Source organism: Oncorhynchus mykiss, chromosome 3, assembly GCF_057628025.1.
Source record: "Oncorhynchus mykiss isolate SJ-2025 chromosome 3, ASM5762802v1, whole genome shotgun sequence".
Taxonomy (NCBI): Eukaryota; Metazoa; Chordata; class Actinopteri; order Salmoniformes; family Salmonidae; genus Oncorhynchus; species Oncorhynchus mykiss.
The window spans coordinates 77,587,789-77,659,877 of NC_143024.1; the positions used below are offsets into that span (position 1 = coordinate 77,587,789).

At 42.3% G+C, this 72,089-nt stretch overlaps 2 protein-coding genes and 1 pseudogene across 4 annotated transcripts; 1 reads left to right on the forward strand and 2 right to left on the reverse strand.

The window, feature by feature from the left end:
- Positions 1 to 11,352: 11,352 nt before the first annotated feature.
- LOC110504474 (WD repeat-containing protein 3-like) lies at positions 11,353 to 20,272 on the reverse strand (annotated as a pseudogene). The gene is made up of 12 exons (XR_016494941.1): positions 20,261 to 20,272; positions 18,993 to 19,088; positions 18,679 to 18,786; positions 18,363 to 18,589; positions 18,066 to 18,159; positions 17,711 to 17,812; positions 17,167 to 17,222; positions 15,971 to 16,168; positions 15,719 to 15,819; positions 12,920 to 15,398; positions 11,909 to 12,002; positions 11,353 to 11,801 (listed from the first exon to the last, which is right to left on the reverse strand). The product of XR_016494941.1 is annotated as a WD repeat-containing protein 3-like (transcript).
- On the forward strand, positions 20,035 to 56,939 carry LOC110520417 (ganglioside-induced differentiation-associated protein 2). Its single transcript, XM_021597727.3, has 14 exons — positions 20,035 to 20,502; positions 23,549 to 23,767; positions 25,291 to 25,430; positions 25,833 to 25,986; positions 26,503 to 26,591; positions 31,365 to 31,441; positions 31,873 to 32,032; positions 37,642 to 37,792; positions 38,534 to 38,610; positions 39,711 to 39,787; positions 39,914 to 40,053; positions 46,493 to 46,547; positions 48,997 to 49,140; positions 55,809 to 56,939. The coding sequence occupies exons 2-14, from the start codon at positions 23,586 to 23,588 to the stop codon at positions 55,848 to 55,850; spliced, it is 1,488 nt and encodes a 495-aa protein (XP_021453402.2). The 5' UTR covers positions 20,035 to 20,502; positions 23,549 to 23,585; the 3' UTR covers positions 55,851 to 56,939.
- Positions 56,940 to 64,570: 7,631 nt separating this feature from the next.
- Positions 64,571 to 70,396, reverse strand: LOC110520418 (terminal nucleotidyltransferase 5C). Of its 2 annotated transcripts, none has more exons than XM_021597728.3 (2): positions 70,341 to 70,396; positions 64,571 to 69,114 (listed from the first exon to the last, which is right to left on the reverse strand). In XM_021597728.3, exon 2 carries the CDS (start codon positions 69,090 to 69,092, stop codon positions 67,917 to 67,919), a length of 1,176 nt encoding a protein of 391 aa, XP_021453403.2. In that variant the 5' UTR covers positions 69,093 to 69,114; positions 70,341 to 70,396; the 3' UTR covers positions 64,571 to 67,916. The 2 variants fall into 2 exon arrangements, with proteins under 2 accessions (XP_021453403.2, XP_036830857.1); XM_036974962.2 differs by having other exon boundaries at positions 70,071 to 70,396.
- Positions 70,397 to 72,089: the final 1,693 nt, after the last annotated feature.

A 72,089-nucleotide genomic window follows, 5' to 3' on the forward strand; every position in this document is an offset into this window, starting at 1 on the left:
TCATGCACACACACACACACATTTTGCACCACATAGCAACTGCAAAACACTACACAGTAAGTACACTGAGAGATTAGACTCACATTGAGGATTTGAACAACTGAGAATAATACCAACAGTAGTCATGGCATTACTGAGCTTATCTACTTTTGTGATAAGATCAATATTTCTGGGGAAATTTAGAAGGCTGTCTTGTTCCGAGCCACGTTGACGTGATGACAACTCATGGAATAAGTCTCTGAAACAAAATATCCAACACTTATCGGAGGCTTGTGAATGTGGGTGACAAAACAGAGTTCAAAAAGACACACAGGCAACTTATCAGTCAAAGCTGAAATGACTGACTGACTATTCAACTCCTCGCGTCAACTGAAATGCAGAATCACACCTTGTGACGAGAGCAAGACTCAGAGGGGTCCTCTGCCACTTAAAACCCATATGCCAGCCAACGGCCAGCCGGGGTCATCCGGTCTCCTCTCTCCCCCTGTCCTCCCTCACCCCATCTCTTCTCTCCCCCACCTTATCCCACCCTCACACCCCCTTCTCCTCACACCCACACCCTTTCTCCCCCTCCACAGATCTCCCCACCCTCATTCTGTCTCCCCCATCTCCTCCCATCATTACCCTTTCTCCCCCCTCCATCGATCCTCCTACTCTCACCCTGTCTTCACTCACCCCCTTCCTCCCGCCCTGCCATCCATGGATCCAGCTGGCCAGCCATTCAGATTTACCGCCACACTGAAACATGGCGAAAGGGATCCGGGGCTTTCGGAGTACTCAATGTGAGAGATGGCTGCATGGGCAGAAGAGTGTCAGGGCGCAGTAATGAAAAGAGTTCAGAAGACATAGATAACAAAGACAATGATCGTGGTCATAAATTCTGGTCCAGACGCATCAAGTTGTCCACGCAGTCCTTACGTAGGGTGTCAGGCAAGGTAATAAATCATAACCCAGCTCTGACATGAGTTACTGTCGCTCATTACAGCTGGCCAACATGTCTCCTATTCCCTCTCTCTTTCTCTCTTACTATTTTTCTCTATGTCTCTCTCCCTCCGTCTCTCTCATTGGGGTGACTGGTGGATGGATGCATCCATTTGCTAGAGTCTCCGGGGGTTATAACATACTCTTACCCAATGTCGTATGTGATACAAGTGTGCAGTGAGAGGTAGCAAAAACAGCGGTGGTGTTACACACACTTTCTTTTTACAATTTGGACAAACGGCGCTCTCATATGATATGGGCGGTTAATCGCCTCTGGTGTAATTCATATTCTATTCAGGCAGTGTGTCAGGCAGCTTCAGAATGAGGCCCCCCACAGCTTAGTGGCACTCTGCCCAGGCCAGACCTCTCCACCCTTACTTCACCAGCTCTCTGAAAACCTCACCAGAGAGAGAGCAGTCCATAACACTCTCGACACCCTAGACCAACAATATTTAAGACTTGTCTTATCTACGATCACCTCGTTTCCAACATTTGATTTAACCTTTGCTAAAAAGAAGGGAAATATAACCTTCAAGGGTGGTTATGTGTTCATAATTCTTCTTACCTTCTCGGCTAAACCCAGATGAAATCCGGACAGCTTAAATCAACATAGACTTTCAACTGACTATAGCAGTAGTAGTGCGTGATGAATGAAAGATTTCTATCATTTGACAGATTTTTTTTGTCACAGTAGTTTGGGAATTAAATAAAAAGTGCTGCCAAATCGGTGTAATGGAAGTGTGGGAGTCACTGTGTGCTTTAGATAGATTTATGGCTCTGTCGCAAGTTAGCCAGATAAAATGTTACTTGAGAGCAGCTGAAAATGTAGCTAAAATAAACAGAGGAAGAAAGAGAAGGAGAAAAACAGAAAACAGAAAAAGAAATCTTAGAGACCAGGAAAACACATATCTAATGATCTTACACATGGTGCTTATCTTCCGAACAGCTGAAAATACCCCTCTTTTCTAAACCATTGATAAAACAACCAAAGGGAGAGAACTCTCAAAGAGATTTCCTTCCCTTCCCTCCATTCCTACCCTCCACCTCTTTACAGCCAGCACAAGCCTCTGGAGTGCAGGCCTGACTCTGTTTAGCCAGCCTGCGTTAAAAAAGGTTATCTGTAATGTTTGAAGGTGCTAAGCAGAGATCTGTCAGTGTGAGCACGCTGGGGGGCTACTCAGGGATGTAGGGAGGGATGGAGAGTGAGGTTAGAGAGGAGGAGGAGATGAAAGAGAGAGGGAGTGAGCCATTTAATGGTTCTATTGGATGAATCCCGAGTGAGAGATCAGCCGTGGCCAAAGACGACCACAGGGCCCTAGCAGTGTAGCTGTAGCTTTAGCTGTAGCTTTAGCTGTAGTGGTGATCCCAGCCCATAGGAATGGCAGCTCAGAGCCATGAAAGAATAGACGACTTCAATTGGGTTATTGGTCTGTAGAGAGACCAGCGCGGCAGAGAGAGGAGATGTCTTTGAACTTAATTAAACACTAATATGAAGCAGTCAGCAAGTCTCCCTTTGTTCTGGAAGGGCTTTGGGAAGAGGTGGGTGGAAATCTTCTCCTCTGTGAATCCTGGTGTCCTGCGTGGGGTGGGGGGTTAGTAGAGGTGTTATTAGTGAGTGAGACGAGGATTAAACCGTATGTTTTGGTGGTATGTGTGAGTGTGTGCATGTGCGCCCAAGCTGGTGTTGGCTACCCTGTCCAGCTAGAGGGCTGGCCACTGACAGAGGGATTACCCTGAGCTCAGAGCCCAAGCCTGCCTGCTGACAGATGACTGGGGCCTCAGAGTCAAGACACACCCTGGGGACACACACTCTGCACCCTCATCTGACCTCTAGGTATGAGTGTGTCTGTGTGTGCATCGTGTATGTGTGTTTGTTTGGATCAGCGATCGTAGTGAGCGGGCAATAATCCAACAGGCTGGCAGCCAGTCTAACTGTACAGGGGGATAAATATTAGCTACTCAGCTCTGAATATGGCAAGAGTGAATATACTAGCTTTATTGTTCCCTCTATGTGCAATCTGCCTACATTAACCATTGCTGACAGTAGAGCTACTAGAGCAGGGCTCTCCAGCCCTATACCTGGAGAGCTAGCCTCCTGTAGGTTTTCACTCCAACCCCTGTTGTAACTAACCTGATTCAGCTTATCAACCAGCTAATTATTAGAATAAGGTGCGCTAGATTAGGGTTGGAGCGAAAACCTACAGGACGGTAGCTCTCCAACAACAGGGTTGGAGAGAGAGTGTGAATCTATAACATAAGACAGATGAAGAACAACTATGGCCGGGTTTCTCGATTTGATCGGTCTTATGGATGCATTGTTACTAGAGTGCTTTAATACAAAGTGGCTCATATGAGTCTCACTAGCTCATGAAAATATCTGTTAACTTTACCTAATATTAAACTAATACATTGATATTCACCAATAATTACTATATTGTATTTATCAGTGTCGAGATGGTAATAAAAGACTATAGAGCGTGTTAATTCATGGTTGATTGACAGTTTGACCCTCTTTCTGGGTGGTCTGGGGGATTCTTTGACAGGCGGTCCTGACCCTTCTTTCAGACAAATAAAACATATTTAAAGGGAATAGCCGTGCCCACATCAAGCTTAAATTTCTCATCTCCAAATTCTGACCTGTCATGTTAGACACAGATTTCACGTTCCCCTTTAAAAGAGACACTCTTCCACTTTAAAGATTCTACCTTTTCTCCCTCTTGGGGTATTTTGACACATTTTGATATGGTTCATGCTGCACTCATTACAGACCCAGGGACTGACTTGGGGTTCTGGATGTTGTTGTTTTTTCCACCCACAAGACTTAACAGGCATTTTTGGAATAGCTTCTGATTCCGCCTGATATGTTTCCTAGACTTTGGAGCTAGTTTTGATACCTTGAGTCAATGGTAGGTCAAACAGAGACATGCCCACTGCAAAAGAGCATCCATGTGGTCTCACTCTTCCCTACAGGATGTTTGGGTTGGACTTCCTCTTTGTGTGTTATTTGACTGTGTGGCTAGGGGTAGACTCAGAGAAGTGGTTGTGTGCTGGTTTTAATTGGCTGGTCTACTGTGTCGACTCAGAGTAGACCAACTGAAATGGCTTTGGATCCTTGGACATATCAAAGACTGGAACACCAATTATCTCTCCAGTCCTCCTATGCTGCTAAAATAAACTGATATGGGTAGTTATCTTCTCCTTAGTCCATGGTCCACACATCTACAGATAAATAAGATGCCTTATAACTTAAAACATCAATTGTCCAAATGAAGGCAAGGGAAGAACTACGTACATGTACTATATATAGAAACAATCCACTATTCAGTCTGACTCATTCATGCAGCTCAAAATGAAACTTTAGACCCACCAGGTAAGGTCAGCAAAGTGTACTGTGTTTGTGAGTCTGTACAGTACAATATTTATGCTGTGGGTACAGGTATTTGGGATTCTTTAATGTTTTTTAAAATTTCATAATTTAACTAGGCAAGTCAGTTAAGAACAAATTCTAATTTACAATGACGGCCTACACCGGCCAAACCCAGACAACGCTGGGCCAATTGTGCGCCGCCCTACGGGACTCGCAGTCACAGCCGTGATACAGTCTGGATTCAAACCAGGGTGTCTGTAGTGACGTCTGTAGCGCTGATATGCAGTGCCTTAGACCACTACGCTACTCAGGAGCCCACATAAAGTAACTCTACATAAACCTATATGTCATCGATGCTATGGATTTGGGTTATGCTCCTGTATGTATTGGTTTCTGTGTTCCTGGCGTGCAGCGTTTATAGATCCAGTAAGGCTTTTATAAGACATGAAATTGGCTGTCTGTCTGGGGGATTGTGGGCCCTCCGTCCAGTCTTGTATGTGATCACTCCCATGGAGACTGTAGATACTTCATCACAATGGCAGACTTTACTCTCCACTCCCCAGAAAAACATCCCCCAAATTTGTTGCAGCGTTTTTAGAGCTTAGATTGGTTAGTTGTGTAAAAAGTCGGTCATTTCTAGCACAGGAAGTTGTTTGCTTTATTTTCTACATAGTTCTAAGTAGAAAATACATAGTTTGTTGTGACCATTTACTTTTAAATTAGTATAATTTCTGTGAAATATGTGCCCTCCAAATGTTTGCTCTAATGATGCTCTTTGCAATACATGCTTTGTGTATTTATGCCACTTCATGGTCTGTAGCATAACACGGTCTACTATATACTTGTATCCAGTTGACTAAGATATTGTGCTCAGTAGCTACTTTGTGAAAGTGTTTGTATTAGTTTCCACAGGCTGTCGTCATTGCTTGTGTGTAATCCAGATTTATGTCACAGTATATTTAGATAATAACATAGATTAAACCTCCAAATCTCCCTCCACGTCATTTCGTCCGTCAGTCCTGCTGCTTTCAAACATACTCCATAAATCCTCAGGCAGAGTGCCGTTGTTCAAGTGTTTTTGGAACAAATCTGACCAGAGCGAGTCTAATAGATTTGTATTTATTTGCAGTGTTTAATTGGACAAATGAACAGCATTCCAGCAGGGACCAATAGTGTCATTATTGTTCTAGAGAATAAACACTGAGAGGTCCTGCATGGACTATATAACCTTAGGATAAACATGGCTCTCAAAGGAAAGTATTGAATGTCTGTTTATGGGTAGTAATATGAAGTGCAGGGCTCAAAAATGACTAATTACATCAGCTGCGTGGATTTCTGGGGAAAGCTCTTAAAAGAGGAAAGTAAGCAGTTTGTGTGTTGGTGTGTGTGTGTCTGTGTGTGTGTTGCTTCATAAGGGCCCATGAAGGGTTGACCCCAGTGTGGGGTAGGGGGGAGAAATGGTTTCCTCTCTCCTGATCTCTCCAAACTCGCGTTATTAAAACATGCTCCTCTCTTCCGCCCAGATGAGTGGAGGCGTGCTGCTGACACACTCAACATGTGTGACTGACTGACGCTGTTTAGGGAGCACCTCCACTTTCAGCTCCTGGGGCTGCAATACAACAGCCACCATGACTCTTGATGGAACACACTGCTGGAATGGATAACGAGGAAATTAGAATATTTTTATAAAATGTTTCTATCTACTTTTTCTAATGTTGAAAGTTGAGATGAGAATGGAGGGATAGCCTATAAATAATGACATGAAAATAAAAATCATGGTTTATCCTCACGACTGCTGTAGCTTTATGAATGTGGTGGGAGGTATAGCAGAAATATGCAGGGAATACTAACCATATTCACATAAATAATGCCACAGTGAATTTAAAATTCAAATATGAAGAAAATAAAAATGCAAGAAGGAAAGAAAAGAAGAAGAAGGTTGGACAGAGTTGAAAGGCAGATGCAGATAAAGGAAGCGTTCACATGGTAACTACTCCAGAGAGAGATGGTCAGCACTGGGCATGACTGAGTGTTCTGTCACCTCATCACTCAGACCCTGACTGGAAGACCACCAATCTCTAGCCGTCTCTTGCCCCATTCTCATAGCAGCCAGGTTACGACTCAGGGTCTTCTCAGACCGATCCGCCATATCTTACTCAGGTAGTTACAGGCTTATTTACTCCGAGTGGTACAGTGGTCTAAGACACTGCATCTCAGTGCAAGAGGCGTCATTGCAGTACCTGGTTTGAATCCAGGCTGCATCCCATCTGGCTGTTATTGGGAGTCCCATAGGAAGGTGCATAATTGGCCCAGCGTTGTCTAGGTTTGGCCGGGGTAGGCCATCATTGTAAATAAGAATTTGTTCTTAACTGATTTGCCTAGTCAAATAAAGGTTACATTTAAATGTTAAAAAAATAGAGTGACTTCTTTGCAATTGTTTGTGGTTGCTAGGCAAAAGCCTCCCAAAAGAGCCAAAGAAGTACCACAATGACACTGTAATACAAGAAGTAATATTAATCTATGTGAAAGATATAGGTCATGAACTGTTTGAACTTGGAAATGATAGACAATGGATTATTTGCAGTGTCACCTCCATGCTGTGGTATGCCACTAATGTGATGGCGATTCTGTATTGATGGGCAGTTGGGATCAGTGGTCTGTCAGTGTCGGACGGTTTCCATTTGCTTCCACAGCCACAAAGTCAGATTCCACAGCCACAAAGTCAAAAATGGCACCAAAAAAATTGCTTTATCGTCTTAATTTAATGTTAGGGTTAGGCATAAGGTTAGCAGTGTGGTTAAGGTTAGGGTTAAAAAAAAGAATGTAAGAAGATAAATTGTAAAAATGGTTGGGTTTATGACTTTGAGGGTATAGAAGCTAGTGACGACCGTGTTGGACCCAGTCCTAACCTTAACCATTATGAGCTAAACAACAGAACAGGTGCTAGGGCTGTAATCTACTGACACAGGCTTGGATAGGGGGCTTTGGATTCACATGGACTCCGCAGGTGGCTACTGCCAAGAGTTTTGGGAAAGGTAAGACTGCAACCCAGTGGTCATGTTCAGTAGTGTACTGTCTAAGCGCCTTCTTTTTCTCTCTCTCTCTTCAATCCTTCAGTGGGTCACAGCTGACTGTTTTGGAAAACACTCATATTCTCTGTACAGATTCTTAAGACTTGTGTAGATATAGGAGAGGTCCTCTGCATGAATGCAGCAAATACAATGGATACACATCTGCTTTCTACCTGACCTGTGTGGTTGACCTACTTATTGATAGTCATTCCATACTCTCGTGCTGCTGATTCAGTTTCTGCTGTTCTGCCTGTGCCTACGGAACCCTGACCTTTTCACCAGACATGTACTTCCTTGTCGTGGTTCTGCTCCAGATTCAACTGTTCTGCCTGTGCCTACGGAACCCTGACCTTTTCACCAGACATGTACTTCCTTGTCGTGGTTCTGCTCCAGATTCAACTGTTCTGCCTGTGCCTACGGAACCCTGACCTTTTCACTAGACATGTACTTCCTTGTCGTGGTTCTGCTCCAGTTTCAACTGTTCTGCCTGTGCCTACGGAACCCTGACCTTTTCACCAGACATGTACTTCCTTGTCGTGGTTCTGCTCCAGTTTCTGCTGTTCTGCCTGCGGCTATGGAACCCTGACCTGTTCACCGAACGTGCTGCCTTGTCCCAGACCTGGCGTTTTCAACCCCCTCTCTCCCTCTCCACCACACCTGCTGTCTTGACCTCTGAATGCTCGGCTTTGAAAAGCCAACTGACATTTATGCCTGAGGTGCAGACAAGTTGCACCCTCTACAACCACTGTGATTATTATTTGACCCTGCTGGTCATTTATGAACATTTGAACATCTTGAAGAACAATCTGGCCTTAATGGTCATGTACTCTTATAATCTTCACCCGGCCACCCCTCAGAGCCTGGTTCCTTTCTAGGTTCCTTTCTAGGTTTCTTCCTAGGTTTTGGCCTTTCTAGTGAGTTTTTCCTAGCCACCATGCTTCTGCATCTGCATTGCTTGTTGTTTGGGGTTTTCGTCTGGGTTTCTGTATAAGCACTTTGTGACATCTGCTAATGTAAAAATTGATTTATTAATACATTTGATTGATTTGATTATAACACTGTCTGTATAGTCTTGAAACAGGGCACATGATATTCATGTCAATCCATTGAAATCTATCCAGTTACACCCACATATAACTGCTACGGATAAGCGCTTATTCTACAATTCTCTCTGTTTATTCATCTGAAGAGCCAAGAGTCAGTATGAGAAAGTAGTGGGTCATTTTTCTGGATCAGTCACAGCTATGGAACCAACCATTGAGCCCTATTTTTCCTCCCAGGTACACTGGCCTGTTGTATGTGAAAAGCCATAAAGCTGAAATTAATAATAAACTTGGGGTCCTTGTGTAGCTGTAGCCACAATACATATGAGTGAGATGGAGGGAGGAAACCTCAAACATTTTACTCACACTCTGTGTGCCATGGCTGTTATGAGTGTTCTGTAACAGTGCAGAATATAACAGGTTGACAAAAACATCAGGAAAAAAATCTCTCACTTTTAGATATTGTTTGAGGCAGAGAACGAGATTACACATGTACAACTGGAAAAGTGTGCTATATTGAATAAGACAAGGTTAAAGGGCAACTGCACTTCCTGATTTGGACTTGTTTTAGATTTGGTTCTTTAAGAAATGCTAGCGGCCATGGCTGAATTCAAAGGCAAGTTGATTTCAGTGTCATGGTTTGATGTGGGTGTCTTGTGTGTGTTCGCATGTGGGAAGAGTTAGCCAAATTGTTTCACCAATTAGCTTCACTGGCTGGTCTGCAAATGTGGCAAAATGTATTTAACTTTGGATAGCCTAGCTCAGGGGCTAGTTAGGGGCCGTCAATAAATTATACCATTTTAATGAGATAATATTTACATATGGCAAACCTTTTAAATTTCTCATTAAATTCCCCAAAATGTATTTCTACAATTTATAGTTGGTTTGCCATTTTTAAGTCATTGAAATTTTGAGTTATAGGAATTTGAACATATTGTCACATTTACATTGTGTAATTTACCAATGGTCCCTAACTAACCCCATAGGGTTTTCCAAAGTTAACAAAAATGTACCACAGGCATTACGATTGGGTCCCATGAAGTTGTGTTCCAAACTGAGGATTACTTGTGTGTTGCAAGCTGTGGGCAGGATTGAAACAAACTCAACATTCATTTATGTTGTGATACAGTCACGAACCCAAGCCTCACAAAACGATGCCACGTAAACAGTTTTCTAAATGAGAAGTTCGTTTTTAGGGGCAGCTGCTTTTTAAATTGAGTTCATAGTTTTACTGAAAGGTAACTTAAATGTTGGGGGTAATATTCAGGTCAAACTTTGTTTGCTACATAGGGTATCTGAAAATGTTTCATACTGTTTTGAAAAGAAATGATGCATTCTAATACCATTTTGAGTTGAGATTAGTCTGTAATCCATTGCTGGTGTGTTGTAACATTGTGTGTGTGTTTCAGTTTTTTTCTGAAGAATTTTTAATTTAGTTAGATGTGACATTTATAGCTTAAAGAGCCAAATTCAGCCTCATAAAGAGTTTCTGGACCTTTTCACAGCCTTATAAATACAGAGTTAATTTGATTTTTGTATGCTACAAGATTAAAAAGCGAACAGGGGGAAAAGGCGTTTTAAGGTGTCCATTTCATTAATTCACAGCGCCCTGCGGTCAGGATATAAACACACTTGTGGAACATTACGTGTTTGATGTGGGTGAAACATTGCCAATGTTAAGTGATTAAAGTTCAGGGTTGTGGAAAAAATGAAAGCAGCCCATATTTCAGCAAAATATGGTACTGAAAATTGAGATGGGAGAGATGTGGGTCCTATACTCTACTCTTGGGTGAATTATGTTGTCAACATACACAAGGTATAGTCACCATAAATTCAGCCTGGGTTACAAGAGCAGTAAAGTCAAGCTGAATCTGCCTCCCACTGATGGCAGTATGGAATAACTGTGGTGAGAAGAGAGGGCAACCTGGTCTCAGAGCATTTCATGTTATTCTGTACGTAAATCTGAGTCGCTCCATTTAGTATATGTTATGTTTCGTATGGTACGTATTCATTTGTGAATGTCCATCACCCATTCATATGACATGTTACGAATTTGCAAAACATAAGATATGTTACGAATTCTAGCTTGGTGTCTGACGTTAGATAGCTAGTTGAAGGGTTAGCTAAAAGGGTTAAGGTTTGGGGAAGGCTTATAGCTAACATGCTAAGTAGTTTCATAGTAGCTAAAAAGTAGTAAGTAGTTGAAAAGCTGGTAATTAGCAAAAATTCTGAAGTTGTCTGTGATGAGATTCAAACTCACAACCTTTGGGTTACTAGATGTTTGCATTAGACGCCCATCCATCCACTCCAACCAACTACTCTATTTTTGTTTTTGCATTAAGTAATCATCGGTCTTATCTAACTGTACCAAACGTATCATTGTAATTTGAGTGTGCTGGATTTATACTATGTTACATCTAGTCTATGAGACCAGGCTGGAGAGGTAGGAGGGGCTCCCCTGTAGCTGACTGAATCTGGTTCTGTATTGTGAGCTCTTTGGGAGTGGCAGTCTTGGTGGTCTGAGAGACTGGTGGTCTGTGACAAATCGGACACCGCTCTCTATCCCCCTGAAGTCCACTTCGGTTTGGCCCTGAACCAGCCCTGAATCACTCCCCTAAGCTGTGATACAGGAAAACCCAGAGAAACAGGCCTAAATCATACCTGTCAAACCCCCATGTGACGGGAAACTAAGACCGGCCAGGGAGGGAAAAGTCCAACATGAATTGTATCTATTTAAGATGGAGTTTTATATGTTTTATACGAGACTGTGGTTGCATAGGGATCTGCTGTGTATACATACACTACTTCCTTTTGACTTGAGTTAGGGCACAGTGGATTTATTAATTCACAGGCGTTCTGTAAAACCTGAGGAAGCGAGGCTTGACATGAGTGACTCAGACACAGTTTATTTAGGAAATGAAGCATGTCATTGAACAACAGTGTTATGTCCTATCAGGATCCTATAACAGTTGAAATATAAAACTAAACAGTGTAAATCTCTGCTAAAGGCCTTGCCTGCAGTAGCCTACTAGTCATGATGTGGGGTAGATATCAGAAGAAGCTGGTGCGAGGAGGACGGGCTCATTGTCATGGCTGGAATGGAATAAATGGAACAGTATCAAACAAACATATGGAAATGACATGTTTGACTCCGTTCCATTAATTCCATTCCAGCAGTTACAATGAACCCGTCCTCCTATAGGTCATCCTACCAGCCTCTAGAGAGAGAGTGATTCAGGCGATGATGAGTAGAGCTCTCTTCTCTCTCTCGCTTCTCATCGAGGCGGCGTCGGCAAAGAACATGATGTCCTCTTTGCTCTCGACCTCCACCTGGAGAAACTGGAGACCAGCACTGTTGAACCCCAGAACATCCAGGAGCAGAAGGCGAGAAACAGTTTGATAAGACTTGTGGAGTAAATGTTTGTATATTCTTTGATTGGACTTACCCTGAACTCTCAGACTTTAAAGAGGGTGTTGCTTCTTAGCTCATCTATGACAGTTGGCAGCATCTGGTTACTGGAGATTTGGCCAAAGTGGACCCTGGAGAGATAAGGACCAACCAGCACAGTGAGGACAGACACAGACAGACATGAGGCTCATCTACTCGGAAGTACCACAGAGACACCAGACACACACACCTGTGTGAGGTTATTTGCATATTGTTGTGTCTGATGTAAACCTCTTATCTCCACAACAGAAACTTTTCAGCAAATTGAACAAATTACCATATTCTCCCCATTAACAAACATACAATTATGAAACTTCAGAAGCTATTGTGAATACATTTTCTTGGTCTTAGTCATGAAATGTTCAGAGTACATAGCTTTTTATATATATATATATATATATATATATATATATATATATAAATATAAAAGAAAAATAGGAAAATTAGCAAAAATAGAGTTACAAGGTTTTCATCAGAAATGATGTGAGAGAAATGCACAAACAACTGACTGACAAACACTTATGATTAGTGTAATGTTGTTTGTTAGCATGTCCATCGTCGCGAGACGTCATCCTTCCAAATATAGTGTTGTTGACTCGACTAGTGGAAGTCTGGAAAACTATAGTATTGGATTGTGCGTTTCAATGGAAGCGCCGGCTGTTAACGTTCGCATTTTATTGGCCGTAAGTAGAAATGTAATTTTCCTTCAGGAGAGGCATTTCCTTGTTTTTCCCATTTAGTTTTTCCTTGTTTTGTCCATGCCTCTTTTCCTACTGTGTGTCGGACAATGTTTTAGTAGCTTATGCAGCATTATCTTATGATATCTAACTTGTTTGAAGTCAGAATTCTTTTTCGGAAACACCACCTCTGTTTGGAGCTCCACCCATGCAAAATAGCAACACATAACTAGTTTGAATCTAGACTCCATCCCTTTATATAATCATCCTAAAGGGAGAACTTCCCCAGGTTATCGCACTACTTGAGAAGCCTGTGTTGGAGGCTAGCATACCTGAGCAGAAAGAAGCGGCACACTAGCTCGACCTCCAGGCCATCCTGGACATAGCTGTTGAAGAGAGACAGCAGGTCTGGGACGTAGGGGAACGGCAGGACCAGCAGAGACACCTCCGGCTCACTGGAATGGGCCTTCTGCATCATGTGCCATGACATAGTGAGACGGCTGCAAGGGAGGCAGAAGAGGATGTAGTTACAATGGTTACATGATCGATTAGTGAGGAATGGAGCTAGTACCCTGGGCTATGCACGTATCATAATTTCAGGTGGGATTAAAAATTAAAAAGGCCACAAGGATAAGATTGACTTTAGTTGGAGGCAACTGTTTGCCGGCTGACTGGCAGGCTGATGCTCCTACATTTTCCTTATCTCTGATCTGTACAGCTCCAGAGCCTCCATGACAAGCTCAGCCTGAAGAGAGACACATATACTGTATACACACACACACATACACACACCATTACAGATTACACACATACAACCTCTCCATCTCTGCAGTCTAGTTACTTGACGTGGAGACTCACAGCTGTCATGACTGTCCTGTGAGGATCACAATGGGACAGATCAGCTTGGAAATGGCTGACAATAACAGACCTTCTCTCACCTGCAGAGTGGAGGAGGGATCTGGTGTGGGGGTTTTGACCTCCACACCCTGTCGTAAATTTAAGGAGAAGACTTTCTTTATTCCCCTCCAGTATGAACAAAGGAATCTCTGTTTCACAGACTTTTCCCGACAAACTCTAACTCGGTCAAACGTGAATACTGGAACAATATTTGTAACATAATGTGGCGTGGGGAATGGTCAGTGGGGAGCTATGGAAAACTAATGTGATATTGCTTTTCGTTTAGTGATGTCATTAAAAACTGTATGGACAAAATACTGTAACTTGGAAAGTATATCCCCTTTATCTGTCAAGTTTCCATCCAATACGTTGTGCATGTAGTATGAAAAATGTTTAAAGTATTGTTGTTAAGATAGGAATGTGATTTTAGGAGGTATAAGAGAATCTATCTCCTATAAACTATGCATACATAGGTAGCCATGCCCCGAGTGAGGTCGGAGAGCGTGTCAGACAGACGGAGCTGTCCCCTTCGAGCCTTGTTAACGAAATTAACATTAGACCAGGGAACGTGAGGCGGGTAGCTACACGTTTGAAATGGTTGGTACTTTGAACCTCAACACGAGGTGAAGAAATAAACTCACCTTCCTTTAGACCAGAGAAACAGCAAGCTGCAGCTCATGTTCATTGTGGGTCAAATCTTGACTATCAACATGAGGAGGAAGAGGAAAACAAACCCTCTCAGACAATCACTGGTACAGCTGATTAGCTGTCCCGAATAAAATATATTGAACTCTTCAAACCATCCTACTACCATTGACAAAACATTGTAGTACGCTACTCTCATCACATGACTGGAACCATCGGCACAGCTGACTTATCTTCAAATAAGCAGCTTCAGGATCGAATGGAACCGAGTGAACTCTGTAGTTCTGTTCAGGACTACAAGCCGGACAAAGACATCCACACGTAAATACATTCATGATTTCCTATTCCAAACGGGTGGCGGTTCGTGTGCAAACTATATGATTCATGTGAGAAAAGTCCTGAAATGTATCGACGATAAGTGTCTTTTTCTCTCTTTCTCCATGTTGTTGGATAAAAAGCCATATTGTGAATGTCCGCTAGGGACCTTTGTCTCATGTAGTAAGTGTGTATGTTTCTTCTGTGTTATTTTTTAGTTGGCTAGTAAATAAATAATTAAACCAATTTGTGTAGCACTGAATCATTAGCAAGGCTGGGTTTTTTGCAGATGCTTGAGTTTACGACTGTTCAGAATGATGATATGAGGTAATGATTAATAAGAGCTCCAGCTCCAGCTGTTTATTGATGTAATAGATATATATACCTTATAGAGTTTAATTCCGGAGATGGTAACTCTAAAAACAACCTCTGGTGCCCCAAATCCTAATTAGTTAATTGTTACATGATTAATTTAAATTGGGTTACAATTAAACATAGTTAGATGATTAAATAAATAACAATAATCAGATTAATGAAAGTAAAGTCATGACACAGCTTTGACTGTCTCTATGTTCTTCTTCGCCACTTCTGCTGCTTTTGGTCTCTCCAGGAACCTGTGAGACACACGAGACGTCAGTGAGAGAGAAACGACACAGAGAAAACACACCTTTATACTTCCACTGTTTGAAATAAATAATAATAAATTAAGTCACTCCGATGGGAAAGGGCGCATTTAGGTCACATAATTGCTTGCCAATCATCAATATTCAACACATTTTTAATAATGGAACTCGAGGCCTCCTCTCCATATGGGAAATGTAACAGCATGGGAGTGAATGTCACCTCTAGAGTTTGGATGTGCTCAAACTTGACTGCATCCCATTGTTGTATCTTCTTTTCCTTCCCCGCTGTGAAGAACAGATGGTTTTGGGAACAAACTGAAGGTACATGATGCTGAGAAAAGAAAGAAGGAGAAGGAAAAGGAAAGCAGATGAGAAATGACAAAACGGCGACATGAAAGAGCAGGTGGGGTGATGTCATCGGTCAGAGGTGGCTAACTAGGACAGTGTTTCTGAAACTGGAGATTAAATTAAATATTTTACTGGAAATGGGGAGAGTGAAGTCAACGTATATTAAATGATATCATATGAGACCGTTGGTAAAGCGTCCACATTAAGCCATTTACACTGACCATATGTCTGACGGCTTAGGACAATATGTTCTGGCAGTATATTATATATTCATATTAACATTAGGTTATACATTTTCTGTACCTGTCATCATGGGCAAACATAGATCGGTGACAGTCCCCAAAATCCAGACCCCAGATCTTGACGTTTCTGTCTGCAGAACCGGTTGCTATCATGGCACTGTCCTGACAGGTGGAGAAGAAGTAACATTCAAAGTCAAGACAGATTAGACACACACAGCAACTTTAACCATGCACATTCTATATTCATCTACCGTCACACATTACATTAGTTTTTAGTTTAGATTGGTTTGCCAGATTGAGTACTGGTACTCACATGAGAGATGTCCAGGCAGAACACAGGGAGCTTGTGTCCATACAGAGAGAAGAAGAACTTGAGTGTGTCAGTGTAGAAGACATTGACGGTACAGTGCAGCAGGTAGACAGCCAACAATCTCTGGTCAGGAGAATATTTCACACATGCAACACATCCTCATCCAGCTGCAGTGTACGCATGCGTTTCATCGTCAGCCTCCTGCAACACACACACACAAACTCCAGTCAAGGGCTCACTCCATAGAAGCTCACCTGAATAACACCATGCAGCCTGGGATCACTAGTACCTGCCTGGACAACAGTGTCTCCTGACCCCTCCTGTCTCAGCCTCCAGTATTTATGCTGCAGTAGTTTATGTGTCGGGGGGCTAGGGTCAGTTTGTTATATCTGGAGTACTTCTCCTGTCCTATTCGGTGTCCTGTGTGAATCTAAGTGTGCGTTCTCTAATTCTCTCCTCTCTTTCTCTCTCTCGGAGGACCTGAGCCCTAGGACCATGCCCCAGGACTACCTGACATGATGACTCCTTGCTGTCCCCAGTCCACCTGGCTGTGCTGCTGCTCCAGTTTCAACTGTTCTGCCTTATTATTATTCGACCATGCTGATCATTTATGAACATTTGAACATCTTGGCCATGTTCTGTTATAATCTCCACCCGGCACAGCCAGAAGAGGACTGGCCATCCCACATATGCTCGCTCTAATTCTCTCTTTCTTTCTCTCTCTTGGAGGACCTGAGCCCTAGGACCATGCCCCAGGAATACCTGACATGATGACTCCTTGCTGTCCCCAGTCCACCTGACTGTGCTGCTGCTCCAGTTTCAACTATTCTGCCTTATTATTATTCGACCATGCTGGTCATTTATGAACATTTGAACATCTTGACCATGTTTTGTTATAATCTCCACCCGGCACAGCCAGAAGAGGACTGGCCACCCCACATAGCCTGGTTCCTCTCTAGGTTTCTTCCTAGGTTTTGGCCTTTCTAGGGAGTTTTTCCTAGCCACCGTGCTTCTTCACCTGCATTGCTTGCTGCTTGGGGTTTTAGGCTGGGTTTCTGTACAGCACTTTGAGATATCAGCTGATGTACGAAGGGCTATATAAAAAAATAAATTTGATTGAACTTCTTTGCCTCTAGTATAAAACAGCATTACTGTGTTATTGACAGTATGTGAAACAGAAGGAATACATCTTGGCTTACTTCTGTGCAGCCTCTCCATCCTTAATCAGCTGAAACTCTGACGTCACTATCCCCCTCTGAGGAAATAACATAATAGTCAAATAAACAGTCAGAGCAAATGGGAAGGATTGTATTGTATGGGGGCAATCCCACGGTAAAGGAGTGATATTGAGACTTTAAAATGTATGTCAAACAAAGTGCAGATGCAACGTTTGGTAATGTCATTTTGCTACCAAACTTTGCATCTGCATACTGTTCTTCAAGTAAATTTGCTTTTGTAAAAAAAATATGTGGAAATTGTTCAAAGTAATCATTGTGCATAGAGTTGTATGGTTTGTTTAACTTTTAAAACATTGGTTTTTGTTTGACATACTGTAGATTTTAAAGTGAGTCTCAGCATCACTCTGTAAACGTGGACTTGTCCATGGGCTTTTATCTACAGATAAGGGAAACTTTGGAGTTGTAATGGAGATTGGCACTTTAGAGGATGAGATCCATGAACGCTCTACATGTATTGTGGATGATGTTGAACATGGACAGGTAGATCCTGACAGACAGACAGTACCTGATCAGGAGACGGACAGATGGTCCACAGAGCTCCGTTATGGGCATTGACAGTCTCCAGGAGGGTTCCTGATGCCAAGTCAAAGATCTGAATCTTACCACTCTGACAGGAGAGGAGAGAGACAGACTTGGTTAGCCCATAGACATTACATCATTGTATCTGTCCCACTATGGCGTCTGTGAGAGCATGGGCAGCGCCAACATGGCAAAAGTCCTCAATGGCACTGCTCATAATAAAACAGACTAGACTAGAGTCCTCTCTCGGTAAGCGTGAGTTCCACACAATAGTCCAATACTGGATAATACACATCTGCAGAAGTTTGGTGTATGTTAGTGTGTGCATGCATGTGTGTTACCTTGGTTCCTAGGATCATCTGCATTTCTCCAGGGACGAACAGGGAGCAGAGGGCATACTCACACGCCATGGTGCGAATCACCTGCAGGGTAGACCTGTGACAGAGAGGAACTTGGAACTTGTTACGACACCCATTCAGAATGAAGAAAACTTCTTATAATATGTGTCTAGGTGTCATAATATATGTAAACTTTTAAAGATGCTGGAAAGCCTAAAGCTTTAATTAACTAGATTTAACTTATACAGTGAAACCCCATGGTCAGGTCAATCCTAGCGCTGTGTGACCTGATGTTTCTACCTGTTCCAGACTTTGACAGTGTCCCCGGAGAGGCGGAAGGGACAGCAATGTTGTCTGAGCTGAAGGCCAATGTGCGGGCACCCTGGTCTCCCAGGGCGAGCCTGGAGATCTTAGTGCCCGTGGGGTTCTTGTCAGACGTCTTGAGGCTGTAAGGCTCCACTGTGTTGTTCTGGAGCAGCATGGCTACCTTCAACTCCCCACCCGCAAACAGCAGGCAGTCCACCCATCTAGGATATAAAGTGACACAAAATGTTGGTTGGTTGATTGAGTGTGTGAGAGTATGCATTCGTGTGTGTGTGTGTGTGTGTGTGTGCACCTAATCTTGGCAGAGGCCTTGATGTTGGTCAGTCTCACAATCTCATAAACCAGTTTCCTCTTCACCACAGGCTCTGGGGCTTCCTACTCCTCTGCACCCTGCACATCCCTACACGAGGGGGCAGCAGCACCTCATCTTTATATATTCACAAATGTAATCATCATAACTGTATATATAAACATTTGAAGTATTTAGTTTCATTGGAATTAGATTCCACACCTGTTTGACGAATGTCCCAACTTGAACTACATCTGCAGACTGGTTTTTGCCATGGCTGTAGTGACAGCGTGATCTCTACTCTGTCTGCGACTTACCTGGCCTTCTTCTTGGCTCTCTTCAGCTTCTTGGCCATCACCCTCTCCACCTCGTCCTGGCAGCACACTGAACACCTCCAGCACCGCGTCAGAGCCCTGACGAAAGAGAGGGATGGGGAAAAGTAGGAAAGATCAGAGAAGAGAAAAATACACATCATGTTAGCGATCCGAGAAATGTATGACAATAAACCAAACACCGACCTCTATTGGACACTGTACTTATATCATTTCACCTAATTGGTAGTTTAGCAGGTAGAGTAGGGAACAATGAAACATTCAGGGACGTGAGGGTAATGAGGTCGAATACTGCTGAAGGCACTCTATTTAAAATAAATGTATGTGAAACCACACTTTCTGCACTGTTGTTCAAATAAATCGTTTTTATTTAGTATAGTATCGCTTATGTCTTAAGCATCCGAAATAATGCCATAGATTCGGTTTTAGAAAAATAGTAATCCTGAAAGCAAAACATGGAAGCATTATGTAAACCTGCTGGTGTTCCAACTGGCCCTACTAAAGTCAACGATTTACCGCTGAGCCACGGAGTTTTGATGAAAACAGTAAAGAGAAAACATGTATATTTGATAATCATACGCTGCTGTTTATTGTTGACCAGCATATATCCCTAATGTGCACTGTGAACCGATAATGAAGCTCTAAGGAATTCACCGTTTTTTAGTAGAATTTTGTGAAAGCTCTGAAGCCTTCAGGAAGCTTAACCCTAACCTTAAATTAAGACCAAAAAGCTTATTTTTGTTTTCATTCATTTTTACGATATAACAATATATATTTTGGGGGGGGCTATGGTAACTAGTGGAAACCCGTTTTCTGTCTTCTGGGCACACGAGGAAGACCTTACTAATCAAACACATATGTAGTCGAACACAAACTATAAAACATATTTTTTTTTAAAATACAGAAACACATAAACACAGAGAGGCAGAAAATACGTATATTTTAAATATGTTGTTATGATTATTGTACTTATAATCTTGTTCAATTGCAATTGAATTATCGATCAGTCACAGTAACTAGTTTTTGGATTTATTACATTAGTCTGTTTTATGGGGTTGCTTCTTGTGTTGTTGTTTATTTTATTACAAAATATCTCTGCTCTATGCCATATATTTGACCGTATATCTAAATGCATACATTTACCTACAATATAGAAAATGCTCTCGAGGATTTACTTACCGATAGCTGCAATTCTAATAGGTCCTCTGAATGCTGTACTATGCGTTTTACACAAATATTGGGATTTATTGTACATCCCTGGGCATTATTCCGGAAGGGATTGTTATGCGTGTTTGGGTTCTTTGTAGTGAATCAGCTGATCAGGTACTCGCCTAACTATAGTAAACGTGACTGTGCGATGGGAATTGGCTTGATCAAATCAAGTTTTGCCATGTTTGTGATCATAACAAAATCATGAAGACTCCCTGCATTCGATGCTTTTTGTAATTCAGTCCTGCTCGGAGTAGACAACATATTCGTGGACGAAGGAAAACGGGTAGGTGTAAATGTTTCTTCTGATTACCTAACGTTAGCTAGATAAATACATATTTGATTTCCTTCCCTTTTTCGACCTGCTACTATTTGCTGCCGTGCTAGCAGGTTATTTGCGAATCAAAGTAAAACGAAAGCAAACGCTGCACTGGTAATGTATGTGATGGTCAGCTGAGCTCGAACTCCATGGTTGGTGATGACGACACATTTTATGTTCTCATTTGATGTTTTTCCCATAAATAGGGCCTATTTAACCGTTCAAATGGTAATAACATAATATGAGTAATGTCACAAGCTAAAACACTAGGAAATGTTTGACCATGCTTCAGTAAACACAAATGTATACTTTTTTTTTCAAGTTATGAAAATTAGCTAGTATATATTTTGTCTTCATTCTGCATTTCATCGAGTCCTTATGGTCCATTCAAATTCCCTGTCTGTTTAGGTGCACTAATGTAACAGTAATGAGTCGGACCTAGTCAGACCTTGCTTGCCATATTCACCCAATTTGATCTAACTGCCACCTAACCTCCCAAAAATGCAATCAGAATATTTCAAACATAATAAAATGTCTACTGACAAATTTGGCTTCTGCTATTTAGGTGATAGGCTTTATTTGGCAGGTTGTAGACTAGAAGTTACAGAAGTCCTGCAACCGGTTAATTTATTACTGTCTAGAACTACACTAAACAAAAATGTAAACGCAACACGTAAAGTGTTGGTTCCATGAGCTGAAATAAAAGATCCAGCAACTTAGCACAGCCATTAAAGAGGAGTGGGACAACATTCCACAGGCCACAATCAACAGCCTGATAAAGCACGGCATGAGGCAAATGGTGATCACATCAGATACTGACTGGTCTTCTGATACACGCCTAGGGTAGCAAATGTTCAGAAGCTTTCCAGTAAATTAAGTTACGCCCTGGAATTTGGGGAATTTAGCTTAAATTCATTTTAACATTTTTTAGCTTATAACAGTTAACCTTTTTTGTGGGATACATGTAAGGCAATTCTAGGGCTTGTGGCATATTTTGGTTAACTATCCCCAATTCAATAGAATTGCAAACCTCTGCATGCACAGTGCATTCTTCCATCACATGTGCAGTGCACTCTCATCACATGTACAGCTGATTCTGAAGATCTTGCACTCTAATGAGATGCTATTGAGCCCACACTACAAGAGCACAGTCACAAGGGACAACAGACACACCGGTCTCTACATTTTCAGAAAAGCTGAAGGCAGTCATCAATGACCTTGGACCACAGAAGGTATTTGCACTGGTGACAGACAATGCTGCGAACATGAAGTCTGCTTGGTCTAAAGTGGAGGGGTCCTACACTCACATCACACCCATTTGCTGTGCTGCTCATGCATTGAATCTGCTTCTCAATGCCATCATGGCACTGAACAATTGGTTGGATACACTCTACAAGAGAGCCAAGGAAATGGTTAGGTTTGTGAAGGGTCATCAAGTTATAGCAGCAATCTACCTCACCAAGCAAAGTGAGAAGAATAAGAGCACCACATTGAAGCTGCCCAGCAACACCTGTTGGGGTGGTGATGTCATCATGTCTGACAGTCTCCTGGAGGGGAAGGAGTCTCTCCAAGAAATGGCCATATCACAGTCTGCCGATATGGACAGCCCCATCAAGAGGATCTTCCTGGATGATGTATTTTGGGAGAGAGTGGTAAGCAGCCTGAAACCCCTGAAACCTATAGCAGTAGCCATTGCACGGATTGAGGGAGACGATGCCATCCTGTCTGATGTTCAGACTCTGCTTGCAGATGTAAGAGAATAAATCCGTACTGCCCTGCCAACTTCACTGTTGCTCCAAGCAGTTCTGAAATGCATCAAAAAGCGTGAAGACTTCTGCCTGAAGCCCACACGCGCCGCAGCGTACATGTTGGACGCCAAGTATGCTGGCAAGAGTATCCTGTCTGGTGCAAGGAACAAGGCCCATGGTATCATCATTACCGTGTCTCGCCACCTTGGCCTGGATGAGAGTAAGGTTCTTGGCAGTCTGGCGAAGTACACTTCCAAGCAAGGACTTTGGGGTGGAGATACAATATGACAGTCATGCCAACATATCTTATCAGCCACCTGGTGGAAGGGACTTAGTGGATCTGAGAATCTTTCCCCTGTTGCCTACATCATCCTTCAAATCCCACCAACATCAGCCGCCTCAGAGCACAGCTGGTCCTTGTTTGGGAACACACACACCAAAACACAACAGGCTGACCAATACAAGGGTTGACAAATTGGCAAATTTGAGGCTTTAAAAGCCTGACAAGCCATCCTTAACAAGGTTGGAAAGTGACAGTGAAGATGAGGCCTCAGTCTGATGTTCAAGAGGTGGACATTGAAGAGGTCCAGGGAGAAGACATGGAAGCCTGAGAGGAAGACAACCAATTTCAATTTGAAACTAAATCGTTTTATTTATTTATTTTGGAAGGATTTAATCATTTGCAATTATGTCTACTTAGAAACATAAACCGTTTACCTTATGTCTCCATATGATATGGTAAATATATCCAATGCAAAAAACATTTACATTTAAATGGTATTAATATTAATTCCGATATATTCCTATGGAAAGTTTCCACCTCTGAATGTTCCCCAAAATGTGCAACCCTATCCACTCCCCTACTTCTGTGACCAACAGACGCATAACTGTATTCCAAGTCATGTGAAATCCATAGATTAGAGCCTGATGAATTTATTGAAATAAACTGATTTCCTTATATGAACTGTAACTCAGTGAAATCTTTGAAAATGTTGCATTTTATTTTTGTTCAGTGTAATTTTAATCTGTCAGAACAAAGCCTTTCTTTGATTGTGTTAAAATGCTTTTGCTCTACAAAATGGGTTGTTATTTCTACTTTTAACCTACTGGATGATGAACACTGAAACCACCAGACCATTTGTAAACACAAATGTATTCACCACTTGTGACTGTCTCCTGGTCCTTGTCATAACTGTTCCTATTTGGCTCCTGGACAATGCACACTGATATATGCACTTTATGTATTTCTCTGGCTTTGTTTACAGTGGGGAGCATTGAGGTGTAGGCCAGCGAAGTGCAGGAATGGATCCTCTGGGAGCACGCTCTCAGTTTGTGGAGGTACAGACTCTGTCCACCTGGGAGCGGCAGCCAGACTCTGAGGGAGAAGAGACAGAGAAGGAGTATACCGACAGCCTGGTCAGCCAGGAGGCCTTCCCCTCCCCTTTTCCCTACAGAGAGGACATCAACAGGAAGATCGTGCTCTAGTGAGTATGCACACTGACTGGACCTCTATCTCTAATACCACTTCCCTATCATTTGGTCTCTCTTTTGCTCTCTCGCATTCTCTCTTTTTTTCTTTATCTCGGGGGTCTCTCATTTTCTCATACGTTCATAATCGTCAAACTCTTATCAAATGCCTTTGTTGACAGCAATAAGGTCTCTCAAGTTGAATCCCTGGCTTCTTTTGCCTTGTGATTCTGTTATTGCTCCATGCACCTCTCTCTCTCTCTCTCCACATGGGCATTCTAGACCCTACCTCATAGATCCTCTTTGTGGAGCGAGGCTGAGCACATGATGTGTCTAGAGGTTCCACTAGTAGGAGTCTCTCAGTAAGACCTTTGTACCCAGGTGGCCTCAAGCCCTGTTCACATTCCTGCTGTTGTTAAAGGAACAGACTGGACTGAACTAAGGCCTTTTTACACAGGTCTTAGGAAAATCACTTTTCTGTTCCTGATTTGTCAGCATTTTCAGGACTTGACACAGTGTCTTGATTGACTTGCACTCCCTTTGCACAAGGATCAACAACGATCACTCCAAGTGCAGGGGTTAAAGTTCTCCGTCACTGCGATGGATTTTCATCATATGGATTTTTTGTGAAGATTTTTTTTTGTTAGGATCTACATATTTTTTCAATTGAAAAGGACTGGGATTGGTCAAACTCTGTTTAATACATGTACAAAATGATCCTTTTTCCCTAAAGGTATGATGGTCATTACTTTTTTTTACATGAAAGGGGTGCTTAACTTGGCTCCGCAGACAATCGATCTGAGCTCGACTTAAGTTTCATTCATGGGGTTTATTTTTGCTTTAACCCCTGAAGGTGTGTACAACAAGGCTTGTTCACAGCCAAACGTTGCGATTATGCCGATGTAGTGAGGAATAAATCATTATGACCTGTCCATTGGCTGTTTGCAAGCTCCAGCATTTAAGTGAAGTGAAACATCACTGTAAACCTGATCGTGCGTCTTCTTTTCTGTTTCAGTAGCTCGGCTGTCTACTGATCTGCACTCCAGTGTCAAGGTTGTCATAGGCTTATTTCTCAATGACTGAAGACTAAGGATGTCATGACTCAGTACCAACTTAACTGCTTGAGTAGTTCCCCTTTTAGAGTATGACAAAGCAGGGCTATTTTACAAGGAGCACGTGTGCGCCTAAGTTGAAAAATGTAAGCGCACACAAAGCAATTTAGGAGCAAAGTGACATATTTGAGGTGTTATAGCTAGAATCCTTCATTTTTCTAGGCACACTGGTGTTCCTAAATACAAATTCCAGGTCGCACAGTAAAATATTTAGGCGCATAAGCGAGTAAAATAGTCGCACTGTAGAGCCCTGCAAAGCCCTGTGGGCAGGATCTTAACTCAGTAAACACACCTGTAGTCAAACTTAAACTGTTGTGTAAATCATCCATGAATGTCAAAGAGAGATACGCAAGCTCCAACCTCACACTGTACGACCAATACAGAGTTAAAATATCTAACCCTCTTTCTTTCTGCTGTCTCCTCTCAAGTAATGGCGACGTGACCCTGCTGAACTGCACAGCGATTGTCAACACGAGTAACGAGACTCTGACGGACAAAAACCCCATCTCTGAGAGCATCCTCTTACACGCTGGGCCTGAGCTTCGAGATGAGCTGCTCAAACTGAACGGTAGGGGGCACCACTGAGTTATCAGGTCAAGGACAACGTACAAAACAAGAGAAAATATTTTGACATGGATGAGGTACTATATCAACTTGATCAATCAGAATGCTTATTTTCGTTGTCCAAATTCTATTGGTTTGTGTCTACTGAAAATTACCTTGTGTTATGCTGTCAAAATTAATGTAATGTGTTAACATCATGTGAGCACTGGAGACAAACACATTACTGCCAGCTTTTTATACCACTTGCTAATATTCAAACGGGGGGAAAAAGTGTTAGATTGGGTCTTGTTGCTGTGTGTGTTGCTATGCAAATCCCTTTCAAGGCTGTGTTCATGGTGAATAATGTTATATTTGTGTGTTCTGTGTGGGATATACTCTTGTATTAACTGTATGTGTTTATCCACAGGATGTCGGACAGGCGAGGCGAAAATGACCAAAGGCTTTAACCTGGCGGCACGCTTTATCATCCACACGGTGGGCCCCAAGTACAAAGCCAAGTACAGGACGGCTGCTGAGAGCTCACTGTACAGCTGCTATAGGAACGTCATGCAGCTCGCCAAGTAAGACATTAACTCATCATTAGTCTACATGAAGTTGACTGTATTGCATAAGTACAACACATTGTTCTATGTGTTCCACCTCGTGTTCATTTGGCATTCCGCTAGGTGTGACTGGGACAGCAGGCCTGCTGATTACATCACAGCTTGTTCACACACACGTTTACTCCCCACATAACACGTCTGTGTGGAGCGCCAGGTGCTCCCTTACTGACCATTAACCTCATGTTTTTTGTAAAAACAATTTACTGTGTTTGGTGTGTACTGTACTGTCAATTGAATGGGGTTTGTGGTGTGTACTGTACTGTCAATTGAATGGGGTTTGTGGTGTGTACTGTACTGTCAATTTACTGTGTTTGTGGTGTGTACTGTACTGTTAATTTACTGTGTTTGTGGTGTGTACTGTACTGTCAATTTACTGTGTTTGTGGTGTGTACTGTACTGTCAATTGAATGGGGTTTGTGGTGTGTACTGTTAGTATGTGGAGTTGTGTGAGAGCTGATGTTTGTGTCTTTGCAGAGAGCAGGCCATGGCATCTGTGGCCTTCTGTGTGGTAAGCACAACTAAGAGAGGATACGCACTAGAGGACGCCACACACATCGCCTTCAGTAAGACACGCACACATTCACTAATAATGATCTCTTATACAGTAGCGTACCCTACACCTTGTCACATCATTTTAAGTAGCTCATATGTGGCTTTGAACTATTATTTATTTGTTAGAAATTTTGCAGGATGAAATCTCTTGAGATGCAACATCTCGTTTTCAAGAATATCCTAATGAAATAAACTAAAACAAACAAACAATACTTAGAAAAAATAATATGGCAACTACTAACAATAACAATTAACTAATACTATTTTATTAAACTTACATTAACAGCAAATTAAACGTTGTAGATCTACAAATACAACTAATAAAAACTACTGCTACAAATATCAATTCAACTACCAATACAACTGCTACAACTACCAATACTACTACTGCTACAACTACCAATACTACAACTGCTACAACTACCAATACTACAACTGCTACAACTACCAATACTACTACTGCTACAACTACCAATACTACTACTGCTACAACTACCAATACTACTACTGCTACAACTACCAATACTACTACTGCTACAACTACCAATACTACTACTGCTACAACTACCAATACTACTACTGCTACAACTACCAATACTACTACTGCTACAACTACCAATACTACTACTGCTACAACTACCAATACTACTACTGCTACAACTACCAATACTACTACTGCTACAACTACCAATACTACTACTGCTACAACTACCAATACTACTACTGCTACAACTACCAATACTACAACTGCTACAACTACCAATACTACAACTGCTACAACTACCAATACTACTACTGCTACAACTACCAATACTACTACTGCTACAACTACCAATACTGCTACAACTACCAATACTACTACTGCTACAACTACCAATACTACTACTGCTACAACTACCAATACTACTACTGCTACAACTACCAATACTACTACTGCTACAACTACCAATACTACTACTGCTACAACTACCAATACTACTACTGCTACAACTACCAATACAACTACTGCTACAACTACCAATACAACTACTGCTACAACTACCAATACTACTACTGCTACAACTACCAATACTACTACTGCTACAACTACCAATACTACTACTGCTACAACTACCAATACTACTACTGCTACAACTACCAATACTACTACTGCTACAACTACCAATACTACCACTGCTACAACTACCAATACTACTACTGCTACAACTACCAATACAACTACTGCTACAACTACCAATACTACTACACCTACCAATACTACTACTGCTACAACTACCAATACTACTACTGCTACAACTACCAATACTACTACTGCTACAACTACCAATACTACTACTGCTACAACTACCAATACTACTACTGCTACAACTACCAATACTACTACTGCTACAACTACCAATACTACAACTGCTACAACTACCAATACTACTACTGCTACAACTACCAATACTACTACTGCTACAACTACCAATACTACTACTGCTACAACTACCAATACTACTACTGCTACAACTACCAATACTACTACTGCTACAACTACCAATACTACTACTGCTACAACTACCAATACTACTACTGCTACAACTACCAATACTACTACTGCTACAACTACCAATACTACTACTGCTACAACTACCAATACTACTACTGCTACAACTACCAATACTACTACTGCTACAACTACCAATACTACTACTGCTACAACTACCAATACAACTACTGCTACAACTACCAATACAACTACTGCTACAACTACCAATACTACTACTGCTACAACTACCAATACTACTACTGCTACAACTACCAATACTACTACTGCTACAACTACCAATACTACTACTGCTACAACTACCAATACAACTACTGCTACAACTACCAATACTACTACTGCTACAACTACCAATACTACAACTACCAATACTACTACTGCTACAACTACCAATACAACTACTGCTACAACTACCAATACTACTACTGCTACAACTACCAATACTACTACTGCTACAACTACCAATACAACTACTGCTACAACTACCAATACAACTACTGCTACAACTACCAATACTACTACTGCTACAACTACCAATACTACTACTGCTACAACTACCAATACTACTACTGCTACAACTACCAATACTACTACTGCTACAACTACCAATACTACTACTGCTACAACTACCAATACTACTACTGCTACAACTACCAATACTACTACTGCTACAACTACCAATACAACTGCTACAACTACCAATACTACTACTGCTACAACTACCAATACTACTACTGCTACAACTACCAATACAACTACTGCTACAACTACCAATACTACTACTGCTACAACTACCAATACTACTACTGCTACAACTACCAATACTACTACTGCTACAACTACCAATACTACTACTGCTACAACTACCAATACTACTACTGCTACAACTACCAATACTACTACTGCTACAACTACCAATACAACTACTGCTACAACTACCAATACTACTACTGCTACAACTACCAATACTACTACTGCTACAACTACCAATACTACTACTGCTACAACTACCAATACAACTACTGCTACAACTACCAATACAACTACTGCTACAACTACCAATACTACTACTGCTACAACTACCAATACAACTACTGCTACAACTACCAATACAACTACTGCTACAACTACCAATACAACTACTGCTACAACTACCAATACTACTACTGCTACAACTACCAATACTACTACTGCTACAACTACCAATACTACTACTGCTACAACTACCAATACTACTACTGCTACAACTACCAATACTACTACTGCTACAACTACCAATACTACTACTGCTACAACTACCAATACTACTACTGCTACAACTACCAATACTACTACTGCTACAACTACCAATACTACTACTGCTACAACTACCAATACTACTACTGCTACAACTACCAATACAACTACTGCTACAACTACCAATACTACTACTGCTACAACTACCAATACTGCTACAACTACCAATACTACTACTGCTACAACTACCAATACTACTACTGCTACAACTACCAATACTACTACTGCTACAACTACCAATACTACTACTGCTACAACTACCAATACTACTACTGCTACAACTACCAATACTACTACTGCTACAACTACCAATACTACTACTGCTACAACTACCAATACAACCCTCCCCCCCAAGGGGTGTAGAGAACATTTAGCATTTTTATAACACATTTCATGCAATTCTACTCATTTTTCCATGGGGTGGAGAGAAAAATATACTGGGTACATATATTTATTTTTGTCTTTTGGAAATTGGCTGCCAGTTTCCCATCCCTGACATGTGTATATATGCATGCATACAAATACCGACCAAAAATAAATTTAAAAAAACGCAACATGTAAAGTGTTGGTCCCATATTTCATGAGCTGAAGTAAAAGATCCCATAAATGTTCCATATGCACAAAAAGTTTTTCTCTCAAATGTTGTGCACAAATTTGTTTAAATACCTGTTTGTGAGCATTTCTCCTTTGCCAAGATACTCCGTCCACCTGACAGGTGTGGCATATCAAGAATCTGATTAAACAGCATGATAATCACACAGGTGCACCTTGTGCTAGGGACAATAAAAAGGCCACTCTAAAATGTGCAGTTTTGTCACACAACACAATGCAACAGCTGTCTCACGTTTTGAGGGTGTATGCAATTGGCATGCTGACTGCAGGAATGTCCACCAGAGCTGTTGCCAGAGAATTTTATGTTCATTTCTCTACCATAAGCCGCCTACAGCATCGTTTTTAAGAGAATTTGGCATTATGTCCAACCGGCTCACATCCGCAGACCACATGTAACCACACCAGCCCAGGACCTCCACATCCGGCTTCTTTACCTGTGGGATCATCTGATATCAGCCTCCCGGACAGCTAATGAAACTGAGGAGTATTTATGTTTATTTAAATGGACTGGTTTCCTTATATGAACTTGTTGAAAAAATGGTTGCGTTTTTGATGTGTGTATATATATATATATAGACACACACACACACAAATCTCCACACGGTGATGTTTTTGTTAAGAACAGTTTGTTCTTCGCATTTAAAAAAGGGCTTTCTTATATTAATTCAATAATTATTAATGTACTGATTTCTATAGGTAAATGATTCTAGTCAGTTTGTATCTGAAGGATCTTATGCCAATCTCATGAAGTACCCTTAGCATTTGTAAATGCTGCTGTTGTCGAAAGCAGTACTGTGAGTCTTGTATCGTTAGGTGTTCCTTAATATATAAACAAGGACATTTTTTAAGTTGATAGATTTCAAAATAAATTGGTACCAATGCAGTTGTCTTCTGTTTGAATAAGTGATACATTGTTTAATGATGTGTCTTATAATTGCATCCAATAATGAATCGGCAAAGATATGTTATAAATGAAATCTAATTCGCAAAAGTAAGGTCTTGGTTGTGTTTTGGTAGATGATGTCACCATAGTCTATGATAGGATGCAGCATTCCGGTTACTAAGGTCTTTTAAATGGATATAGTAATACAATGAATAGATCTGTATAGTAAACAAAGCTTATAGTTAACTGTTTTTCTAATATAATCAATATGCTTTCCAAAAGATTCAGAATCAATACTTAATCCCAGATATTTCAAACAATCAACACTTTCCAGCCTTGCAACTATTCACACTGGCATGATGTTTCATAACTCATCCATGACCCCTGACCTATGTGAAACATATGACTGTGTCTCTGGAGTGTGTAACTGTTGTTTTTTTGCAGGAACGGTCCGCAGGTTTCTCGAGAACCATGGAAAGAGCATAGAGATGGTGGTGTTCGCTGTGACGGATACGGAAGAGGTGTGCTCTTATATTCTTCTCTGCACATACCTTCGATGTTTTACACATTCCTAGGTTTATGTGCACATAAATGTACTGGCTTATTCTTAGGGCAACCAACATTTTCTGTAGTGTAACTGAACTCAAGGTAATGTTGGAGCTGTGTTTCGAAGGCCATGTTTCCATGGTTTATTGTGATTATTCACTAATTTGTTATTCGTAGAGAACGTAAAATATTTCAAATGAGACATGAGTGTTCCAGTAGGAGGTAATTATTCATGTCAAAAGAAAGCCACAACAGACCAACTATTTTATTGATAAGGAGTATGTTTATTATTTTTATATCAGTCTGGGGAAACTGAGGGTTTTTGTGTTAGACTGCATGTGCTGTCTATTTTATGGCATTACTTTTTTATGTTTGTGTAACATTTGTTTTTGTATATGTGTCTTAGCCTACATACAGGAAGCTGCTTCCTCTCTACTACCCTCGTTCTGAGGAAGAGGAGCGTGCCAGCCTGCCCCTAATCCCTGCCGACATTGGCAACTCGGAGGGTGAGCCTGTCGTCCCAGAGAGACAGATCCGCATCGCTGAGAAACCAGGCAGTCTGGAAGGTAAGACTACATTTCCCACAACCCACTAGGTGCGACTCATCTCCTAGCTGCAAAACTGAACATGGTTTCAATGTTTATCATAGTACATAGTAACAACTTCCATTCCATGTACAATACCAGTCAAAAGTTTGGACACACCTACTTATTCAAGGGTTTTTCTTTATTTTACTATTTTCTACATTGTAGAATAATAGTGAAGACATCAAAACTATGAAATAACACATATGGAATCATGTAGTTACCAAAAAAGTGTTGTTGCTGAGCACTTGCTTTTCCTTCACTCTGCGGTCCACCTCATCCCAAACGATCTCGATTGGGTTGAGATTGGGTGATTGTGGAGTCCAGGTCATCTGATGCAGCACTCCATCACTCTCCTTCTTGGTCATATAGCCCTTACACAGCCTGGATGTGTGTTAGGTCATTGTCCTGTTGAAAAACAAATGATAGTCCCACTAAGCGCAAACCATATGGGAGGCGTATCGCTGCAGAATGCTGTGGTCGACATGCTGGTAAAGTGTACCTTGAATTCTAAATGTATCACCGACAGTGTCACCAGCAAAGCACTCCCACACAATCACAACTCCTCCATGCTTCACGGTGGGAACCACACAAGTGGAGATCATCTGTTCACCTACTCTGCGTCTCACAAAGACATAGCAATTGGAACATAAAATCAAAAATTCCACCGGTGTAATGTCTATTGCTCGTGTTCCTTGGCCCAAGCAAGTCTCTAATTCTTAATGGTGTCCTTTAGTATTGGTTTCTTTGCAGGAATTTGACCATGAAGGCCTGATTCACGCAGCCTCTGAACAGTTGATGTTGAGATGTGTCTGTTACTTGAACTCTGAAACATTTTATTTGGGGCTGGTAACTCTAAGGAACTTATCCTCTGCAGCAGAGGATAACTCTGATGAGACCCTGTTCCATCATAGTGCTTGATGATTTTTGCGACAGCACTTGAACAAACATTCAAAGTTCTTGACATTTTCTGGATTGACTGACCTTCATGTCTTAACGTAATGATGGGCTGTCGTTTCTCTTTGCTTGTTGGAGCTGTTCTTGACATAATATGGACTTGGTCTTTTACCAAATAGGGCTATCTTCTGTATACTACCCACTAACTTGTCACAACACAACTGATTGGCTCAAATGCATTAAGAAGGAAAGAAATTCCACAAATGAACTTTTAACAAGGCACCCCTGTTAATTGAAATGCATTATATGAAGCTGGTTGAGAGAATGCAAAGCTGCTATCAAGGCAAAGGGTGGTTACTTTGAAGAATCTCAAATATAAAATGGTAATAATAGACCTGCTGCCACCAGCAGTCCTGTGCAGCAGCTGTAGTTCCAGGAGTCTGAACAGAACTAGCTAGTGCTGCCTTGTTTAGGTGCTGTGTCCATGGAGAAACACTCAGTGGACATAGGATAAGAATGCAGGAGGATCTGTCATAGTCGAGTCAGTGGAACATCTCAGTCATATCCTCAACGGTGCGAGCACACACAACACATACCGAGTGAGGGATCTTACGTCAGATTGGAAGGCAGTAGGAGCCATCTAATTGTTAAATTAAGCATGTCTTCCTGTTGATTAATATTTTCCAATGAGCAGGTGCAGTAACTGCAGAAAGGAGGACATACGGTGCCTTCGGAATGTATTCAGACCCGTTGACTTTTTCCACATCGTTACAGCCTTATTCTAAAATGCATTAAATACAATGAAAAAGTGAAAACAGGTTGTTAGAAATGTTATCAAATGTATTCAAAATAAATAAAAAACTTAAATAACCTATGTAAATAAGTATTCAAACCCTTTGCTATGAGACTCAAAGTTGAGCTCAGGTGCATCCTGTTTTCAATGATCATCCTTGAGATGTTTCTATAACTTGATTGGAATCCACCTGTAGTAAATTTAATTGATTTGACATGATTTGGAAAGGCACACAACTGTCTATATAAGGTTCCACAGTTGACAGTGCATGTCAGAGCAAAAACTAAGCCATGAGGTCGAAGGAATTGTCCATAGAGCTCCGAGACAGGATCGTGTCAAGGCACAGATCTGGGGAAGGGTATGAAATCATTTCTGCAGGATTTGAAGGTCCCTAAGAACATAGTGGCCTCCATCATTCTTAAATGGAAGAAATTTGAAACCACCAAGACTCTTCCTAGAGCTGGCCGTCTGGCCAAACTGAGCAATCAGGGGAGAAGGTTCTTGGTCAGGGAGGTGACCAAGATTCCGATGGTCTCTCTTACAGAGCTCCATAGTTGCTGTGCAGATGGGAGAACCTTCCAGAAGGACAATCATCTCTGCAGAACTCCACCAATCAGGCCTTTATGGTAGAGTGGCCAGACGGAAGCCAAAAGGCACCTAAAGACTCTCAGACCATGAGAAACAAGATTCTCTGGTCTGATGAAACCAAGATTGAACTCTTTGGCCTGAATGCCAAGCATCACGTCTGGAAGAAACCTGGCACCATCCCTACGGTGAAGTATGGTGGGGGCAGCATCATGCTGTGGGGATGTTTTCCAGCGGCAGGGACTGGGAGACTAGTCAGGATCAAGGGAAAGATGAACGCAGCAAAGTACAGAGAGATCCTTGATGAAAACCTGCTCCAGAGTGCTCTGGACCTCAGACTGGGAGCGAAGGTTCACCCTCCAACAAGACAACGACCATAAGCACGCAGCCAAGACAACACAGGAGTGGCTTCGGAACAAGTCTCTGAATGTCCTTGAGCGGCCCAGCCAGAGCCTGGACTTGAACTCAAACAAACATATCGAAAGAGTAGAGGTCGACCGATTTATGATTTTTCAACGCCGATACCAATTATTGAAGGACCAAAAAAAGCCGATACCGATTAATCGTACTATTTTAATTAAAATATTATTATTTATTTTTTTATTTTATTTGTAATAATGATAATTACAACAATACTGAAAAAAGTGTTAATTAACTTAATATAATACATCAATCAAATCTATTTAGCCTCAAGTAAATAATGAAACATGTTCAATTTGGTTTAAATAATGCAAAAATTAAGTGTTGGAGAAGAAAGTAAAAGTGCAATATGTGCCATGTAAAAAAGCTAACGTTTAAGTTCCTTGCTCAGAACATGAGAACATATGAAAGCTGGTGGTTCCTTTTAACATGAGTCTTCAATATTCCCAGGTACGAAGTTTTAGGTTGAGGTTATTATAGGAATTATAGGACTATTTCTCTCCTATACCATTTGTATTTCAAATACCTTTGACTATTGGATGTTCTTAAGGCACTTTAGTATTGCCTGTGTAACAGTATAGCTTCCGTCCCTCTCCTCGCCCCTACCTGGGCTCGAACCAGGAACACATCGACAACATCCACCCTTGAAGCATTGTTACCCATCGCTCCACAAAAGCCGCGGCCCTTGCGGAGCAAGGGGAACAACAACTCCGTCTCAGAGCGAGTGACGTTTGAAACGCTATTAGCGCGCACCCCACTAACTAGCTAGCACCCCGCTAACTAGCTAGCCATTTTACATCGGTTACACCAGCCTAATCTCGCTCAAACAGCTCAATGCTTGAAGCACAACGAAGAGCTGCTGGCAAACGCACAAAAGTGCTGTTTGAATGAATGCTTACGAGCCTGCTGCTGCCTACCACCGCTCAGTCAGACTGCTATATCAAGTCATAGACTTAATTATAACATAATAACGCACAGAAATATGAGCCTTTGGTCATTAATTTGGTAGAATCCGGAAACTATCATTTCGAAAACAAAACGTTTATTCTTTCAGTGAAATACGGAACCGTTCCGTATTTTATCTAACGGATGGCATCCCTAAGTCTAAATATTGCTGTTACATTTTACAACCTTCAATGTTATGTCATAATTATGTACAATTCTGGCAAATTAATTACGGTCTTTGTTAGGAATAAATAGACTTCATACAGTTCGCAATGAGCCAGACGGCCCAAACTGCTGCATATAACCCGACTGCTTGCACGGAACGCAAGAGAAGTTACACAATTTCCCTAGTTATAATAAATTCATGTTAGCAGGCAATATTAACTAAATATGCAGGTTTAAAAATATATACTTGTGTATTGATTTTAAAGAAAGGTATTGATGGTTAGGTACACATTGGTGTAACGACAGTGCTTTTACCGCAAATGCGCTTGTTAAATCATCACCCGTTTGGCGAAGTAGGCTGTGATTCGATGAGAAATTAACAGGCACCGCATCAATTATATGCAACGCAGGACATGCTAGACATGGTTGATGATATTACTAGTTTAACCAGTGATTATGTTAAGATTGATTGTTTTTTTATAAGATAAGTTTAATGCTAGCTAGCAACTTACCTTGGCTTCTTGCTGCCCTCACGTAACAGGTAGTCAGCCTGCCACGCAGGTTCCCCGTGGAGTGCAATGAAAGGCAGGTGGTTAGAGCGTTGAACTAGTAACTGGAAGGTTGCAAAAACGAATCCCCGAGCTGACAAGGTAAAAAATCTGTTGTTCTGCCCCTGAACAAGGCAGTTAACCCACCAGGCCGTCATTGAAAATAAGAATGTGTTCTTAAGCTTTATTTTGGTGTATTGCACTTGTGATTTTATGAAAGTCAAATATTTCTAATAATTTCATTTGAATTTCACGCTTTGCAATTTCACCGGATGTTGTCGAGCGGAACGTCTAGCCGTAACAGGTTTTAACTGACATGCCTAGTTAAAGGTGTAAATTGATACGAAAACTTGACATCGGCCCTAATTAATCGGCCATTCCGATTAATTGGTCGACCTCTACTGGAGAGACCTGAAAATAGCTGTGCAGCAACGCTCCCCATCCAACCTGACAGAGCTTGAGAGTATCTGCAGAGAAAAATGGGAGAAACTCCACAAATACAGGTGATTATAAATTTAGCAAAAATGTTTTAAACTGTTTTTTACTTTGTCACTATGGGGTATTGTGTGTAGATTGATGAGGGGGGAAAAACAATACATTTTAGAATAAGGCTGGAACATAACAAAAGGCACTGTATGTCTTCAATAAAGGAATCCAAGATGGCCTCCCTCTTGTTTTTTTGGGGTGTTGAATATGTTTCTCTTTCAGTAAGTTTTTTTGGTTTTGTTTATATGTGTTTGTGTACTGAACTATAGTGCTGAACTGGTGCTGAACTAAAAGTTTGTTAGTATCAAGATTGTGTGTGTACCTCTTTTTTTGATGACTGTTGTCCATATGGGGCTCCAGACCCAGAGGTGTTGATCCAAGACAAACAGGCTGTGTGTGGGTCAGGCCCAATGACAAACACTGGAATCAACACACACATATTCTGCCTAATCCAGCGAGGCCATGGATGAGCTGCTTCTCTTGCCTTGGGCTGGATGGCTCAGGACTGGGAGGACAGCCCAAGGTCTAGACACTAGACAATTGAAATAAACACACTGGAGAGACCGGCCCGGTTTCACAACCAGTGAACATGTGAAGTGTGATGTTTCATGCTTATTTTGTGTGTTTGTGTGGCTTTTCACAGCAGTGCTTTGAAATATTATATTTGTTGATACAACATTGAGGGAGAGTATTTATGTATTTTAGAGTTGGAAGTAGTTTCATAGAATCATGTGTCTGTGTGTACTGGGTAGATGACTGTGAGGAGGAGACTCTGGACTCAGACCTGGGCCAGGTGGGGAATCATGCGTTTGCCCGGATGGAGGGAGATGTGGACAAACAGCGCAAACTCATCCTGCAGGGCCAGCTGTCTGACGCAACCATTCACAAACAGCACCAGAGAAAGTGAGTCTAACACAACTTGTAAACAGATGGGCAGTATTTCTGTTACATGTATTTGAAATACGTATTTGAATTACTTCTGAGTGTTTTGTATGTTGTATTTAACTGAGCTGAACTACACTCCAATGTATTATGTAACAAGATACTTTCGAAAGCTGTAATTTGTATTTTCAAAATACAATCCTATACCATTTATTTTATAGTGGTTCACAATTGTATGGCCCCCTTTCTCCCTACATTGGTAACAAAAGTCTGCTGGCACTGGTGTAATACAAGTGCTAAATTAACAAAATTTATATGTAAAAATGAACAATTGCCAAGTATGCTGAGTAGAATTGTAATGAGCTACCCCCGAAACAAGGCCAATGGCAATACCCAGTGTGCTTTGCAGTTGTTCATTTTCACATTTACATTTTGGTCATTTAGCAGACACTCTTCTCCAGAGTGACAGTGCATTCAGCGAAGGTAGACGAACGACAACATTTCAGTCATAGCACGTAAGACGTTTCTGTAGCCGTAACAGAGAACGTTGTTTCTGTTCAGACAGCTACTTGCAAATCTATTTTTTGTATTTTAAAATACAAAACACATGTATTTTAATTAAATACAATACTTTTATTTTGATACATTGGTCTTTAGGGTATGCATCCTATACCCTAGTTTTACCAACATTTACATTACACCCTTAGCCAGTACAATACTGAGTGTTGACATAATGTGTTATAACCTCTCTTGTTGTTGCAGTTATAACCGTTGGTTATGTCGAGCCAGGGCAGAGGACTTGTCTGACATAGCAGCACTGAAAGCCTTATATCAAACTGGTGAGTTGGGAGAGTGTGAGTTCGTGCGTGGTTTTCTCTGTGTTTGATCTCTAGTTTGTTGGATGGAAATCTTTTTTCCAGCTCATCAAGGGGGAGATGATCTGTTTTCAAATTGTTCCTTATCAGGATTACAAATGGCCTCCGTGGTCATGGCAGGATGTCTTACTTTCACTCTTTCTCTCCCTCTCCTTTTAATATTTATTTTATTTGACCTTTATTTAACTAGGCAAGTCAGTTAAGAACAAATTCTTATTTACAATGACGGCCTACCCCGGCCAAACCCAAACCCGGATGACACTGGGCCAATTGTGCGCCGCTGTATGGCACTCCCAATCCCGGCCGGTTGTGATACAGCCTGGGATCGAACCAGGGTCTGTAGTGACGCCTCAATTTATTTATTTATTTTTTTTTTTTTACCATTATTTTACCAGGTAAGTTGACTGAGAACACGTTCTCATTTACAGCAACGACCTGGGGAATAGTTACAGGGGAGAGGAGGGAGATGAATGAGCCAATTGTAAGCTGGGGATGATTAAGTGACCGTGATGGTATGAGGGACAACTTAGGAATTTAGCCAGGACACCGGGGTTAACACCCCTACTCTTACGATAAGTGCTATGGGATCTTTAATGACCTCGGAGTCAGGACACCCGTTTAAAGTCCCATCCGAAAGATGGGACCCTACACAGGGAAGTGTCCCCAATCACTGCCCTTGGGCATTGGGATATTGTTTAGACCAGAGGAAAGAGTGCCTCCTACTGGCCCTCCAACACCACATCCAGCAGCTTCTGGTCTCCCATCCAGGGACTGACCAGGACCGACCCTATGCATTTCCTTAGACCACTGCGCCACTCAGGATCTCCTGCTCTCCCTCGTTCTCTTACTGTCTCTTGCCTCATTCTCTCTGTTCCCACACTTTCATTTGGTTTCATTTAGTTCTTTGGTTCATTTGTTTGTATTTATTTTTCAGCGATGGCAATTTATAAAGAGGGGCTCATAACACCCTCCTGTTTCATTGAGTGTAATTGTTCCATGTATCCTCTAGGAGGCAGTGTAGTAACACTGGCAGGCCACTGGTCCATGTGTGTGTGTTCCCACAGGTGTTGATATGTGTGGCAGGACGGTGATGGTTCTTGTTGGCAGAAATATTCCTGTGACCCTCATCGACATGGAAAAGGTACCAGGCCTCATTCGCAGGCAAGATCATGAACGTTACAGTTTTAGTGGTGCAATAGAATACAGATGAATGTTGTTGCTCTGTGTGAAAGCCTTGACCGCTCCACCACGTGTGTCTCCACTGCAGGCCCTGCTGTACTTCATCCATGTCATGGACCACATCACAGTGAAGGAGTATGCAATGGTTTACTTCCACACTCTGACCGGAGAACACAACCATCTGGACTCTGAATTCCTTAAGAAGCTCTACGAGATTGTAGATGCCAAGTAAGACACGTACACCATGCGTTTTATTGATTTTAGTGAGGCGAGAGAGAGCTAGATTAACTGAAGGCTATATAGACAATTAGACTGTTTGTTACCAGATACGATGTGCGAATCAAATCTGAACGCGTGAGATGAAACTGGTCTTCAGCAAGTCCTTTCCATGAATGAGGTTTTACCATGAAATTGTTATGGGCTCTATGAGCTGTCAGTTGTAGTTTGTTCTTTAGAGAGTACAGTTGGCTCATCCTCCAGTAAGACCGGAGTTTCGTTTCATTGACCAGTGCTGGTTTATCACCTTTTTGTATAGCATCCAAGTTTATTGTTCACACTGCCAAGGAGCTCGGAGAAGGTTCCCAGAAAGCGTTGGCAGTGAGGCGCCCAAAATCTGAGACGCTAACATTACGAAAGCATTAGCATTTCCTGCCAGCCCTACAACCTTCACTGAACAAACAGCCTGTTGCAGACAACAATCAGCCATGAGTGAACTTTATGTGCAATTGAAGAAAACAGCATAAATTTCCCTTCCTCTGTGTCAAGACTAAGAAAAGCACCATACACTGAGCAGTACCAATGTCAACACTATACAACCCTGACCTTGTGTGCCTCTATTTGAGTCAACCATGAAACCATTTTTCTTTGTCTACTCACACCATCGCACTGGACTGGAGCTGAAAACCACATACTGCCAATGAATACTAGATGGCTTCTCACCCTCAACCCTATAGCCGTAGATAAGGCAGCACCACTCACACCCACAGTATCTCCTCAGCAGTGGGCAGTTTCACCCAGTCATTCTGAGAAATCTAGAGGGAGATATAGACTGTCAGCCTCTGGACATACCACATAACTTATTTTGTGACAACGGAGATTCCAGTCTTTGAAGCTAGTTTTTGTCGTCATTGAAAAATCTGTTGGGGGTTTTATCTAGTGTTCCTATGATCTAACGGAAAGTCATCTCACTTATTAGTAGATCAACCGAGTTTATCAAATCAAATGTATTTATATAGCCCTTCGTACATCAGCTGATATCGCAAAGTGCTGTACAGAAACCCAGCCTAAAACCCCAAACAGCAAGCAATGCAGGTGTAGAAGCACGGTGGCTAGGAAAAACTCCCTGGAAAGGCCAAAACCTAAGAAGAAACCTAGAGAGGAACCAGGCTATAAGGGGTGGCCAGTCCTCTTCTGGCTGTGCCGGGTGGAGATAATAATAATAATAATAATAATCACAGGCAGAAGAGTTGAAACTGGAGCAGCAGCACAGCCAGGTGGACTGGGGACAGCAAGGAGTCATCATGTCAGATAGTCCTGAGGCATGGTCCTAGGGCTCAGGTCCTCAGAGAGAGAGAAAGAAAGAGAGAATTAGAGAGAGCATAATTAAATTCACATAGGACACCGGATAGGACAGGAGAAGTACTCCAGATATAACAAACTGACCCTAGCCCATAAACTACTGCAGCATAAATACTGGAGGCTTAGACAGGAGAGGTCAGGAGACACTGTGGCCCCATCCGATGACACCCCCGACAGGGCCAAACAGGAAGGATATAACCCCACCTACTTTGCCAAAGCACAGCCCCCACACCACTAGAGGGATATCTTCAACCACCAACTTACCATCCTGAGACAAGGCCGAGTATAGCCCACAAAGATCTCCGCCACGGCACAACCCAATTGGGGGTGCCAACCCAGACAGGAAGATCACATCAGTGACTCAACCCACTCAAGTGACGCACCCCTCCTAGGAATGTTTACACCAATAATAACATGTTTGTTAGCTCTTGGCACCACTGACTTCTTTTCCCAAAGCATTGTGATGTGCAAGCTGTGATCCCCATGAGAGAAACCTTGTGATCCCCATGAGAGAAACCTTGTGATTCCCATGAGAGAAACCTTGTGATTCCCATGAGAGAAACCTTGTGATTCCCATGAGAGAAACTTTGTGATCCCCATGAGAGAAACCTTGTGATCCCCATGAGAGAAACCTTGTGATCCCCATGAGAGAATCCCTGCGGCCCCATGAGAGAATCCCTGCGGCCCCTGTAAGAGAATGCTCTAGACCAGGGTTTCCCAAACTTTGTCCTGGGGCCCCCCCTGAGTGCAAGTTTTGGTTTTGTCCTATCACTACACAGCTGATTGAAATAATCAAAGCTTGATGATGAGTTGGTCATTTGAATCAGCTGTGTAGTGTTAGGGCAAAAAATGAAATGTGCACCCAGGGGGGGGGGGGGGGGGGGGGTCTAGACCCTGGTCTAGACCAATAAAAAGGACTGACTACAATAGGAACTCTTTAGAGTTGGCTTTTGGACTTAGCAGAGATCTGTTTTGGAAATGACTATTCTTTTCCTAGGCCTAGACCCAAGAAGAGAACCTCAGGAACCTGTCTGGCAGGGGGATGAGGGAGTGAGAGGCTGTTCCACTATGGGGACAGATGGGTCAAACAAGGCCATAGTCTACCTTCCTGTGGTGTCTTCTAGATCTCTCAGAACACTGAGGAAACTGGTTAAATGGTTATTTGCTTGGTGCGGGTTTCTCAAGTGCCCTATAAGCCCGTACTGGCTGTGGGTGGTTACTGTGAACACTGTGTACTTCCAAAAGATGGGTCTGTTCCACATTATTATATGAAATGGGACTAAAACAATGTAATTACATGGTACTTTACATAGGCAGGTTTAGTGTATTGATATTGCAAGTACATCGGTAGTCCATGGTGTGGGAAAGGGTAGAGGGTTGTGTGTATGTGTTTCTGTGCTCTTGGATCAATTTATACGCTGATTCGGTGAGTGAGTTTATAAGGAAGCGCAAGTTGGGAACAAGTTCTCATTTACAATTGCGACCTGGCCAAGATAAAGCAAAGCAGTTCGACACGTACAACGACACAGAGTTACACATGGAGTAAAAAAAACATACAGTCAATAATACAGTATAAACAAGTCTATATTCACAAGTTCTATCTTGTCTGAAAATGTTGTAGTTTGGGATGAAAATTTCTGAATTTTTGGTGGTCTTCCTAAGCCAGGATTCAGACACAACTAGAACATCCGGGTTGGCAGAGTGTGCTAAAGCTGTGAATAAAACAAACTTAGGGAAGAGGCTTCTAATGTTAACATGCATGAAACCAAGGCTATTACGGTTACAGAAGTCGTCAAAAGAGAGCGCCTGGGGAATAGGAGTGGAGCTAGGCACTGCAGGGCCTGGATTCACCTCTACATCGCCAGAGGAACAGAGGATGAGTAGGATAAGGGTACGGCTAAAAGCAATAAGAATTGGTCGTCTGGAACAGAGAGTAAAAGGAGGTTTCTGGGGGCGATAAAATAGCTTCAAGGTATAATGTACAGACAAAGGTATTGTAGGATGTGAATACAGTGGAGGTAAACCTAAGTATTGAGTGATGATGAGAGAGATATTGTCTCTAGAAACATCATTGAAACCAGGATGTCATCGCATGTGGGGGTGGTGGAACGAATAGGTTGGATAAGGTATAGTGAGCAGGACTAGAGGCTCTACAGTGAAATAAGCGAATAAACACTAACCAGAACAGGAATGGACAAGGCATATTGACATTCAGGAGAGGCATGCTTAGTCGAGTGATCAAAAGGTTCCAGTGAGTAGTGAGGTTGGTTGGGGTCACGGCGATTTGGACAGCTAGCCGGACCATCGGTAGCAAGCTAGCATAGGATGGAGGTCTGTTATTAGCCACCTCGTGCGTTTCCGTCGGTAGGATTAGTGGGGTTCCGTGTGGTAGAGGGGATTAATCCAATTCGCAAAAAAAAAAAACAATAGATATAGTTATAGAGGCCCAAGAAAAAATAAAATAAATAAATTGTCCGATAGGTCTATTCAGATAGCAGCCGATAAGACCGCTAACGGTTAGCGGACCGCAGATGGGCATTCAGGTAACGCCGCGATGGAGGAGCCAGACGGATAACTCCCTCGGGTAGATAACGTCGGTAGTCCAGTTGTGAAGGCCCGGTGGGGCTCCGTGTTGGCAGTAAAACGGGTCCGGATAGGTGATTGTAGCCCAGGAGTGACTGATGGAACTCTTCAGCTGGCTAGCTCCGGAACAATTGATGTTTGCTCCGGAATCGACGAAAGCCGATAGTCACACGGATAGCAGCTAGCTAGCTGCGAGATCCAGGTATAAATGTCCATAGTTAGCGGTTGAAATCCGGGGACATGGAGAGAAAAATAGGTCAGGTATGTTCCGTTCCGAGCCGCGCCGTACAAAACTGGCAATAGATTTTCGAGCTAAAGGATAGCTGATGACCACAAACCGTGGTTAGCTGAATACTAACGATTAGCCAGTAAAGAAGCTGTTGATTAGCTCCAGGCTAGCTTCTGGCTAGCTTCTGGATTAGCTTCTGGTTAGCTTCTATGGAGGATTACAGATTTGAGGTAAATAGTACTTTCTTTTTTTTTTAAATATAAATTGGTGAGGCGGGTTGCAGGAGAGTGTTTTGAAGATGAGTTTATGGAAAATAAAAAATATTCATAAAAAGGTATGCGTAGAAAGTTGTAAATATATACGGGACAAGACGAGGACAAAAGACGTCTGAACTGCTATGCCATCTTGGAGCAATGGCATAGCAGTGAAGGACTACAAAAAGAAACCCAGCCATGTTACGGACACCGACGTCTTGCTTCCAGTCAAACTAAACACCTTCTTTGCCCGCTTTGAGGATAATACAGTGCCGCCAACGCGGCCTGCTAGCAAGAACTGCGGGCCACCCCTCTCCTTCTCCGTGGCCGACGTAAGTAAGACGTGTTAACCCTCGCAAGGCTGCCGGCCCAGACGGCATTCCTAGCTGCGTCCTCCGAGCATGCGCAGACCAGCTGGCTGGTGTGTTTACGGACAAATTCAATCTCTCCCTATCCCAGTCTGCTGTCCCCACATGCTTCAAGATGGCCACCATTGTTCCTGTACCCAAGAAGGCATTGCTAACTGAACTAAATTACTAAGTTTGCAGGTGACACAACAGCACTCACTTCTGTCACCATGAAGTGCTTTGAGAGACTAATCAAGGATCATATCACCTCCACCTTACCTGCCACCTGATGTTCATCGACTACAGGTCAGCATTCAACACCATAGTACCCTCCAAGCTCGTTAAGCTTGAGGCCCTGGGTCTCAACCCCGCCCTGTGCAATTGGGTCCTGAACTTTCTGACTGGTGGCCCCCAGGTGGTGAAGGTCGGAAACATCACCTCCACTTCGCTGATCCTCAACACTGGGGCCCCACAAGGGTGCATGTTCAGCCCCCTCCTGTACTCCCTGTTCACCCATGACTGCATGGTCATGCACACCTCCAACTCAATCATCAAGTTTGCAGGTGACACAACAGTAGTGGGCTTGATTACCAACAACGACGACGAGACGGCCTACGGGGAGGAGGTGAGGGCACTCGGAGTGTGGTGTCAGGAAAACAACCTCTCGCTCCTCAATGTCAACAAAACAAAGGAGATGATCGTGTACTTCAGGAAACAGCAGAGGGAGCACTCCCCTGTCCACATCGACGGGACAGTAGTGGAGAAGGTGGAAAGTTTTAAGATCCTCGCCGACACATCACTGACAAACTGAAGTGGTCCACCCACACAGACAGTGTGGTGAAGAAGGCGCAACAGCGCCTCTTCAATCTCAGGAGGCTAAAGAAATTTGGCTTGTCACCGAAAACACTCAAACTTTTACAGAACCACAATCGAGAGCATCCTGTCGGGCTGTATCACCGCCTGGTACGGCAACTACCCCGCCCACAACCGTAAGGCTCTCCAGAGGGTAGTGAGGTCTGTACAACGCATCACCGTGGGCAAACTACCTGCCCTCCAGGACACCTACAGCAGTCAATGTCACAGGAAGGCCAAAAAGATCGAGGACAACAACCACCCGAGCCACTGCCTGTTCACCACGCTACCATCCAGAATTAGAGGTCAGTACATGTGCATCAAAGCTGGGACCGAGAGACTGGAAAAACAGCTTCTGTCTCAAGACCATCAGACTGTTAAACAGCCATCACTAACACAGAGGGGCTGCTGCCTATATACAAACTTGAAATCATTGGCCACTATTGGCCACTATTGGCCACTATTGAATGGATCACGAGTCACTTTAATAATGCCACTTGAGTAATGCAAGATATGTAAACATTATTAATCTCATATGTATATACTGTATTCTATTGCATCTTGCCTATGCCCATCGGTCGTCGCTCATTCATATATTTATATATATTATATATTTAAATATATATATTTATATGTTCATATTCTTACTCCATCCCTTTACTTACTCCATCCCTTTACTATTATTTCACTGTCGGAACTAGACGCACAAGCATTTTGCTACACTCGCATTAACATCTGCTAACCATGTGTATATGAAAAATAGAAATAATAAATAAATTAAATTTGATTTGATGTTGATGTTTTTTGCTTTTTTTATATTCTAGGTTTAAGAAGAACTTGAGGGCTTTCTACTTTGTACACCCCTCGTTTCGCTCCAAGGTAAAGTACAGTACCTCTCTTTTTCTGCTTCCCCAAACTCTGTTCTATGTATTTATACTACTGTGTGTAAAAAGCATTGCTGTAAAATTATTTACAGTGCATTCGGAAAGTATTCAGACCCCTTGACTTTTTCCACATTTTGTTACGTTACAGCCTTATTCTAAAATATATTAAATCATTTTTCCCTCATCAATCTACACACAATGCCCCATAATGACAAAGTAAAATAGGTTTTTAGACATTTTTGCTAATGTATAACAAGTCTAACTGAAATCACATTTGCTTAAGTATTCAGACTCTATATTCAGTAATTTGTTGAAGCACCGTTGGCAGTGATTACAGCCTCAAGTCTTTTTGGGTGTGACGCTACAAGCTTGGCACACCTGTATTTGGGGAGTTTCTCCCATTCTTCTCTGCTGATCCTCTCAAGCTCTGCCAGGTTTGATGGGGTGAGTCACTGCACAGTTATTTTCAGGTCTCCAGAGATGTTCGATCTGGTTCAAGTCCGGGCTTTGGCTGGGCCACTCAAGGACATTCAGAGACTTGTCCCGAAGTAACTCCTGCGTTGTCTTGGCTGTGTGCTTAGGGTTGTTGTCCTGTTGGGAGGTGAACCTTTGCCCCAGTCTGAGGTCCTGAGCACTCTGGAGCAGGTTTTCATCATGGATCTCTCTGTACTTTGCTTTTTTCATCTATCCCTCGACACTGACTAGTCTCCCAATCCCTGCTGCTGAAAACATCCCCACAGCATGATGCTGCCATCGCTGTGCTTCATCGTAGGGATGGTCCCAGGTTTCTTCCAGATGTGACGCTTGGCATTGAGGCCAAAGAGTTCAATCTATGTTTCATCAGACCAGAGAATCTTGCTTCTCATTGTCTGAGAGTCTTTAGGTGCCTTTTGGCAAAGTCCAAGTGGGCTGTCATGTGCCTTACTGAGGAGTGGCTTCTGTCTGGCCACTCTACCATAAAGGCCTGATTGGTGGAGTGCTGCAGAGATGGTTGTCCTTCTGGAAGGTTCTTCCATCTTCACAGAGGAGCTCTGGAACTCTGTCAGAGTGACCATCGAGTTCGTGGTCACCTCCCTGACCAAGGCCCTTCTCCTCCAATTTCTCAGTTTGGCCGGGCGGCCAGCTCTTGGAAGAGTCTTGGTGGTTCCAAACTTCTTCCATTTAAGAATGAGGGAAGCCACGGTGTTCTTGGGGACCTTCAATGCTGCAGAAATGTTTTGGTACTCTTCCCCAGATCTGTGCCTCGACACAATCCTGTCTCAGAGCTCTACAGACAATTCCTTCAACCTCATGGCTTAGTTTTTGCTCTGACATGCGCTGTCAACTGTGGAACCTTATATAGACAGGTGGGTGCCTTTTCAAATCATGTCCAATCATTTGAAGTTACAGGTAGATTCCAGTCAACTTCTAGAAACATCTCAAAGATGATCAATGGAAACAGGACGCACCTGAGCTCAGTTTCGAGTCTCATAGCAAAGGGTCTGAATACTTATGTAAATAAGGTATTTATGTTTTTCATTTTTAATACATTTGCCAAGATTTCTAAACCAGTTTTCGCTTTTGTCATTATGAGTTATTGTGTGTAGATGTATTTATTTTAAAAATCTATTTTAGAATAAGGCTGTAATGTAGCAAAATGTCAAGGGGTTTGAATACTTTCTGAATGCACTGTATACTACAGTGTCTACAAGGCATTGTTGGGATATGTACATATACTAGGGTTGGGGTCAATTTCATTTCAATTCAATTCAGGACAGACACTGAAATTCCAATTCTTTTCAATCACTTTAAATAATTTGGTTTACTTTCTGAATTGACTGGAATTTAAATGAAATTGACCCCAACCCCAGTATATACTGTACAAATACCTTGTACAAACAGTATATGTATTCCGTGTATATACAATGCAACAATCTCTTTGGCTGCTTTGACACCACTGTGTTTTTCAAGCTCTGTCTAGTTCACAACCTATTCTGACCTAGAACTGCAGGACTCCACACACACGGGTGCCCACAGCCCTTTAGGTGGGACAAGGCTCACAGTGTAGCAATATTATAACTGGTGCATTTTAAGGATCCATGATCTTAGAGGAGTTGTGTGTATAACTGATGGGGCTAGGTTTTGTGGTAAATGGGTTTAAATGATTTGTAATGGGAAGCAGAGCTACCAAAGAGCAGAGTGGAAGTTTATTGGCGATATTCAATCAAACCTAATAAGTGGATTTTAGGGAGATGTAAATTAGTTTCAATAAACTACCACAGGAATGTTTCAGCCAAAACGCATCCATGCTTGGTAAACAAACCAGTATTACAATTGAGCCTTTAGGGCAGGTTTCCCAATCCGGACACAGGACTAACAAAGACCACACACACACATTGTTGTTGCTATTTCCAGTATTACCAGTGTTTCCCGAATCTTATCATGTTAATTTCTCTGTGTGTCAGGTGTCCACCTGGTTCTTCACAAGATTCACTGTGTCAGGGATGAAAGAGAAAGTCCATCATGTAGAGACCCTCCAGCAGCTCTTCACCTGTATTCTGCCTGAACAGATAGACATCCCCCCCTTCATCCTGGAGTACGACGCACGGGTGAGGGCCTACAAACACCACTCTGTCTGTCTACTTTACTAGCCTTATTGACTTACATCTGCAGGGCTCCACGCACTCACTCTCTCACACACACACACACACACACACTTGGAAGCATTCAGAATTGTGGGTACGATGCATTCGGGAAAGTATTCAGACTACTTCACTTTTTCCACATTTTGTTACGTTACAGCCTTATTCTAAAATTAATTAATAACATTTTGGGCCTCATCAATCTACACACAATACCCCATAATGACAAAGCGAAATTAGGTTTTTAGAAGTCTTTTAAAACACGACTTATTTATATAAGTATTCAGACACTCCATTATGAGACTCAACTTGTTTCTACAACTTAATTGGAGTCCACTTGTGGTAAGTTCAATTGATTGGACATGATTTGGAAAGGCTCACACCTGTCTATATAAGGTCCCACAGTTGATAGTGCATGTCAGAGCAAAAACCAAGCCATGAGGTCGACGGAATTGTCCATTGGCACAGATCCGGGGAAGGGTACCAAAACATTTCTGCAGCTTTGAAGGTCCCCAAGAACACAGTGGCTGCCATCATTCTTAAATGGAAAATGTTTGGAACCACCAAGACTGTAAGGTAACAAAATGTTTAATAAGTGAATGGGTCTGAATACCTTCCGAATGCACTGTATATTCCCACGTTGTATCAGATCCTAAGTGCTGCACTTGTGTGTTACGATTTAAAATGTAACTTATCTTCTTCAGACTATTTTTGTCAGGTTTAAAAGACCCAATTGTCTGCAAAAAGAAACAGCAAACCGTTTTGCAAATATTTTTGAGTAAAACCAAGACCTGTAAAGAACTACATGGTGATGGCAGTTTGGTCAATTTGTTGTAATGGGAGTGATCCATCACTGGAAATTCAACGGGAATTGTTATTTAGTTGAATGTTAATTTAATTATTTATCCTGGGTTATTCCAAGGTTACTGGTCACAGAATCACAAAAATGTCATTAAATGGTTTCTCAATGTAGGTTTTAGTTTCTTAAAAAAGCAGTGAGTGTGGTTGATAAGCGATAGGAAGTTACTTTGGGCCTGATCACTAAAAATAGTCCCTGAAGAAACATGAGGTGGGAAACACGGCTCTTTGGGAATTACCATGGGGAACACTACAGTTGGTTAATTCTACTGCAGGAGTGAGAGGTAGAGCAACCAACAGTGAGACAATGAAGTACAGCACTATGACAAATGACCGAAAGGTCATGACTCTATGAGGAGGACCTCTCTCATACCTTATCTAATGCCAAAGTTTTAATGCATAAAGTGGGTTCCCCTAAAAAGCACATTGTCAGGACTGTGATGTTGTAGTAGTTTATGTTGCTTAGGGGCATTCCACTGTGTTCTATATCCTTGACCTGAGTAATATGTATGCTATCATCTGGGCTGTTTTTACAATAGCCTGTAAACTGCATGCCCTTCGATAATATATTGTACTGTGTTTAAAATGAAGCCCTTACAATGACACTAAGTAGCTTGTTTATTTTGTCTTTCTCGCTACGTGGATATTGTTGTACCCATTGTTTTCCAGGTGTTTTATTGAGACACAATAATATGTATCCATATAAGATAGATGTAAACACTTGACATTCCTGTTAGTATATTTACACAGGTCTGTGTGTTCTACTCAATTTGTCATCCAGAGTTATCAACCTTAATCAGATGGAAAGCAGAACTGAAAAGGAATGAGAGTAACACAATGGCTCTTATTTGATCTTGTGTTGACATAAGCCAGAGAGAGGGGAAACGATGCAATCATTCCTTTTCTTTTGTATTTTTTGGTTGTTTAATGTGTAAGCTAGAGTGCTTGATTATGCTGGTCTTTCTCTTGTCCTTGTTTTGCCTGGGTCGGTTGGGTTCGATTGTCCTTGTTTTGCCTGGGTCGGTTGGGTTCGATTGTCCTTGTTTTGCCTGGGTCGGTTGGGTTCGATTGTCCTTGTTTTGCCTGGGTCTGTGTTGGCTTATACACTGCTCAAAAAAATAAAGGGAACACTTAAACAACACAATGTAACTCCAAGTCAATCACACTTCTGTGAAATCAAACTGTCCACTTAGGAAGCAACACTGATTTACAATGAATGTCACATGCTGTTGTGCAAACGGAATAGACAACAGGTGGAAATTCTAGGCAATTAGCAAGACACCCCAATAAAGGAGTGGTTCTGCAGGTGGTGACCACAGACCACTTCTCAGTTCCTATGCTTCCTGGCTGATGTTTTGGTCATTTTTGAATGCTGGCGGTGCTTTCACTCTAGTGGTAGCATGAGACGGAGTCTACAACCCACACAAGTGGCTCAGGTAGTGCAGCTCATCCAGGATGGCACATCAATGCGAGCTGTGGCAAGAAGGTTTGCTGTGTCTGTCAGCGTAGTGTCCAGAGCATGGAGGTGCTACCAGGAGACAGGCCAGTACATCGGGAGACGTGGAGGAGGCCGTAGGAGGGCAACAACCCAGCAGCAGGACCGCTACCTCTGCCTTTGTGCAAGGAGGAGCAGGAGGAGCACTGCCAGAGCCCTGCAAAATGACCTCCAGCAGGCCACAAATGTGCATGTGTCTGCTCAAACGGTCAGAAACAGACTCCATGAGGGTGGTATGAGGGCCCGACGTCCACAGGTGGGGTTGTGCTTACAGCCCAACACCGTGCAGGACGTTTGGCATTTGCCAGAGAACACCAAGATTGGCAAATTCGCCACTGGCGCCCTGTGCTCTTCACAGATGAAAGCAGGTTCACACTGAGCACATGTGACAGAGTCTGGAGATGCCGTGGAGAACGTTCTGCTGCCTGCAACATCCTCCAGCATGACCGGTTTGGCGGTGGGTCAGTCATGGTGTGAGGTCCTAAAACCCCTTGTGAGACCATATGCTGGTGCGGTTGGCACTGGGTTCCTCCTAATGCAAGACCATGCTAGACCTCATGTGGCTGGAGTGTGTCAGCAGTTCCTGCAAGAGGAAGGCATTGATGCTATGGACTGGCCCGCCCGTTCCCCAGACCTGAATCCAATTGAGCACATCTGGAACATCATGTCTCGCTCCATCCACCAACGCCATGTTGCACCACAAACTGTCCAGGAGTTGGCGGATGCTTTAGTCCAGGTCTGGGAGGAGATCCCTCAGGAGACCATCCGCCACCTCATCAGGAGCATTCCCAGGCGTTGTAGGGAGGTCATACAGGCACGTGGAGGCCACACACACACTACTGAGCCTCATTTTGACTTGTTTTAAGGACATTACATCAAAGTTGGATCAGCCTGTAGTGTGGTTTTCCACTTTAATTTTGAGTGTGACTCCAAATCCAGACCTCCATGGGTTGATAGATTTGATTTCCATTGATAATTTTTGTGTGATTTTGTTGTCAGCACATTCAACTATGTAAAGAAAAAAGTATTTAATACGAAAAGTTCATTCATTCAGATCTAGGATGTGTTATTTTAGTGTTCCCTTTTTGTTTTTGAGCAGTGTATTTGGTAGGAAATGTCTTTGAAGTGGAGGCTCCATTATGGATCTATCTGACTGTATTAGTTGAGTTGATGTTGCACTTCTTCTGGCTCTTAATGCTAACTATGGTAACTACCTCAGTCTCAACACCCTGACCTTGACTACCTGAAATGTTGTCCACTCACTAACCTGGCCTATGAGTGCATCAGTATCTGCGTTCAACTGCAGAGCAGCTGGCATTATCCCTTCAAGTGATCCAAGCGTTGGTCCTATTTGGATTTAGCCACAAGGCTGTGGACAGAGTATTATTATTATTATTATTATTATTGTGCACCAGCCTGTTTACCACTTTCTAAGGGAGAAAAACAGGAACAGTGAGATGTCTACCGTTACAATAATGTACCAGAAAAACACTGCCATTAAATGACTTTATATCAGTGCAGGCTCCTCAGAGGAAGGGGAGGACCTAAAAATAGTGAAACATTAAAGTTATCCTTTTTAGGTAAAACTATACTGATTTATACAAAACATAAAGAACACCTGGTCTTTCCATAACAGACTGACTAAGTGAATCCAGGTGAAAGCTATGTAAGGGATAGTCAACCAGGGGATATGCGTTCTATGGAAAACAATGAATGACGTGGAAGGTGTGTTCCAAGACATGCTAGAGTAGCATTATTTTCCAGAGAATGCATAGAGCCCCGAGTTGATTATCCCTTTTATACCATGGCTATAATTTAACACATTTGCCACTAGAAATGTGTTCAGCATCCACTGTAGTATCTAGCAAGTTTACTAGATGGCTACAGTAGTGGTAAACAAACAGACCAACTAGTTTAGCTAACCAAACCATCAGTCCTAGCTTGCCATTGTGAAAATGGAATTCAACAATGCCAAAAATATTTTCAATTAGACTTTTGCTTTCAAAAGCAGCTACAATGTAGAACATGTAAGAATGAACTATAGCAATTGGATTCTACCACGCAAATATATTGTGCGTTATAGGGAATTATACAATGGGTGGATCTAATCCTGAATGCTGATTTGGTTAAAACCCCATTCCAGCCAGTGTCTATTCCACAAGTTGCCACCGGTTAAATCTTTGATATTAAAATGGCCATTTACTCTTTCCCATCTGACTGCGCTGTCTCATCAAACCAGCCAGCCAATTTATAAAAAGCATCTAGATGTTATCTAACATTTCTTTTAGACTAACCTTTAGTTTTCAATAGCGGAGATTTGTATTAACTTTTTGTCTCTGACATTTGCAACATTGTTTCAACATTGAAATTCGATCTCCAGCTGTCCCATACTAATGAATGTGTCGGGACGAGACAGAGGTGTCAGAATTGTAGCGCTGCTGGGTTTTTCACGCACAACAGTTTCCTGTGTGTATCAAGAATGGTCCACTATCCAAAGGACACCCAGCCAACTTGACACAACTGTGGGAAGTATTGGAGTCAACATGGGCCAGCATCCCTGTGGAATGCTTTCGACACCTAGTGGAGTCCATGCCCTGACAAATTGTGGGTGTTCTGAGGGCAAGGGAGGGGTGTGGGGGTTATTCTCGGTGTATATTCACATTACCAAATAACTGATTAAAACACACTGTTTTGAAAAGGTTTACAGTAGCCTAAACAGCACCCTCATGGTGTAGCCGGAGGATTGCTATTTTTCTTCCAACATATCAGAGCTCTTGCAGTATGAACTAACGTCATGTCCATCCAATCAAAAGATCAGAGAATGAATCTAGTACTGAAAGCAAAATTTACAGCTAGCTAGCACTGCAGTGCATAAAGTGTGGTGAGTAGTTGACTGAGGGAGAAAGACAATAGTTGAACAGTTTAACAATTCAGGCGAAGCAACAGAGGGAGAGCTAGCAATATTTTGTTTATTTTTGTCTTCTTAGTTTACATTTCACATACTTAGCTAATGTAGCTAATTTAGCCTACTCAACAACCTGACTCAGAGAGGAATGTTTTTTATGGTAGCTAGCTGGCTAAGGCTATCCAACACCGCAACTCTTCCAAGTCAAGGTTCGCTTTCAGTTTTATTTATTTATTGCCACCGGGGCCCGACTGTGTAACTGCTTGCTGTACACTGTACTGTGTGATTTGTACACATGTATTGGATAGTGGGTTTACTAATGTGTTAATTCCAGTTTGTTGACTTTAATGATAATATGGTGACAACGATGTAGGCTGTGTAGCGATTAACATTTATGGTATGAAGGTTTTGCTTGGAGAGGTTTTTGTGCCTGGTTACAGACAGCTGTTCTGTTGTGTACTGAAGTCCACAAGCGATGAGAGGAGGAGAGTGCATAGATGCGAGATGGAATTATACAATGAGCAGAGTGATGAATGCTGTATGTGGCTGCTATGAAAGTGAACAGTGGGTGATCAGGGGTTTATTCATTCCGCTGATTCTGTTGGAAAATGTTTCTTAAATGGAAGCAAATGAAACGAGGAGGGACCTACCTGAATTTGTCCCAAAAAACTATTGTTTTGTTTGGACTAATGATTACACACCAGATCATATAGATGCAGGCAAGAGTGTGCAAGGCGGTAGGGTAGCCTAGTGGTTAGAGCGTTGGACTAGTAACCGGAAGGTTGCAAGTTCAAACCCCCGAGCTGACAAGGTACAAATCTGTCGTTCTGCCCCTGAACAGGCATTAAACCCACTGTTCCTAGGCCGTCATTGAAAATAAGAATTTGTTCTTAACTGACTTGCCTAGTTAAATAAAGGTAAAATAAAAATGAATGACAGTTATCCAATATGCTGTAATAGAAAAAAGGCCATGCTCATAAAAAAACTAATCCTCCCTAATGTTGAACGGCACCAACCGCCACTGGAATGGTTGTTTACTCCGTAGTCATTCCTATCCAGAGACATTTAGTTGGAATGTGCCAGTTGTATATTTTTTCAGGTTTGTGTTCTACTCAAAACTCCATTTGTCACTGCAGTTATCTAACTAAATCAGAGGCAAACCAGGCCTGCAAGTGGATGAGATAATTATACTATGGCTCTTTAATATCTTTCCTTATGCTTTCATTGCCTTTTTTGGTAACATCTTTGGATTTTGCAGTCAAAATGCTTTCGGCTGACTACTGCACACACACAGTGCTGTGTGTAACCTGATAGAAAAACGTCTAACCTCATAATGACAATACCCTGTTCTGTATGTGTTGTCCCTGTGTATTTTAGGTGAATGGGGCTTACCGCCCCGCCCACTCCTCCAGCCTATGAATGGACCAATCAGAACTCTGACTGAGATCAAAGGCCAAGGACTATTTTAGACTCACTTCATCTACAGTCACATAACTGGCTCCACTTCCTGGTTCTGACCAGCAGGAACTCTGTGGTTTAGCTCCTTTACCAGATTATAAGCCACCCAGGACCTCAGTGGGCCTAGGTGGACTTTTGAGTTGATTTTGCTCTGCCTGGGACCTCACAAGGACAGTATGATGGACGATGACACTCTCTGAGAAGCCTGGATACTAATGAACCTAGGATTGTTTTTTATTAGCAGTGCGATACAATCAGATGACAGACAGACGAATGGGTTTCTCTGTGACGGAGCCTGTGTGAACTCGCCAACCTATCCCAGGACACACTGGTGGCCTGTCTTAAAATCCTGCCTGTGTGTGTGAGAACGCGGAGAGACATCACTCATGTTTCAAATGTTTTATTTTTGCACAACTTCACCAAATGGTAGGTGGAAGGTTGTGTTCACAATTAAGCAGCTTGTGATTGTGAAGTTGTTTTTAGGTGTCCCAGAACCTAGTGTCCACACTATCCCTTTCCATCTACTCTGTTTCTTATTTAACGCACACAGTTGAAATCATTTATCAAGTTTATGGAAACTAGAATGTGCCTCACATGAAACACAATGATTCCGTAAACATAATTATACTACATTCAAACCTACTGCTTTTTTCTGAATACCAAATCAACTTTGTGTTAGCCATGCAGTCAGATTCTTCATATGTATGTTAACTTGATTTCTCCTTTGTTATCTACTCTGTTTATATTGTGCTATTATTTCAATGTATACCAGCTTTGCGCTTCTGTCATTGAACGCACACACTTTCCTGAGACATGTTAGTGAATAAAAGACTGTATTGAGAGCCACACATTGTATAGGCTATACAGTAGTTCATGGTTGACTATCAGCTGAAGTTAATCTTGTTTTAGTGGCCCATAGAGAAAGGATGTAGTCATCTGAGATTTGAGCTGCGTCTCGATACATTCTGTCTCAATACATTCTTTGCCAAGATGTAGAGTTTTTAATTTTCAGGTAAAGATGTGAAAATAAACATTGTGATTTCTGCTGTTCTTGTTGCATGTTTTTCTGTGAGGGGGGGTGTGCTTTGGGAAATACACCCATACATTGTTTTTGTGCACTTTGATTGAACTGTTGTTGAGCCAGTTCCTTCTGATATAAAGCCAAGGGTCAGTTATGCCCCCCTTGTCTCACCCTAACCTGTCAGCACAATAACTTCTCATTAATCGCAACAAGGAACATTAAAAATACTTTGTCAAGATTTGTGTTCAGTGTAGGATTGTTGGGTCTAGTAATTCAGTTTGAGAACATGTATGAACATACTATACTTCAATATATGACTAACAGTTATTCAAGTCCATGCTGAAAAATGTGCTGAAAAATAAGTTCTATCAAACTGTGTTATGGAAAACTTCTGTGCTGGGGCCCCACAACCCTGTAAGAACGGGATAAATGGAGAGAGACGGTGACATATAAGCAGTGGCGGGATAAACAGCAGGTGTTTCACACAGAATCACTTTTTCTTACCCTCTGTCTTCCACAGAAGAGAGCTGTCTCTTCCAGGAAGCTGTGACGTGGTCTCACTGATTTAAAACCTGTCCTCTCGCCTCTCACCCTGTCCTTCTACCTGTCCTCTCGCCTTCACCTGTCCTTCTACCTGCCCTCTCCATAACCCTCGATCCATCCTTCACCACATCCCTCCTTTATCATGTATCTTTTTTTATCCATTTATTAATCAAAGCCAAATTATAGCTTTGGATGGAGTCGAAGATGGAGAGAGGAAGGGATGGATGGGATGATGAGAGAAGAGTGGCGGTAAATCCATTATCCACAGACCTCCCTCTGTGATCGAGGGATTAGTTGGCTACAATGGTGTGGTGGACACAGCGACACACACACACCTGGCCATCTTTCGCTCTGCTCTCCACAGTGGAGTGGGTTAGCGAGAGGTCAGGCAGCAGGATTTACAGTGTTACACTAACAGGGATTAAGAGACAGACACGCTCTTTTAGTTTCTGATTACAGAAAGTGTGTTCTGTTTATGGCTTTCAGTTGAACTGATTTTTGCCATACTGGAGGATGAAGAAGGCTAAGGTCCGAAGCACGTCCTTTGGAGTGCTGCCCACTCCATTCTCTATGTAGCTGTTGATGACCACTGAGTAAAGGTCTTCAGACCCAATGGACGCGCTGTTATGTGGATGCAATCAGGATTGTCAATGATCACCATGTGCCTGAGTCCATTACATCTTACGATCTTTGATGTTGGATTTATACAGACTCCACTGAATAGACCAAACATGACTTCACAATGACCCCATATACACAATGTCCATATCAGTAATTACTTAGTTATCCACGCTCAGGAGAATAGCCTTTGAACAGATCACCATCAAACCACAATTATGTAGTACACAGAGTGGATGGGACCTACAAGTGACCTTGGCCTTGATTGTAAAGCATGTAGTCAAAGACTCGCCATTGCACATTTCTGTCCATGAGCGCAGCCAAGAGTTACTCCTCTGAAATATTTGCACTGTTTCATGTTGGAGACACACACAAACACTGACTAATGTTACTTTAACGACCCATTCATCAAAGATTGTCTGCTATAGAAAGAAAGAGAGCCAGAGAGAGAGGAGAAATACCCAGTACAGAATCTACCCTTTTTGAATGGAATCTCATGGAATTGGCCTCTGGGAGCAACACAGCAAATGCCTACATAATTAATTCAATCTCCTTAAATAATTAGGCAACCGTATTGGTCAAGTCAACCAGTATTTAAAGAAATGACGTATGGCTGTGAGCTTATCTTTTAAAGCAGTACCAGGTTACTTTCAGAAGAACTTTGTCGTAGAGTAAAACAGAGAACACCTTAGCTAGTTGGTTACTGACGTTTTAGAAGACTGTCTCCTTGTCTGACAAACAGCGCTGTAGCTCTGACACTTTCCACCGCAGGGCCAAAAGGCTGACAAAGGCAGATGCAGTGGACATGCAAAACAACTGGAAAAACAGCAGATATGTCTAGCTTAAACTGATTCATTTGGATGGGTATTTTATTATTATGTTACGGGTGTGAATATGCTCTTAAGGATGTAACACACACAGTCAGTACAGGGTAAAGGACAGAAGAATATGAGGGTTGTCACAGTACCAAGAATTAAGCCTGCGTTATCTCACATCCACCATTAGGCCTGTTCTTTATTTTAGCATCACTCCATGGCTCTGGTTGATGCTGGAGAAATATGTTTGTCTGAGGCAGAGAAAGAGAAATAACATATTTCTTATTTGCCTGGAGGAGCATCAAACGTGTTGATAGGAGCTTGTTTCAAACTCCTATCCAAGAGGTAATGGGAACAGGATGTTGGAGAATGAACAGTATGGTGGGCCACGCTCATATCCAACATCACATGCCCTCGCAGAGGGATATCGATAGACACACGCACAGTCAAAAGTTTGGACACACCTACTCATTCAAGGGTTTTTCTTTATTTTTACTATTTTCTACATTGTAGAATAATAGTGAAGACATTAAAACTATCGTAATCAATCCTCTTTCACCCCAGCTGCCAAACTAACCCTGATTCAGATGACCATCCTACCCATGATAGATTACGGAGAAATAATTTATAGATCAGCAGGTAAGGGTACTCTCGAGCGGCTAGATGTTCTTTACCGTTTGGCCATCAGATTTGCCACCAATGCTCCTTATAGGACACATCACTGCACTCTATACTCCTCTGTAAACTGGTCATCTCTGTATACCTGTCACAAGTATTTATAAAACCCTCTTAGGCCTCACTCCCCCCTATCTGAGATATCTACTGCAGCCCTCATCCTCCACTTACAACACCCGTTCTGCCAGTCACATTCTGTTAAAGGTCCCCAAAGCGTACACATCACTGGGTAACTCGTCTTTTCAGTTCGCTGCAGCTAGCAACTGGAACGAGCTACAACAAACACTCAAACCTGACAGTTTTATCTCAATCTCTTCATTCAAAGACTCAGTCATGGATACTCTTACTGACAGTTGTGGCTGCTTTGCTTGATGTATTGTTGTCTCTACCTTGCCCTTTGTGCTGTTGTCTGTGCCCAATAATGTTTGTACCATGTTTTGTGTTGCTACCATGCTGTGTTGGCATGTGTTGTTGACTTAGCTCTGTCTTTATGTAGTGTTGTGTTGTCTCTCTTGTCGTTATGTGTGTTTTGTCCTATTTATTTTTTATTTTTTTAAATCCCAGCCCCCGTCCCCGCAGGAGGTCTTTTGCCTTTTGGTAGACCGTCATTGTAAATAAGAATTTGTTCTTAACTGACTTGCCGAGTTAAATAAAAATAAATAAATAATATATTTTAGATTCATCGAAGTAGGCACTCTTTGCCTTGATGACAGCTTTGCACACTCTTGGCATTCTCTCAACCAGCTTCACCTGAAATGCTTTTCCAACAGTTACCACATATGCTGAGCACTTGTTACTGCTGCTTTTCCTTCACTCTGTGGTCCAATTAATCCCAAACCATCTCAATAGGGTTGAGGTCGGGTGATTGTGGAAGCCAGGTCATCTGATGCAGCACTACATCACTCTCCTTCTTGGGTCATTGTCCTGTTGAAAAACAAACGATAGCTCCACGCAAACCAGATGGGAGAGCAGAATTCTGTGGTAGCCATGCTGGTTAAGCGTGCCTTAAATTCTAAATAAATCACCAGCCAAGCACCCCCACACCTCCTCCAGGCTTCACGGTGGGAACCACACATGCGGAGATCATCTGCTCACCTACTCTGCGTCCCACAAAGACATGGCGGTTGGAACCAAAAATCTCAAATTTGGACTCATCAGACCAAAATACAGATTTCCACCGGTCTAATGTCCATTGCTCGTGTTTCTTGGAACAAGCCAGTCTTCTTATTGTTGGTGTCCTTTTAGTAGTGGGTTATTTGCAGCAATTCGACCATGAAGGTCTGATTCTGAACAGTTGATGTTGAGATGTTTCTGTTGCATTTATTTGGGCTGCAATCTGAGGTGCAGTTAATTTGCCAATTTGTAAGGCTGGTAACTTTAATGAACATATCCTCTGCAGCAGAGGTAACTCTGGGTCTTCCTTTCCTGTGGCGGTCCTCATGAGAGCCAGTTTCATCATAGTGCTTCATGGTTTTTGCGACTGCACTTGATGAAACTTGACATTTTCCGTATTGACTGACCTTCATGTCTTAACGTAATGATGGACTGATGTTTCTCGTTGCTTATTTGAGCTGTTATTGCCATTATATGGCCGTATTTTGGAAAAATACCATCTTCTGTATATCCCCCCTACCTTGTCACAACACAACAGATTGGCTCAAACTCATTAAGAAGGAAAGAAATTCCACAAATTAACTTTTAGGTGACTACCTCATGAAGCTGGTTGAGAGAATGCCAAGAGTGTGCAAAGCTGTCATCAAGGCAAAGTGTGGCTACTTTGAAGAATCTCAAATATATTTGGATTTGTTTAACACTTTTTTGGTTACTACATGATTCCATATGTTATTTCATCATTTATTCTACAATGTAGGAAATAGTAAAAATAAAGAAAAACCCTTGAGTGAGTAGGTGTGTCAAACTTTTGACTGGTACTGTATGTAAAAGTAATTGTTAGGAATACACAGATCATATGCATTTTCTATACTCACTTACACTGAGTACACAAACTAATAGGAACACTTGCTCTTTCCATGACATAGACTTACCAGTTGAATCCAAGTGAAAGCTATGATCCCTTATTGATGTGACTTGTTAAATACACTTTAATCAGTGTAGATGAAAGGGAGGAGACAGGTTAAAGAAGGATTTTTAAGACATTTTATACATGCATGTGTGCCAAAATGTAAGTGCCTATGAACAGTTTACGGTACTGTAGTAGGTGTCAGGCGCACCTGTTTGAGTGTGTCAAGAACTGCAACTCTGCTGGGTTTTTCACTCTCAACAGTTTCCCGTGTGTATCAAGAATGGTCCACCACCCAAAGGACATCCAGCCAACTTGACACAACTGTGAGAATCATTGGAGTCAACATGGGCTAGCATCCCTGTGGAACGCTTTCAACACCTTGTGGAGTCCATGCCCCAATGAATTGAGGCTGTTCTGAGTGCAAAAGGGGGTAAAACTCACTATTAAGAAGGTGTTACTAATGTTTTGTACACTCTGTGTATATATGGAAGAGTGGGTGGGGCTAAGTGAGGAGGTCATATGGTGAAATAAGAATAGGAGTGCTTCTGAGAAATTACTCCACCGGAAACATGCAGAGGTCATGCAATCTGCTCTCTTTTTTCTCTCTTTCTCACTTGCTCTCTCTGTTTCGACCACAGTGGCATCTGTCTTCTGTGACCTCCCTCCACCCATCACCTGTTTCTCAGGACCTTGAGTAGGTCTCCTCTTATAAATGGCACTCCTTGCTTCAGGGCTGTTGTTGCTGTGGGGAAATGGGTGATGTTTGCGCAGCTTGTCCATTTCCTGAACGGGAGGGACAGTTTGCTCAAGCTGCTAGAGTTCTCAGAAGTTAGTGACACAGGACACGACAGACCTGCGGAGTCAGGAGGATGCTTTAGGGTGTTGCACAGTCACTCTGACTCAGGACTCGTTAAGATAAAAGGGGTAACACTTTTATTCTTCGCCCTTTCACACACTAGATCAGTGTTTTACGCTGCTCCATGCAGAGCAGAATTACATTGCCCCAAGGACTACTTTTGTAGCAGAGGCTGTGTTAACCTGAATCTATTCCCCCTTTTCTGAGCTTGTCCTGACTTTGAGCCCACTACGTAGACAGGCCAGGAGTGGTATTTGCATCAAGCACAACAAACACACAATCCGTCATGTCATCGCCCCCTATAAAACAGATGTGATCGGTGCTAACTGGATTTGTATCTGAGGTCTCTGGGCCATAGGTAACTAATTAGCTCTGTGGCTGATTAAAGTTGATGTTACTCACACTGTATACACCCAATTAATACTCAGACAATTTGATCAAAGATGATAAAGCAGAGAAGGGAGAGATACTGTAGCTTTTAGGATAAATTACATTGTGTGTGTACATGCTTGTGTGTATGAGAGAATGTCTATAGCAGAGGACACTCAGGTTCATTGTGGGCCTGTCCCAATGGGGTCTCTATCACCCCCTTCCTCACTCTCTAAGCATTCTGCTGCTGCTGCCTTTTCATTGTCTCTCACTGCATATTTCTATCTGCAGTATTCCAGAAATCATGCATTGTTTGGCCTGGCCATACACTGGCCTGTTTATTTTTTGTGTGTTTCTGATGGTGATTGTCCATTGGGCTGCCCAGGGACCTGGGAGGGACACATTGTGTGCCTGAATGTCCACCCTCCCCCTCCAATCCCCTGGCAACCTCTCACCTCTCTCTACGTGGCCACTGACGCACACAGGAAACGAGAGATTTAACACCTAGTCGAGGAAGCCTTTAGAGCACGACAGGCATGCTTTTATACTGACACCGCCACAGAGTAAAGCGTGCTTTAGAATTCAGAGATAATATAGTAGAGGCTATTTAAAGATATTACAGATTGAGCCAGTCCACCACAGGGCTTTCAAGACTATTTGTTCATGTTTAGATAGCACAGCAGGGATGTCACAATGCCGTCAGCATGTTGATAGGTATTCATCATATGCAAGTGGAGTCTGGTTTACACTTGAACGACTCTACTTATGGGAGATGGTTATTTGATCAATTCACTAGTCAGAGAGGAAGAATTTGATTTATACAGCATGACAGTGCCTCGGTTTACAGCGATGAGATGGAAAAAGTGGTTCAGATGTTGTGCAGGGGACACAGCTGCGTCAAAGTTACACCATGAGTAATTCCCAGCAGATAAATCATATTTTTCTGAATGGCAGCGCAGTGTGATTCAGTGTCTACGCTTGAAGTTTCCAGCGAGAGTGGAAAATGAGTGGTCTGTGTGAACAGCATTACATACAGATGGATAGTTTGAACAAACACTTTAGCCCATCCAACTCCAACCTCACAAAAAGGTAGTGTGATTGATCAGGTTCACACTTAAGGATATGAAAGCACTAGAATACCATTGCAGCTGAAACAAGAGATTTTCTGACCTGCTTTCTCTGTTGAGTGAATACCGAGGTCTAGTTAGCCCCTAAGTAGGCCCAGATGAATACCGAGGTCTAGTTAGCCCCTAAGTAGGCCCAGATGCTTTGAAGTAATCAAATACAGCATGTTGGGAAAACAAATGTTCCACCCATTTGAAAATATTGACCCCATCAACTTTTCTAAACAAAGTTGGGAATAAGGCCTAAGCCTGTATGTAGTTCGTAACCATTTCCTTATTGTGGTCAGGACAGATTTTAGTCATAAGGGCAGGGAGCATGCAGGAGTAGTGCAGCAAGTGTAAACAAAGCTAAGGTGACTGTCAGTGAAAGTAGTGGGAGGCAATAATAATTAAGCTACTTGGTCAACCTCAAGCTTTAGTCCTATAATGATAATATAAACGGATGCATTCAAATTGATTTAGTACATGTTGAGAACAACTAATCTTGGCTATTGCCTTCGTGCACACTACAAAGCCACACACACAATGTCCCCATTGATATTAACAGTGCAAATGTTAAAACCTTTGCATTGTGTGCTTTTAAAATGGTAAGAATGAACAGAACAATAGTAACACCATTACACTAGGACAACAGATGTGGGGTTCAAACTTTATTTTTATTTTTCCCCTCTTCAAACATTTGATCCAAAAAGGAAAACTAGTGAGGTAAAAGTGCTGAGAAATGAATATGATAATCAACGTCCTCACCATTGCAGTCAGTCAAAGCCGACAGAGAATGCAAGACCTCACACAGCAAGAATTTCATATTTCACTTAAACCACATCCACGTATAAACAACGCATCTGCAGCAAATTCCAAAACTCAATGCAAAAATTGTGAAGTGAGTCAAAGGCCTCAGTCTTGTTCCAAAAAAGTTAAGACTTGCTCTTTGGAAAAGGACACAAACCATAACACAATCAGGCAGGGTAAGGGACAGGTAGTGAAAGTTAGACTTTACACCCATTCAATATCAGTAGGTCTTCAGCCCTGGTTGTGTAGCGCTAATGGGCTGCTGGTTCTGGCTCAAAGCTTAATTGATAAATCACTTTGCATGGCGGTAAACATATCTGGGAATGACGGAGCGTCTCTCCATTAGAGATTGAGTCTCACCTGAATAAAGCGAGACAAGGGGACTTTCCACCTGAATGATGAAGTTAAATCAATTAAGCAATGCCATGAAAAAAAACAAAACAGAACCAAGGTTGAAGACCACCTGCTCCAAATGCCACAAGCTTTTAAAAATGGTCTCAGCACAGAGAGAAAAAGACACAGATCTTCTCTAATATACACCAGAGGGAGTCATACCAAATATAGGAATCTGGTGGCCAAGATGGGGGCACAATACAAAACAGGTTCAGAATGTTCACCCCCCCACCCCCCAAAAAGTAAAGAAACAGCCCTTCAACACATTTTACCTCCCTGAGAACCAGCTCACCTCCCACATTCAGATTCCTTCAGAGCGTAAGTTCAGGTACACGCTCCACTAGCTGGGTTGAGTAAGTCAAGGCCTCTAAAGTGCTTCCATAGAGTGGGGTGTGCAAGTCATTTGACCTCAGTTATCATGCATCCAAAGTATTGCTTTGGATAAATGAAGGGGGAAAAAATGCGTACAGCATGACAAAGAAACACTGGAATGACTAGACAGCTAAGTTACAGCTGTTTTGGGGTTGGGTTTAGGAAAAATAAACTTCACATAAAAAATAAAAAGGCTATATCCGTAATTCAATGCCATAAACGACAATTTATACCCAATGCAAATGACAAACCTTTTTACCCACCCACCCAAAAAAAGCACAAAATAAAACTGAGCCAATTCCCTCTTCTACCCCTCTCCCAACCTCCCAAAAACAAATCCTGCCAAAATTTGAAGGCACTTCAGTTGCTGGTTCAGGCTTTGGCCTACACTGAATGTGCCCCCACACTGAATGTGCCCACATGGTGGCTAAATCTAAGCTAAGGCTAACCCAGGTTAAAAGCAGTGTCTACGTTTTGGGCTGCTGAGCCAGCTCAACGTGCCCTGAGCCAGGGGTATGATCAGCTCTAGAGAAGACCATGCTGGCTGACCACCCCCCAAAAATCACCACCACCCCCCCCATGCCTGTGAACAGGGCAGAACCACATCCTACCCCTTTTCTGGATGCACACATTAGATTTGCAGAAGTTATTCCCTGGGTTTGGTTGGACAGAAACACTTAGAACAGTTGGCTTACTGGACTGGAAATTAAAATGGAGGTCAGTCAAAAGGGAGATGGTAGGGGGCAATTTCTAAATGGGGTTTCAAGTTTGAAAGGGGACTGGGATGCCCGTCATAGATCGGAGTACAACTTCTGCCATATAAATCAAAAAAGCGTGAGGTCTAAATTGAGAACGGAATTCCAGACATTTACATTTTGTTGAATGTGCTAGGCAAGCAGCCATGTTCCCCTGTCCTCCCATGACCAGAAAACGGTTCACACCTGCCCCCAGCAAACCCTTAAAGGGTGGTGGAGAGTGGAGCGGAAAGTGAGTAAGCCCTCACACATGTAAAGGGGCAGTGACACACAACCCTCTTCCTTACCCTCCCACAATAATTATAAACTGCTGTTAAAGCTATTGGGTAGCCTGCACCAGACTGGGATCCCATTTCAGCCATTGCGAAGCCCGCAAGGGGCTCCAGACCCTGCCAAGTGGGGCTCCTTTCAAGGAACGGGACAGTAGTTCCCTGCCTCTCAGATTAGATTCCAGGAAGAGAGGAAGGCCCTGTCCTGCCCTCTGAATGAGCCTACAGTATAGAACCCACCAGGTGGACCATGAACACTGACAATTTGGAAGTTTAAAATAAAATATTAACTCCACACAACATACATTAGCCCAGATCAGTGGGCAAATAAAGGCCCAACAGTCACTGTATGGGGGTGCTTGTCAATACTCATTCATGGCATCCTCCCCTAGTCTCTTTTCAAGCATTAACACAAACAGGCAAAAGGTTTGGATAGGCTTTCTACAGTTCTATTTGACCTGTTGCATGGAGGAGAGGACACAAGGAGAGGAAGCCACTTTACACCCTACATAGTATACACTCAAATCCAGTCTTGACTGAATAAAGTTCTTTAAAAAAAAAGAAAAGAAAAAAGAAAGGGCTGAACAGATTTAGGAGGCTGTCACCAACATTCACAGTGGAAAATACAATTACAAAGTCTACACGGCACAGGCACTCTGGCCGCTAGAGAACACTGCTGTGCTAGTAATATGACTTTCCCAATTTACACCTTTGATTTAAAACTAAATGAGCAGTTCCTTGGCCTCCCTTTTACCTTGGATGCCTTCTAAAGGAAATGAAGATGAAGTCATCTCACTAATAGAAAATCCCCACACTGATGAGCAAACCACTACTGCGCATCAGGAAGCTAAACACCCATGCCAGCTCAGGAATCATTTCACTTTTTTTATGCTCGTTTTTAGTCACTACACAATTAACATTCTGCACCCCCAGTCTTTTCAAATTTCTTAAATACACAACCCAAACACACAATCCCCCCCCCCCCCCCCCCCCCCCTTTCTATTAAGATGGACCAAATATACTTATCAGGGGAAGACAGACAGTAAGGCACTAAAGACAATTCATTATTGAATCAGAACTTAATTCGAAACTCAGATTAGGGAGAAAAGAAAAAAAAAGGGGAACAAAAACATTGCAATATGAAAAAAAGGCTAAATAACATGAATCCAAACACTTAAATATCACTTTGGATCAATTTATCTTGACACCTCTGCAGATAAGTAATGAGAAAGGAGAAGGGAGTCAAACAAACAAACAAAACCACTTGTCCATTTAAATAGATCCTTTATGACCAGAGGGAAATCCCAGTTATGGCCCAATTTGTGTTTATGGGGAGCCTATTTATCTCTTTTTTTTTATTTTTTTCCCCTCAAAGCAGCCGTCTTCTCTTGTGTGCGTGTGTCTTTCAGTTACATGGCAGCCATGTTGGAATGTTCTGGTTACAAGAGGCCACGTAGTAGTTGCTAAAGTTGTGGTCTCGGACGTAGGGCGCCGGCTGGTAGTAGCAAGTGACGCTAGAGGCGTCGGGAATGGCGTTCTGCTCAGCCAGCACCCTGAAGGCTGTCAGTGAGATGAGGTTGAGGGTCTGCCGCCTCTCGTGGCCCATGAGACACACCGTGCTCTCGTTGACCACACGCCGCAGGATCATGAGGTAGTCATACTTGCTCTTCTCCTCGCCCACAAAGTGACTCTGCAGGTAGGCCTCCAGCTTGCGCTGCTGCTCACCAATGTCGGGGAAGTCGATGAAGAAGCGGGAGCACATGTAGCGCTCCAGGCCCTTGAACTCCTCCTCCGAGGTGGGCCGGAAGTCCCTTACCAGCAGGTTGCAGTACTTGAGCAGGCCCCCACCCCGGATCTCCTCTGGCCGCTTGGTGGCAATCAGCTTGTTCATGAGGTGATCCAGAGACGCGCCAAAGTCCCCGTACACGCTCTCGCCCACCACGGTGGGGTGGAAGTGGCGAGACATGGGGTTCCCCGGCGAAAAGTCATAATAGGTGAGCAGTGAGTCCAACACGATCTGGAATGAGTCCACACTGAACTCAAACTGCCGGCGGATAGAGTCCACAAATTTGAGCTCCACATTGCGTCCGTTGTTGTTGGAGAGGGAGATGAGGCTCCAGCGGTCCTGCTCAGTATACACCTTGACTAGCTTCTGAACATAGGCCTCCTTCAGAGTCATGGGGGTGATCTTCTCCTTGTTCACCCCCTCAGGGAGGAAGTCCAGCAGGGTGCCTAGCACCACGTCTTTGACCAGCTGGAACCCTGACTCCTGGGGCAGGTCGACCCTGAAAATGACATCCAGGTCCTTGTAGCTCCAGCCAATGTCCTGCACCAGCACGTGGCTGGCTGTAGAGCCATTCAGACGGACATCTTTCACTTTAATCCCCCTTAGCTGCAGCCTGGTGCGCACCATCTGCACAATGTCCTTCAGCCGCACCTCCAGAGTGGGGAAGTTCCCTCGGCCATGGACAGGCACCACCTCTGTCAGGACCTCATTAAGACGGCTCACCTGGTCCCAGCTCAGCACGCTGTGGGACACACTCTCACTAGTGCTCATAGTGGACTCTGCCTTGTTAGCCATCTTCTAAGTGTATTTAAATTAACTAGGACAGAAAAGGTGAAGAAAAGGCACAATTAGTTTGAAATACAAAAAAAATTGCAGTAGTTTCTGAACCCACGGAACATGTATTTGTCTAGGATGAGATGCCAAACAGAATGCACTGGAATTCCTGCCTTTGTGAGATGACTTGGGCATGATATATCACTGATGTAGGCTAGCTATAATAGACATAATTACGGTTACGTCAAAGCATGATAGCCATTAATGACACACTTGATTACAAATAGCAGTATTGAAATGCAGAATGACCACGAGATATGTTAAAAAATAATAATTGGGCAACTCACGTTACTCCCTGAACTTCTAGAAGTCAGACAACATGCTTTCATTCGAGAACTAGCTAGCTAAGTAAGCAGAGGAAAATGAAAAAGTTGCTCCTGAGAGCAATATTTTGGATGTCGCGAACATCGTGCTCAAATTTTCAATAATAAAACAATGAAATACTTCGTTAAATGTTAAGACTAAACGTAAAAATGTACATTTAATTTCGGGGGTGGTGGGATTATTTCTAATACATCTGCGAAGTATTTACATTTGGGGAAAGAATGAATCCATGAATAACAGCAACAAATTGTGCATTACAAATTGACTGCCTAGTTAATTTTACAACACGCGCCAGTGTAGTTGAATCTGAAAACCGACAGAGATACTATACCTGGCAGACATGTAACTAACAGTAAAAGTATCTAGTAAAATCACTTCAAGCAACAGCAAACTGTTAAAAAAGAGTTACATACACAAGATAGGCAGCTACAGCCTGTAAAATGTATAAACGAAATATGTAATAAGTTAACTGCTCGCGAGTCTAAAATGTATATCTCACAAACAGGCACGTCAAACAGTTTGGTTTGCAAGGATATAACGTTAGATGACCAAGGATTTAGCTAGCAAAAGGGAGCACACAAACACTGAATTAGCTAATATGAAAAATATACATACGGTTATAAATATCTTCAAGGCATTCAAATTGCACAAGAATAAGATGTTAACTGAGCATTCATGCGGACACTTCAATTAATCCCCTCGTGTGTCAAACAAAATGTTCAGCTCTTGTAGCTACGCATTAACTAAAGAAACGCCTTCTTATAAACGGAAGATCAATTGGCTGAACAGCCCTCGACAATGTCGTACTACAATGTACCTTATCTAGTCACAGAAACATAGCTAGCTTCAGATGAATCAATACAAATTAGAATACAAAATATTTACCAATAATCGTGCTTCAAATACCACAGCATTGGCAGCCTTGGATTTTTTCAACAACTAACTAGCTAGGCTTCCTATTTGATGATATTAATACGCTGAGCGAAGCCCTTGATTGGTCAGGGAGGTTTTTGTGTTGCCAGGTTACCAGTAGCGTCTTTTACGTTCATTCGATATCTTGGTTGAACAACTTTACACTTTGATTTACCAAATTTAACAGACATTTATTGCTACATTTGCTGCACTCCACTCTCCTGAACAAAACTAAGTTCTTCCTTTTTGAACTGTTATGTTATTTAAGGAAATGGTTAGCAATTTTTGAAAACCATCAAACCTGGTTGCTTTAGTAGTCTAGCTATTTGAAAAGTAGTCTGTTTTTTTTTAAGTGGAAAATCTCCATGGAAAGGAAAAAAGCCCTGGAAATAAATTAAGCATTGATTTAGCATTGAATTAAGCATCCAGCCATTAATATCATGCAGACACTTCCTTTATCCATGTATAGATGATCAAATGCACTTTAGATATTCAGCTACAATACATGTAGTGCATGAAACATCAAGTTAATTTTAGAGTCATTTTAAGAACATTTTCTACAACAACAAAAAACAATGGATGTGCTGGCATCTGTATACTTAGCCTAGCTTTATGCATGTGTATACACTTTATTTCTTCAGCTACTTAATTTAGATTCTTGTTACACATGATGAGTTATGTAGGTTAATGCCCTTTGCAAAATGGACATGTCCCATGACTATTAAGTGACTATTAGAACGTAGTGGTAAAGGTGTGACATTAATGGGCTTTCAAAGATTGCTTGCAGCCTACTGTATAATCTACAGGTATAATGCTATAGGTCACCTATTTTTTATTTAACCTTTATTTAACTTTTATTTAACTAGGCAAGTCTGTTAAGAACAAATTCTTATTACAATGACGGCCTCCTCCGGCCAAACCCTAACCAGGACGACGCTGGGCCAATTGTGCGCTGACCGATAGGACTCCCAATCACAGCTGGTTGTAATACAGCCTGGAATCAAACCAGGGTTTGTAGTGATGCCTCTAGCACTGAGATGCAGTGCCTTAGACTGCTGCGCCACTTCGGGAGCATTGAAACACATGCAGATACTGTATCTTTCACAAATCAAACAGACTATTTCATAACTGAGATAAACTAAAAAAATCTGGACAATATACAGTGCCTTGCGAAAGTATTCGGCCCCCTTGAACTTTGCGACCTTTTGCCACATTTCAGGCTTCAAACATAAAGATATAAAACTGTATTTTTTTGTGAAGAATCAACAACAAGTGGGACACAATCATGAAGTGGAACGACATTTATTGGATATTTCAAACTTTTTTAACAAATCAAAAACTGAAAAATTGGGCCTGCAAAATTATTCAGCCCCTTTACTTTCAGTGCAGCAAACTCTCTCCAGAAGTTCAGTGAGGATCTCTGAATGATCCAATGTTGACCTAAATGACTAATGATGATAAATACAATCCACCTGTGTGTAATCAAGTGTCCGTATAAATGCACCTGCACTGTGATAGTCTCAGAGGTCCGTTAAAAGCGCAGAGAGCATCATGAAGAACAAGGAACACACCAGGCAGGTCCGAGATACTGTTGTGAAGAAGTTTAAAGCCGGATTTGGATACAAAAATATTTCCCAAGCTTTAAACATCCCAAGGAGCACTGTGCAAGCGATAATATTGAAATGGAAGGAGTATCAGACCACTGCAAATCTACCAAGACCT

What these genes read in the sequence shown, in the direction of transcription:
- LOC110520417 (XM_021597727.3), top strand. Translation starts at nt 23,586, where the DNA reads ATGGATCCTCTGGGAGCACGCTCTCAGTTTGTGGAGGTACAGACTCTG. An exon ending in GAAACCAGGCAGTCTGGAAG is followed by an intron (nt 32,033 to 37,641) that starts GTAAGACTACAT and finishes TGTACTGGGTAG; the next exon opens with ATGACTGTGAGGAGGAGACT. An exon ending in TCCTGGAGTACGACGCACGG is followed by an intron (nt 49,141 to 55,808) that starts GTGAGGGCCTAC and finishes TGTGTATTTTAG; the next exon opens with GTGAATGGGGCTTACCGCCC.
- LOC110520418 (XM_021597728.3), bottom strand. Translation starts at nt 69,092, where the DNA reads ATGGCTAACAAGGCAGAGTCCACTATGAGCACTAGTGAGAGTGTGTCC.